The 72,089-nt window shown below is 36.0% G+C and overlaps 1 protein-coding gene across 1 annotated transcript; it reads right to left on the bottom strand.

The window, feature by feature from the left end:
• Positions 1–21,720: 21,720 nt before the first annotated feature.
• On the bottom strand, positions 21,721–42,187 carry LOC131166573 (probable polygalacturonase At3g15720). Its single transcript, XM_058125163.1, has 11 exons — positions 42,068–42,187; positions 27,948–28,076; positions 27,578–27,715; positions 27,219–27,374; positions 26,691–26,898; positions 26,528–26,609; positions 25,995–26,103; positions 25,728–25,856; positions 24,736–24,942; positions 24,610–24,626; positions 21,721–21,835 (listed from the first exon to the last, which is right to left on the bottom strand). Exons 1-11 carry the CDS (start codon positions 42,185–42,187, stop codon positions 21,721–21,723), a joined length of 1,410 nt encoding a protein of 469 aa, XP_057981146.1.
• Between the last annotated feature and the right edge of the window lie 29,902 nt (positions 42,188–72,089).

Below are 72,089 nucleotides of genomic sequence, written 5' to 3'. Positions count from 1 at the left end.
TGTCATTTCTGTCATTTCATTTCTTGGTATAATACCGTCATCACATATCTCAGTATCAAAAATAGCATGTCTGTATTTTGGTACAAAACTGTCATCACATATTCTAATATAAAATCATATTTCATTATTTCACAATTTTGCCATATTTTCAATATTTCTCACAAACCAATATAAAATCACATTTCATTATAAAATATTCACACATGTTTATTGTACAATAACAAAACCATTTCTCATACCACACAAATTTTAAGTAATATTTCATAATATAATAATTGCCCAAAAAAATATATGATAATCCAAAACCACTATTTTCATATGCCTGATAAGTCAGAAAATCATATACAATATTTTTATATTCTCATGCTTTAAATTAATCAGTTAATTTTTAAAATGTCTGACATAATTTATTCCCCTTACCTTATCCCAGGAGTAGTGCCTACAACGTCCAAATGACGAATTCACTTCAGTTAAAACGTTGGTAACTGAAATTGGAACTCAGGCATATTTTCCGTTCTTCAATCGGCGCACATTTTGTTGAAAAAATTGAGGAGAGAGAAAGAGTGTAGCGAGAGAGAGTGCAAAGAGAAGCAAAGAGTGGGTGAGAGCAGAGAGACGAGAGAGAGTGAACTGGGGTGGGGAACCTTTTAGAAAATGAAATGCTTAGAAGCATCCATATATATATATATATATATATATATATATATATAATTTTTATATTATATTATATTAATTTATTAATTAATAAATTTTTTTTTTAGGATCATTCCACTAATCTTGTAGAACTATTTTTGGGGTCATTACATTCTCCCCTTATTATAGAAACTTCGTCCTCTAAATTTGCTGAATATAACCCCAGACATGTACCCAAATTCCCTCCTTTCACAAGCACTCAAGATATCAAACATGAGAGCTTGTTAGTTGGAAGGAAACCGTCTTTCCATTTGGATCTCCGAATACTAATTTCTTTCGGAAACAATCAATTAAGTATATGATAAATAGATAACCACTCCATCTATAAGATTACCTCATAATCTACAATATCCATGTTAATAAATCAACCGAGAAGTCATTTCCACTAATATTTTAAAATGCAGGTCTGCATATTCTGTCCACATTTATAGTCTTCCCCACGGGTGAAGCAACTCACTAGACAATACTCTAAATGTTCAAATTATGAACACAACATATTAGCAAAGGATGCAACAATGTAGGAGTGGGTAGAACCAAAATCAAATAAAACTCTTACCCCGAGTGTTGTGTAAAAGAATCATACCTTAAATTCCTCAGTGTTGACTAGTTCTTGAAAAAAACCATGATAATTCAACAAATTCTCTTTTTGAAAATATTTTCCCTTGAAAACTATTTTAAAATCAGTCCTAACTCATAGTTTCAACCATCAACATCCCTTACCCATTGCATAGATTCCCACCAATGGTCAGCCTCACCTTTAAACAAAAAACTTGCAATGATGAGTTTATACTCATCAAGCACCATACCTACTGGGATATCTTATACTGGGATGTATACTCATTTTCCTGCCAGATCAAATGTATAGAAGGCACTTCAAAACTCTCATCATAACTTTATAATTCGTTTGAGCAAAAATAATATGGGTTTCTAAGCAGTTCCCGGAATTTTAATCACCCAATTCCCTCTCAATGCCAAATTGATGCACGGGCTTACACTTTTCAATCAACATTTTTTTTTGGAATCCTACAATCATATAAAGGACAAGCATGAACACAAGCATGAACATGTCTAACAACTTTAGAATACAAAACGACCTTGTTTTAAATTCCCTATAACAGAACACAATATCTAAAGAATTTTGGGAGGCACCGCTCCAACATCATCCTTGGAAAAAGGCTACAACAATACACTAGCTGAAAATTCAAAGACTTGGCAAAAGGTACTCTCAAGACATGTTCCTAGTTTCTTCTTAACTAGGGGTGAGCAAAATTCGGTGAAAACCGAATTAACCGAATTAACCGGCCGAAATTGGTCAGTTCGGTTCGGGTAAAAATCCCGGTTCGGTCGGTTCGGTTATAATTCCATTAAAATTTCGGTTAATCGGTTTCGGTTCGGTTAAGGGTAAAAAAATTTCGGTTAACCGAATTAACCGAATTACTAATTAATTAGATTTTAAATATAATTTATGAATATAAATTTTGCTTTTGCAAGTGCATGAAGGAGTTTAATTAACATATTTCGATTCTTTGTTTTACGGTAAAATATTATTTTCATTAATAAAATAAATAAATAAGGTATTTAATTAAGTTAGATTTGGTTTTAAAAAAAATTTATAATTGTATTATATTTCTAACAATTAATTTTAAATGATTTCGGTTAAAATCGGTTAACCGAATTACCCAAATGGGCAATTCGGTCGGGGTCGGTTCGGTTTCCATCGTCAATTCGGTCGGTTCGGTTAATGGTTTTATTTAACTGAATTTTTCGGTTAATTCGGTTAATTACCCGAATTTAACCGAACCGACCGTTTGCTCACCCCTATTCTTAACTATTAAGCCATGTCATGTTTGTCCTTGTAAGCTGACATGCAATCTTCATATACATTCATTGGAGATAAATTTTCAATCATATTTTAACAATTGGAAGAACAATATTCCTTTTAAAACATCCACCAATTCTATAGGCTTACCATTCTAATTTTCTTTTGTCCCCATCCGAGTCTTTATCTCACTACTTTTTGTAATGAGTATTTTTTTCAATTTTCAAAAGTGAAGGCAAACATTCCCAAGTCCATCTAACCACCAAATAAGGGAATCTAATTCCATTAGCTGCAAATCTAGGTTTTCTCCACCAATCTGATACTATTTTATGAAAGTTTCGCTTCCATACTATATATGTGTCCTCATTTATTTGAATTCTAATTCCATACATCAAATAACTTTGTGGGTTTCCAAACTATTTTTTTCCCCTTAGCTTATCAACTCAATATACTAGATTATCTTGTTATACAGACGCAAGAATTCGAACTTCCAAATTTGAGATGACTAGCCCGACTGATCATGGGGCGAGTCTTAAGACACCTTATGCATCATAGTCTCTTTTACATGTTGATATTTCCTTGAGTTTTGCAAGCATTTCTATGGGTTGGTAATATGACTTCTTATTGCAGGATCTTCTCAGTCTCACCTAAATTTATTATTTCTATATCCTTCTATGTGCATCCCCATTATTATATTTTTTTTTTCTTGTTTTCTTTAACCAATTAAAAAGATCCTCACTCTTTGAAATTCTAAATTCATTGGATGCTAGACTCATGGGCTATAAAAGAATATTTTATATTCCTCTTTTGCTTGAACAAAATCTACATTTACTTCCATGACATTTTTTATGGCAGCTTGGAATTGAATTTGACCATCTACTCTCCTTAGAAAGTGGTCTAACGACCTATGACTGACTCATGGAAATATTAAATATTTTCTTTAAGCACAAGAATTATGAGAGATAATTACATACACCAAAGAACTATAACTTTTCAAGAACCCTTAGGATAATCAGTATCCACAAGGACTTCACCATTAAAATACCCCTAAGATTTTTAAGCATCTAAATCCGGGGATAACCACTGATATTCTTTCAGTTGCTCTCAGATCCACGCACACTAAACCATAAAAGAACCATAGAGAGTTAGGAGTATACTCTAATGTGCAAAGGTGCATACATTCCAAAAAATGCACAAAATTATATTTCAAATATTCCAGTAATTCAAATGGTAGCTCATTCCTTGCATTGACTATTTACACATGAAAAAGATCATAGTGCAGCATTCCGGAAGAAAAACGTCAATGATTTGTCGTGGCTTTTCTGAAACTGTTGACTATTCCAGAAAAATCACCAAAAACCCTCGATAAATTTCTGCTTTCGGTTGCGAAACAAAACTCCAAAATTCCAATTTGCTTGTTGTACTTTACTTCGCTATGCATCCTATATCCAATCGCTCCTCTAACACCCAACCTACTCATTCATATCCTTATCCTACTTCATACTTATACCCTGGTAATAATCATTCCTAAAATCTACAGAATCTATATCCTAAGCTCTGATACCAATTGTAACAACCCGAAAATTTCATTTAAAATTCTCTAATACCACCTGTAATATCTGAAAAATTCAATTTATAAAAATCACTGATACAGACAACGGAAAACCTCCAATGCAAATTACCATAATACTAAACTATCTCTTATGACAACAATATTTCCAGACGGCACAATTAACATTCCTAAAATTTTAAACTCATTACAACTCAATTAAATTAATAAAAATTTTAAATAAAACATTCTATCCTACCCTCGTTTCCACTGCGCTAATTTGATTACTATTATGCTCCTTATGGAATCTAAAAAATATTAGATAATGATGGGGTGAGACACCTCTCAATAAGACAAAATAAATTATTATCAGTATGTGGCAACATGAGTTTTAATGTATCATAACACATTCATTTAATAATTAATTTAACTGAGAAATCACGAAAACTGTACTCATAACCATAAATATATATATATATATATATATTTTTTACACATTTGCAATCCTATATTTTTCTATAAAAAAAAAATGTTCTTGCTCAATAAGTTTCTCTATGTATGAAACACAACATGTCTGTTAATGTAGAATCATCATGTCTGTAATAAGGAACCAACCTGAGTGGACATTCTTATATCACCATCATGTAATAACCCCACATGACCGGATTGTGCAACCCGAAGACAGGACTTAATCATGGCTAGCCTACCAGACTAAGTCAAATTGTATGCATTTGTAGTACAATTGGCCTACCGCAACCTGGTCCGAACCCAGGGGCAGTCAACATCTGTCCGCAAGCCCAATTGACTTCTAATACCAACACTCTCCTTGATTAGTGTGGTTGCACTAACTCATTCACTGGCAACGGTACCGTGCTCTCACGTACAACACTGGTCCATCAGGGTTCTCATTTCCACATCTTAGTATAAAAACTATCATTTCTGTCATTTCATTTCTTGGTATAATACAATCATTACATATCTCAGTATCAAAAATATCATGTCTGTATTTTGGTATAAAACCGTCATCACATATTCTAATATAAAATCATATTTCATCATTTCACAATATTTGACACATTTTCAATATTTCCCATGAACCAGTATAAATCACATTTCATCATAAAATATTCGTACATGTTTATTGTACAGTAAAAAAAACCATTTCTCATGCCACACAAATTTTAAGTAATATTTCAAAATATAATAATTGCCCAGAAAAATATATGATAATCCAAAACCACTATTTTCATATGTCTGATAAGTCAGAAAATCATATACAATATTTTCATATTCTCGTGCTTTAAATTAATCAGTTAATTTCCAAAATTCTTGACATAAGGGGTAAAGAAGGTGGTGCAAGAAGTAGGACCCAGTAATGTGCATATGACGAAGCAGATTAACGATAGGGGCTTTGAAATAGCGGAAATGCCTATGGTTCAAGGAAAAAGGGAACATGCAAGGCAAAACTTTGATCTACCGCAGAGAGGATTGGAAAATAATGGGAATGAAGGTTCAACAGAGAGGAATGAAGGAGAGTGTGAGGAGGTCGGGTGTGGTAAGGATTCTTGAGTTTCAAATGATGAACCTATATCTCAAGAGGAAGCGGATCACGTGGATAGTTTTAAACTGACTGAAGATGGGGACCAATGTTTGCATTAGGAGGAATTGGCTCGAGGTTATTTGTCCGAGAGGGAGGAAGGTGAAATATCATTTTTAAAGGGTATGGAAAAAATGAATGAGTCTGATACAGGGCAGGGATGGATTTCCGTAAAAAATTCTTTGAGGAAATCTTAGAACGTTCTCATCCGGCAGCATAAATTAAATTTATGATAGATAGAATTCTTTTCTAGAATATTAAGGGGTTAGGCAGGTCTATAGGTAGGTTAAAGAAGCTAAATAAAAATTTTAATGTTAGGTTGTTAGCTATTTCAGAACCTTTCACGGCTGAGGGGCGAATGGTAATGTTGGGTAATTTTCTGAATTATCACCATTTTATATTTAATGAAAATCAGGGCGGTAAATTATGGATATTTTGGAAGGATATAAATGCCTTTGTGGTGATTTCAATCATGACTCAAAAGATTTTTGTGTGGTTTTTTAAGGACTGACAAAAAATTTTGGTGAGTTTTGTCTATACCAAATGTTCTTATGTTGAAAGAAGAGAGTTATGGAGGCAACTGGATGAGTGCCAATCAGATTTTCCTTTGTTGGTCTTGAGTGATTTTTATGTTATTCGAACGGATACCGAAAGAATTGGTGGAAATCCAAGACCTCTGTTACCTATGATAGAGTTTAATGATTGCTTACATCATTGTGGTCTTTTTGATTTATCAAACACAGGATCACAAATGTTGTGGTGCAATTGGCACGAAGGGGTGGCTCGTAGTTGGGCTAAACTTGATCATGTTCTTATTAATGATGGTTTTTCCAACCTATATGGTTTGGCTCAATTCCAATATCTGAGTCAGAAATCCTCAAATCATAGCCCTATGGTGGTGTATACAAATATGTCTTTCTCTCGGTATGGCCCTACCCTATTTCGGTTCTTGAATATGTGGAGCTCGCATGATATGTTTTTGTCGTGCATTAAAGATGCTTGGATTAGGAATAACTCGGCCTCAGGTCTTTTGAAACTTGTTATTCGCCTTAAGAGAACTAAAGTTGCATTACATGCATGGAATAAAAATGTCTTTGGGAGAGTGGGAGAAAGTTTAAAAACCCTGGAGGAAAGGATGGAATATTTAGAAAATCAACTGCAAGCAGGTTTTTCTAAAGACGTCAAAGCTGATTACTTAACTACTAAGTTGGAGATTCAGGTGTGGGAGAATAGGGAAGCATCTCGCCTAGGACAAATTACAAAAAAAAAAAGATGGCTGATTGAAGGGGATCAAAACTCTAAATTATTCCATTCTGTTATAAATCGGAAGCGGAATAAGAGTTGTATAGACTGTATGGTTCTGAATGACGGGAGGATTTTGGAGGGTGCAGAAGCAATTCATAATGAAGCAGCTATTTTTTTCTAGAATTTTCTTTAAGAGTCTTCAGCGGTTGAATAATGCAATCTCTTCGAGTTAATTCAAAGACAAATTTCAGATGCTGATAATAATTTCCACTGCGCTAAACCGACAGAAGAAGAAGTTAAAAGAGCGGTGTTCTCTATTCTTAAAGAAAGCAGTCCGGGACCGAATGGATTTGGCTCTAAATTTTTTATATCTTATTAGGACATTGTAAAAAAAGATCTCTTGGATGCGGCAATGGATTTTTTTCAGGGCTCTACTCTTTCCAAGTTTTTTTCCTCTTCGTTTATTGTTTTAATTCCGAAGGTGGATAATCCTTCTAACTTTGATAAATTTCAGCCTATTAGTTTATGCTCTATGGCTTATAAATTCTTTCCAAGATTATTGTTTTTAGACTAACCGATGTTGTTGATAAGTTGGTCTCACATGAACAAGGCGCTTTTATTCCTAGGCGTAGTATTTTTGAAAATATTACACTTGCTCAAGAAATGGTTCAGTCTTTGCACAAAAAAATTACTGGCGGCAATGTGATGGTAAAACTCGATATGGCTAAGGCTTATGACATAGTGAATTGGAATTTTCTTCTGGAGGTTATTAAGGCTTTTGGTTTCTCTGAGAGGTTTAGCAAACTCATAAAAAATTGTGTGGAGTCCCCATGGTAATCTTTTATGATGAATGGAACCTTTAAAGGGTTTTTTCAATCTACGAGAGACTTGAGGTAAGGGGATCAACTCTCTCCTTATTTATTCATCATAATGGATGAGGTTTTGACAAGGTTGCTTAGGAAAAACTATGAGACTGGCCGGATTGGTCAATTTAATCACCTGATTCGGACCCCATTAGTTTCACATTTGTTATATGCAAATGATATTCTTATTTTTGTGAATGGTGGGAAGAGGTCTATTAGAAATTTAGTTTACGCTCTGGAAATGTATGAGAAGTGGTCGGGTCAAAAAATCAGTAAGACAAAGTTAGCTTTATTCCTTTCAAAATACATCACTCCTGCTCGAAAGCGTGGTTTATTGAGAATCACGGGTTTCATGGAAGGTAAATTCCCACTTACATATTTGGGTGCGCTTTTGGTGTCTAAAAAATTGTCTTCCCAGAAATTGGAGCCTCTAGTGGAGAAGATTAGAAAGAAAATTACATGGTGGAAATCTAAGTTGCTCTCGTAAGGTGGAAGATTGATTTTATTAAGACATGTGTTGTCTAGCATGCCTATTCATTTGATGTTTGTTATTAAGGTTTTGCAGGTCACATTTTCTCGCATTAGCTCTCTTCTTTCTAATTTTTTGTGGGGAGAGGTGAAAGATAAAAGGAAGATTCATTGGCGCTCTTGGGGGAAAATCTGTAAACCTACCTCATAAGGGGCTCTGGGCCTGAGAGATCTTAAGGAAGTTCAGAAATCTCTTCTCATGAAATTTGCCTTCAGATTGCTCACCTCTAACAATTTGTGGGCAGGTTTTTTCAGGGCTTAATATTGCAGAAATGATCATTTATTAATTAGGAAAGGGAGACCAAATGACTCTCGATCTGGAAATCAATTATTGCCACCATTCCAAAAGTTATGGATAATGTTAAAATTTTGGTGAGAGGTGGGAACTCTTCTTTTTGGTTCGACATGTGGCTATCATCAGGTCCATCATCTGTGAGCACTGAGGATATTTTGAACAAGAAACTGTGTATTAAGGATTGTTGGCTAAATAATAATTGAAACTTTGATTTAGTACTGGAATTGGTTGGTGCCAATAAAACAAGGGAAATTTTGCACCAGGTGCCGACGGGTAAAAGTGGGCAACATATTTTTGTCTGGAAGCCTGCCCTTGATAGTAATTTCTCTACAAAAATGGCTTGGGAGACAGTGAGGTGCAGAAGTGATAATTTTATGTGGAATGACTGGTTTTGGCATTCTTTATTGCCTAGAAGAATCTCAACGTGTTTATAGAGAGCCTGGTTTAGATGTTTGGTTATAGATGATAGAATTTAGGCAAAAGGAATATTGATGGCTTCAACTTATGATTGCTGCATTCAGAGAAGTCAGGAAAACATTGATCATATTCTTTCTTTAGGTGAGGTGGCTTCAGAGGTTTGGCGTTGGGCTAGTGTAGCGTTGGGGATTCCTTTCCAACGATCCCTTCCTTGGAAAAACAAAATGGCAAATTGGTTCCACTATACTCAAAAATCGTCTATTAAAGGTATATTATTCAAGTTGATTCCGTGTTTGATTACATAGTGCCTCTAGAATCGTAGATGTAAAGCGAGAATGGAAGGAGTTTATCAAAGTGCAGATCAGATGTCGAGAAATGTTCGATTTTGGGTTAGTTTTATTGCTGAGAGCAACAATTCTTTTCAAAAATTCAAGAAGTCAGACATTAAGATTTTGAATAAGCTTCAAATTAAGCATCAAGAAGTTTGCAACAGGCCTGGAAAAATTATTTTGTGGGTTAAACCTCCAGTAGGGTGGAAAAAACTTAACTGTGATAGGACTTGTAGGGGCAATTCAGGTACTTCAAGAGGTGGAGGAATTATTTGGGATTGCCACGACATGGTAAAAACGATTTTTTCAAATTATTTTGGCAATGGTACGAATAATAGTGCAGAATTAAAAGCAATCAGGGAGGGAATTCATTTGTGCAAAAGTTTGCATTATTTTAATGTGATTATTGAAAGTGATTCACGAATTATAGTTGATTAGCTTCGAAAAGGTATATGTACTTTATGGTATATTTGGAAATTTTGGGAGGAGCTCGTGGTGGAGCTAGAAGAAGTGAACGTCATGGTGATACATCAATATAGGGAAGGCAATAGTGCGGCTGATTTTCTTGCTAAGGAAGGAAAAATGGGAAACAATGTAATCTACGAAGAACAACACCTTCTACCACGTTATCTGAAAGGTATTTTTCAGATGGATACGTGGGGTCTCGTTTCCGTTCGTTGTTAGTTCAACTCTAGAGTTTTGTTTTGTGTATTTCGTTTTGATTTTGGTTGTATTTATATTTTTATCTTCTTTGTTAGTTATGTTTAGTTTTGTTATCCTAGTTTGGTTGGTTGCTGGTGTTAATTTTTTTATACTCTCCCTTTTATTTTATCTTGTAACCACGGTATTCCTCAGCCAAAAGTGAGGGTATATTAATAAATAAATGGAGGTGCCGCCCTTTTTTTTTTAAATAATAATAATTATTAATTAATTAATTAATATATTTTTTAAGATTATTCCACTAATCTTATATAACTATTTTTGGGGTCGTTATAATAATAATGGGTTTGTTGTTTAAGATAACGAGAAGAGCATTCTTTTATTATCTTTCAGCAACAAATCTATAAATTAAGACAAAATACGCAGATTTTGGACTAAGCCAAATATAGCAAAAGAGACCAATTCAGGTCAACTTGAAGTGTTAGTAGTCAGCACAATTCTGGGATGTTAGCAGTCATTACAATTATGGGAATGTTAGCAGTTAGTAAAACCTTAGAGTGTTAGTAGTTAGTGGAATCTTGGAGTGTTAGTGGTTAGTGCGACTTGGATGGGGCTACTCGCATTGGGGAACTCTCAATGCCACATGCTTCTAAGATGGCCAAAATAACTTTGAAAGTGACTACTAAGATTTAAGAACTCTAAATGCCACATGCCTCCGAGGTAGCCAAGGCAACTTGAAATGGGACTATTCCAAAAATAGTCAACTTGGATGGGACCATTCTGAAAATGGTCAACTTGAATGAAACCATTCTAAAAATGGCCAACTTGTATGAGACCATTCCAAAAATGATAAACTTGTATGGGACCATTTCGAAAATGGTCAACTTGGATGTGATCGTTCGGAAAACGGTCAACTTGGAGGGACCATTTCAAAAATGGTTAACTTGGATGAGACCATTTCGAAAATGGTCAACGTAGATGGAATCGTTCCAAAAACGATCAACTTGGATGAGATCATTCTGAAAATGATCAACTTAGATTGGAACATTCCTAAAAGGGTCAACTTGGATGGGACTACTCAAATGAATGAGATAGTCGAGATAACTTAGAAGTGATTATTTGAATTATAGAGGAGTAATGCTCCAATATTCGAGATTTATATATATATATATATATATATATATATATATATGGATCTGAGGACCAATGTTATAGTATTTGACTTATATATATATATATATATATATATATATATATATATATATATATATATATATTAGGGATCTGAAGACCAATACCTTCAGAATTTTGAAAAACATTTTTTTGGGATCTGAGGACCAATAGGTATTTTAAAAAACATTCGTATATATATATTTTTGGGTTTAAGGATCAATGCCTCTGTATTTTGAACTTTTTTTGGAATTTAAGGACCAATGTCTTAGTACTTTGAAAAACATCTTGGATATGAGGACCAACGCCTCAGTATTTTGAAATATATATATATATATATTTTTAATATGAGGACCAATGCCTCAGAATTTTGGGAAAGAAACAAATTTGAAAGAATTACCTGGATTTGAGGACTAATGCCCCATGTCCCAAAGAAGAACTCCAACCAATTGAATTTATATAAAATAAGGATTTGATTGAGCAAGAATGAAAATGGAGATGCAAAGCCTATGCAATAAAACATGTATGTCATGAATTAGTGGGTGCATGATATGATGACATGTATGTGTGTTGTTTCCTATCATTTCTGATGCTATGCATGTAATGACCCCAAAAATATATATACGATTAAAGTATAATAATAATTATAATTATAATAAAAATGATCATTAAGTTAATATCAATATATAAGTTTCTGTAGGATCCTTGATTCCATGTTTGATGCCTAAGAAAGACCTTATCTTAACGAGTGTTCAAAGATCATTACGGCTTAGTTGCTCCCTGGAGGTCAACTTGGTCAAAATGAAATTTCATAGAATAAACAGAGTAAACACTGTTTGTACACGTAAATAAGTACATATACATAAAATAACGTTTTTGACTGACATAATTTGTAGAAATATATGATAAAATAATAATAATAAAAATAGGTGCCCTATGCGAGGCCCACGTGACTTTGTGGGGCCCACACGAGTCTCAGACTCAAACTTGCTTCGGCATATCAACTGCAATCTTCATGGATCGAAAGTCTTCACGTAATCCATATGTACCTACAAAGAGTTACAAACTGAAGTGTGTTTTGAGTGCATATGCTTGTGTGAGGGTTGAACTATAGGACATAGGTCGACCAATTCCTTTCTACATCAGTGTCCTTATATACACTTCATAAATCTTGCAATATAAGTGATTATTCCCATATCTAGCACATGTGAGGCCCAAAAGATAATGTGGCCCCACATGAGTCCCAAAGCGGTGTGGGGTTCACATAAGTCCTGAAACTTTGTAGGACCCATAAAATCGTGTGAGAACTATTGGAGTTACGTAAGATTCACTTAGGTCTCGAAGTTGCGTGGGACCCACATGAGTTTTCAAAATTTGAACTTAATTCTTTTTCAATATATATATATATATACATACTAAAGCATAGGTTAAAAATAATAACAATGATAATAATAATGATTTTAAAAAGTAATTAACTAATTAATTAAATTAAATTAATTAGTAAATTAATTAAATGAGAGTGTTGGCATGCACTCCCATTTTCCCCACATGATCCCCATCCCCATCCCCATCCCATACCTAGTCCATACCTAACCCATCTCATACCCATTCCTTTATTTTAAAAAAATTATAATTTCACCCCTCTCCCTACACTTTTATAAATTCTATTTTCTTACCCAAAATTTTCCTCTAAATAGAAAGCTCTCAACTTTCATTTTTCATAAAAAATTTCCAAGAGAAGAGAAAGATTAATGAGTGAAAGAATTAGTAGTGGAGGGAGAATTTTTGTTATAATTAAAATTCTCACTCACCCACTATTTTCGATCTCATTTTCAAAGATATTCGTTATGACTGTATCATAAGGTTAAGTAAGAGGTAAGTAAATTTGATTATGTTATATTTTTATTTAAAATTTATATCTGAATTTATTTGTAAGTAAATTTTGATTATGTTAGTTATTTTCATAAAATTCTTCCAAATTTATTTTTACGCATATTTAATTAAATTAATTTTATCTTTAATATACTTGTATTTATTTTTTAGTTAAGAAATGTTCTAAACCCCTCGAGTATTTTACAATATTAATTTTTATTCAAGAAAATATTTTTAATACGAAAATTGTGTGGCATGAGTTTATTTATAGGTTGCATATTTCACGAAAATATGAGTAAAGATGACATGAGTTGATTTTTTACGTTGCGTATTTCATGAAAATATGAGTAAAAATGATATTTTCATGATATTATTTTAATTGTACAAATTATATAATAAGATGTTTTCAAAACCCCTTATGACTCAGACGATACAGAAAATTACGAATGTTCGGTACTGTAACTTAAAGTTTAAACGAATCAAAGTACACCTACACTATTTATAGAGTGGTTATATATGATAATGGATTTCTCCTGAGTGCACACCTGGTTCCGGATCAGGACTTAATAAGGAAAATCTCACTTAATGACAATGTACGTTGATTTAGTTTGGCTGGCCAACCAGCTAAATCCAGTCTTCGGATCGCACAACCTAATCATGGGGGTAAACATGACTTACGGCTAAAAGAAACATGATTTACGACTAACAGGTCTAAGGGTGATTTTTTTACAATATATGTGTATACATATTTAATTATGTGTATAGAGCTATTGATGATTTGAAGGAAAATTATATGTTTATGCGAACATGATCATCTTTGTGCCTAAATGATGATCTAACGGAAACGTGTAAGGAAAAGTACATATGTATATAATTAAATATTATAGTTATAGTTTTAAAGTTAAAAGTTTAATTTAATAATTATAGTATATGGTTATAAAATTTTACTGTTGTAATTGATGGTAAAAGTTTTATGTAGAAAATTTTAAATTCACATTTATTTTAAAAACATTTTTGAAGTTACAGTATTAAATATTATTTTACCAAAGTATAATATTATGAAAGCTCATTTTAACCTCACACTAATAATAATCTTATTTACTTACTAAACTTCGTCTCAGCCCAATCGTTATTTTACATTTCGGATAATTTGAAGAGTATTCCAGAAATATCACGTAACAATTGCATGAGCAGGAGTAGAAAGAGTATATAGGAACCCGCTCGGGTTCAGGTCCTTACAATGCATGCAATGTATGACAACCTTTTTTGTTCTGAGATCCTGATACCTCTTTGATGGGAAAACAAAACTCTATAACCTCCATTTCTGCTATTGATGCCCTAGTTTATGAAATGCTTGATCTTATTCATAAAACATCAATTGTATTTCTTGACGTGAATGCCACGAGCCTTTCGCCATCTTAGGACTTGATGCGTCCTCCGTCTCGGGAAAATTATTGACTTGTTCATCTTGAGAATCTTGGAAATGAGTTTCATTGAAATTTTCTGACCACAGTATTTCTTTTCTGACTGTGCTCTTAGTGTTTAAAACATTTTGAATTCAAATGAATAAGCATGCAATCAGATAATACCACCTTATTTAAGTATGGAAGTGACATGCACAAATCTGTCAATTTACCTGGTTTTTGTGCTAGTTTAACAAGAAATGGATTTACCAGTATTTTTTCGTAGCACAACTTCCATGTCATCTTAGAGAACCAATAAATGGGCAACCACCTCTAGATTTCCCTTTGATGCTGCTATAATTTTTGTAGACACCCTATTTTTACCTGAACCAAATATAACAATGGGGTTATTATTATTATTATTATTATTATTATTATTATTATTATTATTATTATTATTATTATTATTATTATTATTATTATTATTATTACTATTAGATTTGGGGTTGGAAGCCTATAAAAGGCTTGCTACAACCCACACACACGCAGACAGCCGAGGCAGAAAAAAAAAAAAAAAAAAAACGTAAGCCTTTTTCTTCACTCATTCTCTATGCTGCCAAGCAATAGTAGCCCTCACGACCACCACCATTTCGATCTTGATCTCTTCCTCACCTCATATCTTCCATCTCCTACATAGCCCCTCACGACCAACCTCTCCCATACTTCCGTCATGTTATAGTTGGAGCCAGGAGATAGCCAGGAGGAGCTGAGTTGGAAAACGTAGTGAAATTAATCTCACATGGTGCAATGTATATCTATTTACCTCATGACTGTAACTTCCTATATTTTTGATTGATTATTTTTAAATTGTAATTAAATAATGATTGGAAGATTAGCCCTATAAATAGAGGGCTGAAGAATGACACAAACATAGTGAGAAGCTCAGAGAGAGCAGAGAGGAAAAAGGGAGGAAGAGAGGGAGGGAGAGAGAGAGAGAGAGAGAGAATTGTAATTTCTCCGGCGATAGTGAATATTTGGTGTGTGCTCCGTGGACGTAGGTCATTATTGACCGAACCATGTTAAAATTTTAGTGTCACTTTGATATGGATGCTCACAGGATCCTAACAAGTGGTATCAGAGCCCGGTTGGAGCAGAAAAGCCAGATCGGAAGTGATCCTGAAATCAGAACTCTATCCAGTGAATCAAAAATACATTTTGAGGCCACCATCGCATTCAGCTCACCGAGACGAAGAGAACCGTGCAAGCCAGAGCTCGAACGGAGTTCATACAAAGGCTCACGCGCCCTCACGCTCCTTGCTGGAGTAAGACACCTCTCCACACACCGGTGACTAGCTCCCACATGCACCGCACGCATCATCCTTGCCCGGTCAGCCTCAACCGACCCGGAGGGAACCCGACTCGACCCCAACACTGACTCAGACCTGATCAACCCGAGATCCGATCCCTGACCCAGATCCAACATGCCGTCTCAGAACCTGCCACCTCAGTGCCGCTGAGTTAGCTACCACGCCAGCCGAGTAACGTCAGCGGGTGGGTGCCACGTCAGCAGGTCACGACCACGTCAGCAGGTGGACCCACAACCACGTCAGCAGGTGGGACACTGCCACGTCATCATGCCACGTCAGCACTACCATGGCACATACCACATCAGCACTGCCACGTCATCGTGACACGTTAGCCTGCCACGTCAGTAGGGGTGACCAAGTTTGACCAGTTTGACCAAACTTTGACTGAGCTTTTCGGAGTCGTTTTAGGTCTGTTTTTTGAGCGACTTGAACGATTTCTAGGGTTTTTGATCTTTTCAGATCCAACCGCACTATATATTTGAGTTAATTCCATCTCTGGATTAGTAAATCGAGATGTCAAATGAAAAGAGCTTAAAAATTGAAATGTTCAATGGAAACGATTTCGGTTTCTAGAAGATGCAGATAGAAGATTATTTGTTTGGGAAGGAATTGCACTTATCGTTGAAGGGTAAGCCAACATCCATGAACAAGGACGAGTGGGAGTTGCTTGATCGAAAAGCCCTCGGAGCCATTAGACTAACGTTGTCGAAATCTGTGGCGTTCAATATCAAGCATATAACATCCACCAAGTCTCTGATGGATGCACTCTCTAATATGTACGAGCAGCCTTCAGCTGCAAACAAGGTACATCTCATGAAAAGACTATTTACGATGAACATGTCTGCAGGTGAAAATTTCAGCAGACATTTGAATAACTTCAATGAGTTGTCTGATCAACTCACCTCAGTCGGGATAATGTTTGATAATGAGATTCGAACTCTACTGATTCTCAGTCAGTTGCCTAAAAGTTAGAATGGTGTCCTTACTGCCATCAGTAGCTCCGTAGGAAAATTGAAGCTTGTATACGATGAGGTCTTCAACATGATTTTGACGGAGGAAATAAGAATGCATGTAAAGACCCGGAAATTTAAAAGGATTAAAGTAATTTGGAAAAAATAATAATAAATAAAATAATAAATGAACAGATAAAAGGAATAGTATGAAAGAAAAATAATAAAATAAAATAAAATAAAATAAAATAAATTATTAATTATTATTTAATTGAATTAATAAATTAACTAAACGTTATTTAATTGAATTAATTAAATTAAATATATGATATTTAAATGTTTATATATATATATATATGTTTATAACATAGGTTATAACATTATAATATAGTATATTATATTACATAATATATATATATGAATCTGGATGCTGAAGCATCCAAATTCCATTTTGGATTTCAGAAAGAAATAGAGAGAAGCCCCTGCGAGTCGTTCTGTGCGCCATCCCCGTCTCCGTCTCTCTCTCTCTCAATTTCTCAACAAGTTTGCAGCGGATTGGGAAACGGAAGGTGTCGTTAGATTCCTAGTTCCGTTGCCAATATTTCTATTGGAGCAGATTCTTCATGGGAATGGCTTAGGTATTGCTCCTAGGGAAAGGTAATTTTTTCTCATTTTCCCAATTTCGCTATTAATATGCGGTTAAATTGGCGATCAGGTACCACCACGTGGTCCTAGTCGTTGTTGTCGTCATTTTGACGTAGGTAATTTTTCAATTGAGATTTTTTAGGCCCTACTCCAAAGCGAGAATGAGATTTGAGAAATTTGGCAAATTAGTTATATTTGCGGGTATAACTGTTAATTGAAAATTTTGACTCTAGAAAATATTTAAATAGTATTTTATTGAGGAATAATTTAAATGGAATTAGGGTTTTGATTCACGGTTCGGGTTATTGCTGCGGGTGTAATTTTGGGTCCCACGGGTATAATTTAGAAAATTAAGTAGGAGTGTTAAATATTAGTTTAAATATTAATTTGAGGTGTGTGGAGCCTAGGGAAGACTAGATGAGTAGTATTTTGAGGAAATGAATTAATTAATTTGAGAAATTTGGTAATTTGGATATATTTAAGGGTATATTTATTTATTTAGAATTTATGGGTCGAGAAAATATTAAAATAATATTTTATTCAGGATTAATTACATAGAACTAGAATTTTTTATTCAAGATCCGGGTGAGCGCCGGAGGTATTTTTCCGGAGTCCCTGTTGGTGTAGTTTGAGAATTCAGGTAAGTGGGAAATTTATACATTAAATCAGGTTTTTCATGAATTAAAAATTACCATGTGTTATTTATGTATATATGTTTTTATGTGAGTTTAAAATGTCAGTCATGAAATTTATGTTTTTTGAGCCTAGGATTATTAATATGGTTGTGTATATGTGAAAGTGAACGAATGGAAGTGAAAAAAATTTTCTGATGAATTAAATAAGAAATGAAATGTATTTTGAGCATGTAAATGTTAAATGTGGGTTGACTTATTTTATGAGAAATATGTATGAATTTTACTACTAAATCATGTGGCATGAGAATCTGTACAAATTATATGTTAAATGTATGAGATGCATGTTAAGTAAGTAAAGCAATGAGAATAAAATATGATATGGACAATGTTGCACGTGTATGTTAAATGCAACCATGTAAAGGTACGATAGTTGAAAGTCGGGTTAGTAGATTCTAGCGCATTTCTATGTAGACTAACTGTAATAGATTCTAGCGCATTTCTATGTGGACTAACAAATGATGGCTAAAGAGCGGCTGTAGTACAAAGGAATGAAATGAAAATGTTATGAAATGAAATGACAAGGAATGACAATGCAATGAAATGAAATGTGAAATGTGAATGATTCAAATGGGAAAGAGTCACTTAAAGTGAAAAACAATGAAATGTTAAGTTATGAACATGAAAGGATGTGAATGATTGAATAATGATAAAAAAAAAAATGGTGTATTATGATATTAGGAATATGTACGTACGTAGAACATGTTATAATTGGGCGAGGCGTACCTTTCGCCTGAGGACTTGCTAAGTAAGGCGAGTGCACTAGTAGCTACAGATGTGGCAGTAGCCGCATAACGTACTAGGGCAGAGGGAACCTACTTGTATAGGCGGGTAGATTTCCCTATCCTTAGGGTCTTTGCCGGTAAACTATTGTTGAACTGTGTGATTACGAGATTAATCTTACACTTGAGGGCTTACCCAGTAAGGTGAATGCTATGGTATGTTGTAATTGTGACCTTAGGGTTACCTACATATCAGAGCAGAGGGGTGCTACTTGTATGAGCGGGTAATCACCCCTATCCTTAGGTAAGGTAAATCTCTGCATGTGATTGTTTAAGTTTAGAAAACGATTTCAATGTTATATGATGATTTGCAAATGAAATAAAAATGATATCTATTTATCTCAAGTTGGTCACACGCTGTTTTAATGTATATGTTTCTTCCCTTACTGAGATGTGTCTCACCTGAATATGATTATTTCTTTTTCTGGACATCCTCGAGGTCGTGCTTAGGGAGCTCGAGGTTCTTTAGCATTTTAAGGAACTTAAAGAGAAAGGGTATATTTTCATAATACTTTGGGGATGTAAATATTTATGTTTTAAGTTTTTATGTTTTAAGCCCATTGAGAACAGAATGGTTGTGAAAATATTGAAATGCTTTTGGAGATGTATGTATTCATGGAAATGCAGGTGATGAATGGATAATATGGATTATAGTTAGAATTAGTAAACTCTGGTATATTGTTATATGGAGATTATGATTATGTTTTCCGCCGCATATGTTATGTTAATTATGGATTATTAGGGATTTTATCAGGTATAACGTGCTGGACTCGGAGTTAAGGGTTCGGGGCGTTACAATACAGCCAAACCATAGCTCCACTTCGAGTTCATCCTTGAACATGGAGAGTCAAGGCAGAGGAAACAGGCATGGATAATCAAACAACTGCGGCAGATCTAGGCCCAGGCGGTCTAAATCCAGAAATCCCAGAGGTACTCAGGACACAGGTTTCCAAAGCACAATAGTTATTGAGTGTTGGAACTGTGGAAAAGCTGGTCATTACAAGAATCAGTGCAGGAATCAGAAGAAAGAATATGAGACAAGGGTAAAGACAGAAGCAAATATTGCTTCTGAAAATGATGAGATGTTGATCTGCTCTTTGGAGAGCAAGCAGGAGTCTTGGGTCTTAGACTCTAGAGCCTCATTTCATGCCACATCCTGCAGAGATTGCCTAGAGGAGTACCAAACTAGGTAATTTTGGTAAGGTGTACCTTGACAACGATCAACCTTGCGACGTAATCGACAAGGAAGTTGTAAAGATCAAAATCAATGGGTCAATATGGAAACTGAGGATGTCAGGTATATTCTAGACCTAAGAAAAAATTTGATCTCAGTTGGTTAGCTGGTAGATGAAGGATAACCTCCAATGCCTCCATGTCTATTTCAGTACAGATTGACATATGTGAGGATTGTATAGTTGGGAAACAGAAGAGGGTTAGTTTCCAGATAAACACTCATGCCCCAAAGAAGAAGGGACTAGAACTAGTCCACTCAGAATGTGTCGAGACACATCATCAAAATACCGAGAATCCTCAGGTGGAGAAACCAGTAGAGCAGATCGTCGCATAACCATCTCCTACTCCAGCTTCGGAGCTTAAGAGATATACTCGGTCCAATGTACCAGACAGAAGGTATATTGATTACTTACTTCCTACAGATGGAGCAGAGCCTGAATACTATGATGAAGCATGTCAGGTGGCAGATACAAGCAAGTGGGAGCTTGGAATGAAGGATGAGATGAAGTCCCTCACCTCCAACAGAAAGTGGGAACTAGCTAAGTTGCCCAAAGGCCTTCACAACAAGTGGGTGTATAGAATCGAAGAGGAGCATGACGGCTCCAGAAGGTACAAGCCTCGGTTGTTAGTCAAAGATTTCGAGTAGAAGTAAGGGATTGACTACACCGGCATTTTTACATCAGTTGTGAAGATGACAGCCATCAAATTAGTTGACAAGAATCGAGCAGACATGAAGATGGTGACTACAGAGAAGCTGAAGTTGTGTTCAACTTCAGTTGATCTTCATATTTGAAGACACATATTATGAGCACATCATCTATTCATGATACTCTGGTAAGGAGGCGTCTCTGTCTCCAAGTGGGAGATTGTTATAGTTGGAGCCAGGAGACAACTAGGAGGAGTTGAGTTGGAAAACACGGTGAAATTAATCTAATGCGGTGCAATTTATATCTATTTACCTCATGATTGTAACTTCCTATATTTTTGATTGATTATGTTTAAATTGTAATTAAATAGTGATTGGAATATCAGCCCTATAAATAGAGGGTTGAGGAATGACACAATCATAGTGAGAAGCTTAGAGAGAGCAAAGAGGAAGAAGGGAGGAAGAGAGGGAGGAGAGAGAGAGAGATAGAGAGAATTGTAATTTTTCCAGCGAGAGTGAATATTTGATGTGTGCTCCGTGGACGTAGGTCATTATTGACCGAACCATGTTAAAATTTTGGTGTCACTTTGATCTGGATGCTCACAGTTTCCTAACACGTCACCACACAACCGCACCCCCCATCAACTCCGGCAGCCTCCCACAGCCAAGCCAGCAACTGAGCACCAACATACACGCGCCCACCTCCAACACCAGCCTCTCAGACGCCGTCGTGAGCACCACCGCACGCAAAAGACTCAGCAGCTGCCGTAGGAGCAACAACCCAGCAGTTCCGTCATCCTCCTCGCCGTCATCATCGCCACTCATCCTTGCCGTCGTCGTTGCTTGCGCTGCTCATCTTCATCGCCATACCCAGATCCGTTCATTAACTCCGGTGACCCACCTCCGTCCAGCAACCAGCCTCCCACGATCATTGCTCCTTCAGTCACACGCAGCAGCAGAAGTTGTCACCGCCGCTCCCTGCTCCATAACCACCGCCTCTCCCTACTCCCTGTGACGGCTTCTTTGCTTAGCTCCCAACTGCCACAACAGTTGCCGCCATCGCTCCCTTCTCCATCCCTCCTGTAACCCAGCAAATACACACCTTTATACATATTTTAACACGCGCGCGCGCGCAAAACCCCACAGTAAAACTAGAAACACACGCACCCCATGCATGCTACCACGCCCACACACATTGCATGTATGTATATAGTTTATTATTTTATTTGGGTTTTGATATTTAAAGTTTAAGTTTTTATTGTATATGTATATTATTTTTATTATTTCATATTTATTGTTTATATATTTAGGGTTGTGTTGTATTAATTTTCCATTTATTTTGTTTAATGTCCACATATTATTATTGTAGTTGTATTATTTAAGTCATATTTAATTAGGGTGTTCCTATTACCATGTTTATTGTTTACATGTTATTTAGGGTTTTTAATTTATTTAGTATATTTATCATGTTTATGGTTTATATTGTATGTAGGGTTTTGGTTATTTTATATGTTATTTTAGGGTTTTAATGGTATGTTTTGGATTTTAATTATATATTTAGGGCTTTGATTATCACATGATTTATTTAGGGTTTGATTGATTTCTCACAATATTGCTATTAATGGTAAGACTTTAGTTGTTTACATGATTATTATTTGTACGTAAAGTACATTTATATAGGGTTCGAATTGTTTCTATAGTATCATTTTTATGGATTAATTGTTTTTATATATATTGTACGTTAACTTTAGGGATTGATTATTTTCATGTCTTTACTATTATATTGTGATATGATAGGGTATTATTATTATTATTATGCATGTATAGTCAAGGTAAGTATTATTATCTTAAAAGGTATGTCTTATTATTATTATTATTATTATTATTATTATTATTATTATTAAGTTGTGCGTCATTATTATTATCACAGTATGTACTACTATAATGTACATATATTAAGATATTTATTACTATTACATATTTTTAAAAATTTTAGCATAGTATAGCTTGTTATGGTGCTGTTTGGTAATTTCAGTATTTAATTAAACTATATTTTTATACTTTATATTATGAATTGTTGTCTTTATTTTTTTTAAGTAATTTTGTATTATATTATTATGTCTTTCATGTGTATCCCTATGATTTTAACGAGAGGGTATGGGCTTTCAGCCTTCATGTACCCTAATTCTAAGGGAATATATATTACATATATTTTTATGGGTATTTCAAAAATTCATTAAAAGGGAGTAATTTTAAAGACTTTTTAAATTTACTTAGGGATAATTTCATAATTAATTAGGTACCGTTCGTAAGAACGGGCACCTAGGGGGTGCTCGTACCTTCCCCTCACGTAACTGAACTCCCGATCCTAGCTTTTTTAAAATAGACCAATTTTACCCTTAACTGGGTAGTAATTAAATGTTCTAACCACACTAAAAGGTTAGGTGACTCCATTACTATTTTTTTCCCGAAAATCAATCAACAATTTTTATTTCGCCACCCCGAGGCACACGCGCTCCGAGACATCGCGACAATTTTGATGCCAACCTTCACTCTTTCTTGATTTGAAACTTGCAACCCAATTTTAGCCTTTTAATCCTGAATTGTGATAAGTGTCTTATTGGATACTTTAATTCATGTTCTTATCTCAGGGTAGACTTTAAGTCACAGGACGAAACATAAGCTAAGGATACAAGTTTCCAGAAGAAAAGGGAAACTAAGACTCAAAAATCTATTCCTATAATAACATTTTCTGTCCCAATTTGTGCAATTTTTTTGTAAAATATTGATCAAACTTGTTATTTTAAACAAGCTGCTTACATACCTTATTATGATCAGATCATAACGTAGTTTAGACTAAACATTCAGTTTGACAATTCATTTGAGACAACGATATGTACCAATCTAGTCAGGATTTTCATTTAGACCGTAATGTAGAATGAGGGTATTTGCCTAAAGAAGAAAAAGATTTGATAAGGCTCAAAATTATCAATTTTATTAAATGTAACATTCGACCAAGGACCACCTACGAAATATGTCCCTTATTCTTTTCCTTTCTTTTGTGCCCCCACTTTTACTAAAAATATCTTCTTTATAACATATGGTCATTCAAAGCCTTTTTTTTTTTTGCGAGGATCACCCTAGATTATTGACATACTCTTTCAGCTCCATCAATGAGGATTTTTTTTTATAAATGGATTCTCAAAACCGATTATTGGTTCCAAGTCTTCTATACTGGCAAAATCATTTCTCACATCAAGGCGCAAAACGCAAGCCAAAAAAATAAAAAGTAGACAAAATTTGGCACAAAGCGATATAATGAGACTGAAATACATTTTTATTTCATTAAAATTCAAAATAGCTTAAACAAAAAGCTTTTACAGATGTATTCCTCTTATTATTGATTTCATCACCCTTAGGTACCCAACCTCATGATCTTTGAAGTTGAATACCAGTTAATCCTAGACCTAAGGGCATTTACCACATTCCCAATGTGATTAGGCAATAGGTTCCCATGTACATTAGGCTCCTCCATGTCAAACACCAGTCAACCCGCATCTTTTAAAGCTTGCACCTTGTGCTTAAAATACCAACATTTATCAATGTCCACTATTAGTTCCCTAGAGTCTGACTTACCAGTTAATTTTTTTAGGTTCTTTAGAGATTATGTTGAACTTAAACTACACAACAGAAGATATATAATAAATTTTCAACATGAATATCCCAATTATACTGCATTAATAATAAGATTATAGAAAGAATACACATCGAGAAGTGTGGCTACTACTATGATATATTATTTAAGAGTTAGTAAAAAACATTTCACTACATTAATAAGTAGGGCCTAAACATACATTATTGAGGAGGGCCACTGCATTATTGAAAGGGATAAAAAAAAAAAAAAAAAAAAGGAAATGTTGATGACTATCATATATTGATACATTGATTTTTCAAACTCACAATTAGGACAAGCAAGATACTTCAGGTGTACAAGAGGTACATGTTCCTCTAGCATTACTACAAATGACATTAGGTTGATGTCCATTGGCTGTGCTTATGTGAATATTGCTCATTTTAATACCACTACATGGTACAGTTGGGCTGCATTGAAAATTAATAGCTACGTCACCGGCACATGATCCACGAAAATCATTGAATGTCACATCACTCACTTCCACATCCGATTGCTGAACCATTGATTTAATAGACATTTTGGTTAGTCCATTGACAAAATTTGTTTCAACATAAAATCATATAAACAAACTCTTTTTAGAATAATTTAATGTTTTGATCGCAATAAATGTGAGCATGGGTTGATTCAGGTCAGTTTCACTATAAAATAAAAGACAAACCATTTTTTTATGCTTTGTAGAAATTATAAACTACTGGTTTGGATTATTGATTTAGGCCTTAAATTTAAATTTAAATTAACTTAGTTTTTTATAACCTTATTTGCAATAAGGTTAATTAATCAATTATCAAAACTTACTTCAACTAAATAATTCTTTTTTTTTTTTCAATTTATCCATGCAAAATTCATTTGAAAAAGGTCATTATAAATTTCAAATCAATGGTTAATACAATGCAAAACAATCCGTCTAGATTTCTTTAGTTAAATTTTATAATTTATAGTAATTACATGTGACCATGGATTAAATTAATGAATTTAGATATTTTGCAAACTTTTTTGAACCAATTCAAAATTAATGGGTGCAAGTCAAAATTGATAAGCTAGTTTCTATTATAGAAAACTTATGCTATATTTGGTAGCATGAATTTTGAATTTTGAAATAAATTTGAATAAAATTCGACATAATTTTTATTACATTTTATTTAAATCGACATAAATATAAATTAACGGTCTCTCACAAACTTAGGATTAGTGAACTTTCGTAACTTTAACCTAAAAATATTTTTTTTTCAAAAAAAAAAAAGGATGAAAATGAAAAACATTAAAGGAAATGGAGCAAACCTTCGCATTACGTGAAGATCTGCAATTGTGTAAACCATTACAATAATTTTGGTCAATTATGATAGGATTTTTAGCGTTGTCCAATGTGATGTGTTCAAAAGTGATTTGTCTGGCATACCCTGAACCGCCCTGTAAATATAAATATTTATCAAAGAAATTGTATTAAATTAAGCAAAAAAAAACATTAATAAGGAAAATTTATGCATATTTATTGAATAATTAGAAGGAATAACGTTCATAATCAATTATTTTTATAAATTAAATTACCGGCCACGTCTTGATCCTTGCTCCATTTTCAGTCCCTTTGAAATTACAATTTGCCACATATACCCCTTCTACAGTACCTGTCTGTCCACCCTGTCCTAGGCTTCCAACGCTGGAGATAAAGAGACGACACCATAAAATTTAAGAAAAATATATGAATCAGTTTATTTTTTCATGTTTGGATATCAAGAAAATTTAGAAAAAAATTTAAAAACATTTACTAAATCAACCAACAAAAATTGATTTGTACGTAAATATTTATTTATCTTTCTTAATTTTTAACCATTTAGAATAAATTTTTATCTTTAATTGTATATGATTTTGGAAGGAAAATGTAATAAAAGATGAATTTCCTTTTTACTTTTGTTCCTTTTCTTTTTTTCCAAAGAAACTTCTTGACCCAAATGGACCCTTCATTAAAAGTTAGTTCAGAGTTGTCAATATTTAAGTGGATTACTCTACAGATGATGCAGTCAATCTACCTAATAATTCCGTACGAAATACAAAATTGACAAAAAATTAAATTTGAGGGTAACCTAATGCCATGTCCCGGTCCACATGCAATATTGTTGATATTGATATTGGTGCTCCCACTATTGATAGCGATACAATCATCACCTACATTCATTAAAAGTTAGTTCGAAAGTAAAATAAGAACTGAATAATAGCTTGATAATAAATAATGAAAATTTTGCGTACCTGTTCCTATGGTAGAATATTGGATATTTACTCGATCTGAATGAGAAACATCAATGCCATCGGTGTTGGGACTTTTTTCTGGTGCAACTATGTTGAGATTAGAGACCAATACACCTTTGCATTTAGAAATGCTGATATGATTTCTTGGGCTATTCATATGAGTCAATCCCTTTAATAGAAGATTATTGCATTCATTGAAGTGCAAAGCCTATACACATATTAATATATTAGTAAATGTACTCGTACAAAAATAAGGTTCATTTTTTAGCATTAAATGGAATGTGCATTTAACATACTGTAGGTCGATTGCAGTTTTTTCGCCCCTGAAATATAATTAGTATTTTATCGCGTTAGATCGAGGATCATTAGTAACTTTAGTAAATAAATAAATAAAGTAAAAAAAAAAAAGAAACATCACTTTATTTAGCTTTCTCATATAAATGTTGAAAATTTTAAAAATAACGTGATGCTTTTCGTAATTATTTAAAAAAATAAAAATTGTCTTCCATGTTATTATGAAGTACTCACGGCATTTGGATTTTGCCACCAAGGTGAACCTTGGCCGTCGATCGTTCCTGATCCATCGATTGTGAGGCCCTCTACTCCCGAGAAGGAAAGCCAGCTACCGTCTACACATCCATCCCAATCACCGGGAGCCGCAGGTGCTACAAGAGTCCCCAAAATCTGCTTCGCAGATTGAGTGTTAAAGTTTGATATACATTATTGGTCACAACCTAACAGGTTAAGCTTTTAAATAAAATTGTAGTTATTACGGGATCTTGGATCCTCCGAATTTATTAATTTATTGTGTATTTAAAAAAATTTCTTAGCTTTGCAAAAATTTAAATTTCAAAATGCTGAAATCTCTTGTCTGGTGTCTCACATACCTGCACATGGACTCTCTCTGCCCTGCACGGACCAGCAAACCTGGTAGGCTGCAATCTGAATGTCTTCCCACTTGGTACGATTAAGGCATTGCTCCCTCCAGAACCAGAGCATAAGGTTTCCCAAGCTTTTGCAAAAGCCTTTCAATATTTACAAATAACCCCCCAAAAAAAAAAACATAATTAGGTCATTTTACTTCAGAAATTACAATAAAAAATTTAAATAACTATTTTTTGTCTAACACATATATTTAGAATTTTGTACAGTGTAACTTGTTTTCGACTTAAACGAAAAAATTAATCAGGCCGAGATTGATTAAGAAAGAAATCAATATTTGCGTACGTACCATTGCGACACAAATAAAAAACTTACTTGGGAATCATCGCTATCACCATCTCCAACAGCTCCATGCTCCATCACGTCAAATACATTTGAATAGTCTAACCCGCTACTTACGTTAAATAGAGTGATACATAATAGGACGACAACTGCTAATGCATCCTGCAGCATCAAGTACAAAAAAGTTTAGTAAAGAATACTAACTGAATGAGCTAAAGTGATGGTCTTTATTCATTCTCACCATTCTTTGTTGAAAATAGTTACACCGCAATTGAGAAATAGAATATAAAGTTAATTGTACATGTATATCAATTTCATCTCCCTATTTATAGGGTTTCATTTAGTCTCCTAGATACTGTTTCTGTACCCAAATCTGGAAAAAAACCATTTTTGATCTTTATACATTTAAATATGGAAGTTATTATATTAAAGTTATTTAATCATGTCACACTGTAGGCAACTAATCGAATCTATTGATTTTAGATATTTCTAGTTGTAAGTTAATTATTTAAGGTAATTTTCTTTTCAATATAACTCAAAGTGTAAAATGCAATTGGTGGTTGTAATTTTCAATGTAAGTAAGTTATTTAAGGTAATTTGGATTCTAATTATATAAAGTGCTTTTTTTTTTTTATTATATAAGAACTCCGGCCACCAACGAGCCTTTCGGACCCCTGTGCTACACCAAACTTATAAGAGCTTTGGCACTAGATATATTTTTCTGTATATCCTTAATTAACTTTCTACTTATTTGAAATGAAATGGAAGAGAGCACATCACAAGTGTTGGGGGGACAAAAAAAAAAAAGAGAAACATTGCCTACTAATTGTCTTTCTCAAATTGAAATAGGCAAATAGCGGTTGGATTTAATTAGGTGTAATTTCAATGATGTATATAAAACTAATTTACAACTATTAATTTTTTAAAACGTTAATTAAAAAAGTCATTTATTTTTTTAAAAAAATCAATAATATAAATGAATAAAAACTCTAAAAAGCTTGAGAGAACAATGTTATTCAATATAAAATTTGAAACCAACCAATCACTCTATGTTACACTAACACCGACTAAAGTCAAAGGTATACTTCGATATAAATTCTAAAAAATAAGTCTCCCACCATTTTAGGCAGCCAAACGATAATATAATTATTTTAACTGATCAAAGAATTTAAAGTGTTGAAGTGGAAGTCATTTGTTTATAAAAACATATTTGGAAGCTATGCAACATATGGCAAAGTCATTAATTTTCTATTAATCTTCAAAACTACCCATTTTAAGACCAAATTCAGGTAGGTAATTTCATTTCCTTATATATCCAATAAAGTTTATTTTCATTAATTTATTTTCCTATGTAACTTTTGACTTTGTTTTATAATTAAATTCATATTTTTACATTTTTGATGCATTTTATTTGTCCCCTAATGCAATATAGTGTTTTATACGTGGAAGTAGTAATAGAGATTTCATTCCATGCATGGAATAGAGCAAAATATGTTTTTACTTTATAAATTATATAATAATTAAGTACATGTATTAGTAATATTATGGCAGGTTTCTATTTATAAGAAAAATGCACACGCCAAACCTTGAGATGAATGAGAATAATGTCCTTGATTTTAACTAAGTAATCCTTAATTAATATGTCTCGTTAATTTTTATTTTATCATTGTATATAAGTCAATATCGAGCTGAGTATGGTAATTCCATGCTATTTTTTTTTCATTTTAAATATTGTATTTCTTATATATTTTATAGGCAATTAATATGTAAAGGAAAAGAAGGAAAAGCAAATGGGAAAGCTATACTCTTCATAAGAAAAAAATGTGACATAAAATTTTCACAAATGATTTGGAACCCTATGACTTGTGGGAATTTATCGACTATGAAAAAACGAGAAATTATTTGGTTGGATAGCTTAACTCCGTTACATTTTAGCTAATCGATCTTATTTTAAAATTTAAATGATTTTGAGTGAGTTTAGAAAAGATTAAATTAAACGGTAAATTTTTAACTAAAATTATTTTAAATCTAACGATATGATTGATTGTTTAAAATGTAACGTGATTGAGTTGCCTAACCTAATAATTTCTCGAAAAAACAGTTTATTGTAACAAATTATATGATTCCATATCACATGTGTTGACACGTGCAGGTAAGGGGGTCTAACGCGTCGACCCATGATGGCGAAGGGGGAGAGATCTTTGTTATTTTGGTTCGTTGGAACCGCCACTGTCGCGATGTCCCAGACCCGGCCCAGAGAACCAATCTCTGCTTTAAAAATGGGTTTGGCTTGCGAACTGGGAAAAATGAATGTGTATTTTGAAAATATGAATTTTCGTGGAGAACGATGTGTGGTGGAGTCGCCACTAACCTTTTGAAGTGTGGTTAGAACACTTGATTGCTACCCCGTTAGGGGTAGAATCGGTTTGTGTCACTAGAGTCGGGCTCGGGCGTATGGTTACGCAAGGGGAAGGTATTAGCACCCCCTACACCCCCGTTCTTACGAACGGTACCAGATTAATAAAGAATTATCCCGAAATAAATGTAATAAGTCTTTAAAGATTACTTCCTTTCAAAAGTCAAAAGAATGAAAATACTATATAGGTATTCCCTCAGAACCGGGTCAATCCAATACCCTAAAGAGTCAATACTCTTGGTCGCAATCATCGGGAAGTAAAATCGAAAATAGGATACGAAATACGCTCCCGGGAGTTTTGAAATCTATAGGTTTTTCTAAGTAGGAAATATACTATTCCAGGAGGTTTTTGAAATTTGTTTGGGATTTGGAATGATTTTTTGTTCCTAAAAAGATATTTTTGTGATTTTTCCTAAGTATGAAAATGATTTTTGTGATTTTTCCCGAACTTTCAAAAGAACACAAATAAAATCAGTTGAAATCAAAATGTGAAAGTATTTTTGGGATTTTCAAAAATTTTATGATTTTTATGAATTTTTCGGATATAATAATAAGAGAAAACCCGGGTGAATCGGTCCGGAAATGGTGAACCGGTCAAACGATGACCGGTTTGAGGGAAATCTAGTTTAAGGTCTTGGTAGAGACCATTGACTTTTCAGGGTTTTCCAATGTTCTTCCGAATACAACAGAATTTTAGACAACAATCATGAAAGTCATAGTTTTAAAGATATGACTTTAGAATGTATTTTTGAAAATCTTGAATGTGGGGAAACAGATCTAACCTTTACCAAACATGTTGGAAACTTTCTTGGATTTTCTTCAAAAATTTTCAAATGTAAATAAATTTCAAAGCCTTAAAAATTTTTGAATTTTCTTTGACAATTTTTTTTTGAATTTTTGTGTCTTTTATGAATTTTTTTTTAATGAGTTAAAAAGAAGCCATTTAAAATAAAATAAGAAATGAAATAGAATCAAATAAACCAGCAGAGATCAGTTCGGGAAAGGGGGGCAGAGATGTAACATAGGAAGAGAAAGTTCATTGGTCTTACCTATCATCTTTTTCTCTTCCGGTCTTCTTCTCCTGTCTGTGAATCCGCAGGGGTTAGTCTACAGCGCCTTCCCGAGGGTTGTTCTTGAGCTTTGACTTGAGGCACTAGGGAGTACCTTCTTCAAATGGAGTGACCCGGCACTGGTAGAAAAAGGGATCAATCGATCGCTTGATCTTCTTTCGTTTTCCTCTGCTCCGGTCTTCTTTTCCTGTTGATGAGTCTACTAGGGCCGCTCTACAACGTCTTCTCGAGAGTTGTTCTTGAGCTCTGATTTGAGGCACTACGGGGTGCCTTCTTCAAATGGGGTGACTCAACACCGATAGGAAACGGGATCAATCAACCTCTTGATCTTTACTAAAAAAAAAACTAGCTTCACAAACTCATGATAGAAAATTTCAATATTTGAAATCTTCTCCTTACCACCACTAAGAGCTCTCTACCCCTTGTGCTTGGAATGAGAGGGCTATTTATAGGCTTAGCTTGGGGCAAGCATAGGAAAGAAGACATAAGGGAGTGATGATGGGGGGAACCAAGTATGGGAGGAAGAATGATGAAGGGAAATTAGCATGGGAAGAATGGTAAAAGGAGATAACATGACATGTGGTGAGTGATGATGGGGGGAACAAAGTATGGGATGAAGAATGATGAGGGGAATATAGTATGAGAAGAATGATAAAGGGAGGAAACATGACATGTGGTGAGTGATAATGGGGGGAACAAAGTATGTGATGAAGAATGATGAGGGGAATATAGTATGGGAAGAATGATAAAGGGAGGAAACATGACATGTGGTGAGTAATAATGGGGAGAACAAAGTATGTGATGAAGAATGATGAAGGGAATATAGTATGGGAAGAATGATAAAGGGAGAAAACATGACATGTGGTGAATGATGATGGGGGGACAAAGTATGCTTGCATTTGACAAATTAAAATAAATAATAATAATAATAATAATAATAATAATAATAATAATAATATGAGGGTTCTAGAAGTTGTGCGGAGCCCATCAGAAATGTGTGGGGCCCACACGCCATGTGGGGTCCACAAGTCGTTTGACGGTTACAGGAACCCGAGCTAGCAAGGCATCGGATATATGGATCCGAGCTAGCGTACCAAAAGGGGTAACGTGCATCGGATGTAGGAATCCGAGCTAGCGTACCAAGAGAGGTGGGGCCCACCAAACATGTGGGGCCCAATGAAGATATGTGGGGCCCACAAGCCACGTGGGGTCCACGAGCCATTTGAGGGTTATAGGAACCCGAGCTAGTAGGTGCAAGCGTGCCAAAAGAGGTAACTTGCATCGGATGTAGGAATCCGAGCTAGCGTACCAGAGGGGGTAACGTGCATCGGATGTAAGAATCCGAACTAGCGTACCAAAGGGTAACGTGCATCGGATGTAGGAATCCGAGCTAGCGTACCAGGGAGTAACGTGCATCGGATGTAGGAATCCGAGCTAGCGTACCAGATGGGGTAACGTGCATCAGATGTAGGAATCCGAGCTAGCGTACCAGATGGGGTAACGTGCATCAGATGTAGGAATCCGAGCTAGCGTACCAAATAGGGTAACGTGCATCGGATGTAGGAATCCGAGCTAGCGTACCAAGGGATAACGTGCATCTGGTGTAGGAATCCGAGCTAGCGTACCATGAGATGTGGGGCCCACAACACATGTGGGGCCCAATGGAGATATGCGGGGTCCACAAGCAATGTGGGACCTACAAGGACGTGTGTGGTCCACCAACAGCGTGGGGCCTACAAGGATGTGTGGGGTCCACCAACAGTGTGGGGCCTACAAGGATGTGTAGGGTCCATCAACAGTGTGGGGCCTACAAGAATGTGTGGGGTCCACCAACAGTGTGGGGCCTACAAGGATGTGTGGGGTCCATCAACAGTGTGGGGCCTACAAGAATGTGTGGGAAGGTTTGCCATGAGGTCTCCATGGAAAGGCCTGGTTAAAATTGGGGTGTCGACAGCCACTAGCCTAATATTTACTTAGATGTGATTAGTTCACTTAATTACTACTCATTAATTGTTCTCTAGGCTCATCATAAGGTCAATGAACCAATAGTCTCAATTAATTTTTATTAGAAATGGGTTTGTGATGTAAAATGGAAGACGAAAATGATAAATTTAAAAACAAGGGGAAACAAAGTTGGATTGAAAACTCTACTACTTCATTGATAAGGAAATGACCATTATATAGGTTAAAAACAAACGGTTACAAGCACAAAAATAGGCACCACTAACATCATGCCAAACAACTCCTAGGCACCACTAACATCATGCTAAACAACTTCTAGGCACCACTAACATCATGCTAACTAACTCCTATAAACTAGGCAATAAATAATACACATTTGCAGCTATTAATTTATTCAACAGACCCTTCCTTAAACTGATGTTCCATTTAATAAGGCTTAAACTTTAAAGTGTCATACCTCAGATAAAGTCCTTTGAACTGTAAACACCAAGTAACTCCCTGAATTTCTAAAATGCTGGAAATTTGAGAGGCTTTGTTAGAATATCAACAATTTGGTCTTCACTTCTACAGTAAACTGGATTAATAACTCCATCATTTGTGAGATCTCTCAAGAGATGATAGTTCACATCTATATGCTTGTTTCGACCAAGTAGAACAAGATTCTTTGAGAGCTTTATTGCTTAACTGTTGTCACAGTAAATGCGAGTAGGCCGATCTTCTTTGAACTGCAGCTCTTCAAGAATCTTCTTCAGCCAAATAGCTTGACAAGCACAAGTTGTTGCTGCAACAAATCCAGCTTCAGTGGTTGACAATGTGATGATTTGCTGCTTCTTTGATGACCATGAAACAGCTCATGTTCCCAACATGAAAACATACCCAGATGTGCTTTTACGATCATCAGAATCTCTTGCATAATCAATATCTATAAAGCCAAACAAATCTGACTTTTCTCCCTTTTTGAAGAACAACCCAAACTCCTTAATACCTTGCAAGTACCTAAGAATTCTTTTTGCAGCCAAAAGATGAATCTCTATTGGACACTCCATTTATCTACTAATGACACTAGCTTATAGCATGCATTATATCAAGCCTTGTAGTCAAATACATTAAGCTCCCCACAATATGCTTGTAAAGAGTATTGTTAACCTTATTTCCTCCATCCTCTTTGTTTAGCTTCAAACCAAACTCAGATGGTGTATTCAAAGGATTACTGTCTCGCCCCGAACCCGGAAATGGACCCTAGGGTGTGATTTAGTAATATAATATGTCTCTGTATCATACAACATCCATGATACTACACAATATAAGGGTCCGACCCCGTAGGGTTCACGTATACCCTTTCCATCATCACATACACAGTATATACGCAGCGGAAAATTCAACCTAATGCATTCATAAAACCATACCAAAGTCTATACAAAATAGGATCTAATTCCCAAAAATACACACATACCCTTGGTGTCTACATAACCCAAAATGACAACCCCGCCAAGGATCAGTACTTACACAAGTACTTCTATACAGCTAACCAACCACCACACTCCTGAAACGAAGGACGCTAGTGTCGTCTACTCGAAAGACCTGAAAAATATTTGTATGATAGGGGTGAGACACCTCTCAGTAAGGGAGAAACATGTTATATTAGTGTGTGGCACATGCGTGTTATTTCAACAATAAAACATAAACATTTCATAATTCCAGTATTTTCACAATACAATTCTAGTATACATCTCACCAAAACACCTCGGTCTAGTGTCGTCACACTCTTCGGCCTAAGTTGGCCGCACAACACAACGCCCTCGGTGACCTAGTGTAACCTAAGCCCCACAACGTTCAACTGGTGCAAACATGGTACAAACTCATACCCTTCGGTGACCAACCGGAGTCATAGGTGGTATTGCACACCCTCGGACTCAAGCCGGATATTTGAGCCTATGGTAGTTAACTGACTCGGCCGCCTACGATATTATTTCGGCACGCCTTATATCTCAGCCTTCGGCTGTTAACCGGCATGCTTTGATTGTCCTAGGCCTTCGGCTTTATCTCGACTCGACATTTTCACAAAACCTGGAACAATTTGGAACTCATGTTCTTATATCTTATTTCAATTACACACAACCTATGGTAGTTAACCAACACGCTTTTCCACAAAATACATCGTTCACAGCCTACAGTAGTTAACCGGTACACTTTTTCACAAAACATATCATTCAATATATATCAGCTCATTCTACACTTATTTAGGTAAACAAACAATCTCATATTAGGCATTCCAAAAATGCAATTTAAAATAATCAAAGGTAGGGTCATCTTTATATTACAGTTTAACCAAATATATAGTTTTCCAAAAGAAACAGAGATGATACCCAAAACCCCCAATTTTCCCAAAAACTATAAACCCAAAAATCCTGTAATTTCACTCGATAGATTTTCCTAATTAAGTAGCCCAAACATCGGTAATATCGTAAACAGTAGTTTACCGATTCAGATTACAAAAATAACTGATATAAATAAAAACCCCTACCTTATCTCGAAAATCGAAACACGAACTTAATTGGTCCAAAACAACGACATCGAACCCCAAAAACCTAAAAATCAAAGAACAATACTTTAATATAATCACAACCACTACAGGTTTGCCAAACCAAAAATGAAATCGTACCCTTACCTCGATTTTGGGAGAAAACCCAAAAACCCTTGAAATGAAATTCTGATCCGCTATAAACGTAGAGATTCTCCTCTTGATCAACGTGGTAATGTCAGATCGTTGATTCAGGTAACAGACGACCTGAAATCCTAGAGAGAGAGAGAGTGTGTGGTTCATGTTCTAGAGAGAGAGAGATTTTGAGTTTTCTTAGCAATGAAGCAACAAAATATCCTATTTATAGACCCTTGACCCGGTACAACTCGTCGATGAGACGATGCCTTCGTCGACGAACCATTCAAGCATTTTGTCAACAAACAGTTACCTTCGGCGACGAACCCTATTCTGATATTTTACAACTCGCTAGATATCTCTTCGTAAATGAGGCTCTAAATTTTGGCGACGAACTGTATGAGGGCCTTCGTCGACGAGAACAATGGTTTCGTCGACGAAGCCTACTAATTTTACCTTTTTACCCTTTACTTATTTATTTAATCTGGACTTCTTAGGTTGGGTTCTTACAACATTCCCTCCTTACAAAAATTTCGTCCTTAAAATTTGCAATCTCTCACTAGATAACTTATCATAAACTCAAATGCATACCCGACCCTAGAAAGAGCCGATGGCCACCCGCATAGCAGTCCCGTCTCAAATTTATTACATACCCTCACTTATGGCTGAGGAATACCGTGGTTACATACACAGGGTCCCAAGAGTTCACATTTATCACAAAACCCTCCCAGAGACTAACCAGACATTAACATTCTAAACAACAAAACATCATATACTTACATAAACTGATCCTATAAATGTTACTCCTTAGAATAGATGTGGATATTTCTGGCATATTTTCTTCTCCAATTCCCAACAAGCTTCCTCAATCGTGTGATTCCACCACAGAACTTTCATTAATGGTATCTCCTTGGTACGTAACTTTTGAACTTTCTAGTCCAAAATATGAACGGTTATCTCGTCATACGCCAAAGCATCCCCAATCTCTAAAGATTTGTAACTAATCACATGTGATGGATCCAACACGTACCTTCTCAACATGGATACATGGAATACATCATGGATCTGACAGAGTGCTGGGAGTAGTGCAATTCTGTAGGCTATTGGGCCCACTCGTTCAAGTACCTCGAATGGTCTGATATATCTCGGGCTCAACTTGCCCTTCTTCCCGAATCTCATCACCCCTTTCATTGGAACAATTCTCAGGAATATCTTACCCCCCCACCTTGAATTCTAACTCACGACGGTGCACATCTACGTAACTCGTCTGCCAACTCTGAGCTAATTTAATTCTATCCCTGATCAACCTGACCTCAGAAGCTTGTTGTACGAGTTCGGGTCCAAATATTTGCTGTTCACCGACCTCATCCCAGTACAGAGGAGACCAACACCTTCGATTACTTATTTATTTAGTCAACCTATCCACGATCACCCAAATTGCATTCCGCCCATGAACTGCTGGTGGTAACCCAGTGACGAAGTCCATGGAGATATGCTCCCATTTCCACTCTGGGATGCTCAATGGCTGCAATGGCCTTGTCGGCCTTTGATGTTCAGCCTTTACCAACTGACACGTCAGAAATTACTCCACAAATCAAGCAATCTCCCTTTTCATGCCACTCCACCAGAAAGATTCGCGCAAATCCTGATACATCTTCATACTACCCGGATGTACCATATACAAAGAACGATGCGCCTCCTCCAGAATAATCCTCCTTATCCCCTTGTTGTTTGGAACACACAGTCTAGTTCCAAACCTCAACACACCTCCCTTGGAGATGTTAAAATCTGCAGCCAGCCCCTGCTGCACTTTCTCTACAACCTCGACTAACTCCTCATCATTAGCTTGCGTGGCTTTAATCCTCTTTAATAATGTTTGCTGGATCACCAAGATAGCAATGAAAGCCTGATGATTACCATCCACCAACTCCATGCCAAGGCTTTCAAGATCCCGTCTGAGATGATGCTGAGCTATCACTGTTGATACTGTTGCATGCTCTAACTTCCGACTCAACGCATCAATTACCACATTAGCTTTCCCTAGATGATAGCTAATGGTGCAGTCGTAGTCCTTGATTAGTTCCAACCAACTCCTCTGCCTTATGTTCAACTCCTTCTACGTGAAAAAGTATTTGAGGCTTTTGTGCTCCATGAAGATCTCACACTGTTCACCGTACAAGTAGTGTCTCTAGATTTTCAGCACATACACCATTGTCGCCAACTCTAGATCATGCGTGGGGTAATTCTTCTCGTACTCTTTGAGTTGCCGAGAAGCATAAGCAATTACTTTCCCCTGTTGCATCAACACACATCCCAACCCCTTTAGAGACACGTCATTGTAAATCACAAAAACCACCGTCCCCAGATAGGATGGTTGATGTTTCAACATTTGGAAACTCTTCTCGCACTCATCGGTCCAATAAAATCTCACATCCTTCCTCGTCAACCATTTTAAAGGGACAGATAATCTAGAGAATCCCTTCATGAACCGCCGGTAGTACCCAGCCAGTCCTAGGAAACTATAAACTTCCTGCACGCTCTTCGGTTTCACCTAGTCAACCACTACTTCTATCTTACCTAGATCAACTGAGATACTACCTTCTGACATGACATAGCCAAGAATGTGACCTGCTTCAACCAGAACTCACATTTTTTCAACTTGGCATACAACTTCTTTTCCCGTAGTACCTGAAGTACCAACCTCAAATGGTTTTTGTGCTCTTTTGAACTCTTAGAATATACCAAAATATCATTGATGAATACCACTACGAATTGGTCTAGGTATTCATGGAAAACCTTATTCATTAGGTCCATAAATACCGCTGGAGCGTTAGTCAATCCAAATGGCATGACCAGAAACTCGTAGTGACTGTATCTGGTTCGGAAAGCAGCTTTCACAACATCCTTAGTCCTAACTTTCACCTAATGATATCTTGACCGTAAATCGATCTTCAAAAGACCTGTGTTCCCTGCAGTTATTCAAACAGATTATTTATACGAGGCAACGGGTATCGGTTCTTCAGTGTTACCTTGTTGATCTCATGATAATCAATGCACATTCTTATTGACCCGTCCTTCTTCTTCACGAACAACACTAGAGCTCCCCAAGGTGAAACACTAGGTCTGATAGAGCCTTATCCAGTAGTTCCTGCAACTACTCCTTTAACTCTTTAAGTTTAGTTGGAGTCATCCGGTATGGAGCTTTAGAAATCGGTGCCTTACTTGGAAGCAATTCAATAGCAAACTCCACTTCCCGATCAGGAGGTAACCCAGGTAAGTCTTTCGGGAATACATCCGGAAATTCGTTAACCACTCGGATATCTTCAAGTTTTAGATAATCCCGAGGTGGTTTCTTCACACAAGCTAGGTACCCCTGACAACCGTCCAAAAGTAACCTTCTCACCTGCATAGCCGATAGAATCTGTGGTGTCGAACGCACACACAATATTATGAACTCATATTCTTGCTTCCTAGGAGGTCTAAACACCACCACTTTCTTACGATAGTCAATCACCGCAAAACTAGAAGATAACCAATCCATCCCCAGTATAATATCAAACCCGTACATGTCATAAACTACCAGATTCACTAGTAGCGACCTTCCCTGAATTACCACTGGGCAGTTCTCAAACATCTTCCTACAGATCAACACACTCCTAGATGGTGTGGCCATAGATAACCCCTCATCCATCACTTGGGTTACACCCCCACACATTTTCACAAAATTTACAAATATAAAGGAGTGGGTTGCTCCTAAATCGAATAAAACAACAACTTTATTTAAAAGCAATAACATTGTCACGACCTGAAGAATAATGATATTTAAATAATAAAAAGAAAGGGAATGGAAACAGGAATAGAAGGAGGCAACCAACTACGTCGACGATGTTGCATTTTGGATGGGATAATCCAAAGAAATTTTCTAGGCCCCATCAACGAACACAGGGGTTTCGTCGACGAGAGTTCTTCAGGATCTCATCGATGAAGTTCCGTGTCGTCGACGAGAAGATACCGAGAGAAGATTTTTGGAAGTCTGAAATTCGTCGATGAGGGTTCAGGTTTGTCAACGAACTTTCTACAAGACTCGTCGACGAGGTGACATGGCTCGTCAACGAATCCCACAGTATAAATAGTGCTAAACGTGATTTTCATCCCATTTGTGCGCAGAAACCTCTCTCTCTCTCTCTCTCTCTCTCTCTCTCTCTCTCTCTCTCTCATCCTTCGGTTTCTCCCCCTTCTCTCTAAGTTTTTGGGCCGAATTTCCTCCTGTTCGATGATCTGAAGCCACCACGACGCTCAAGGGAAAGTTCTCTACAAGTCCGCCAAAGCAAATTGTCGGTGGGGCTGAGTTAGAAACCATCCCAAATCCAGGGTAAGGCTTTCTACTCAGTATTTGCCTATTTGACAATTATAGAAAGCATAGTACGCATAGTAATACTGAACTTTAGTTCTGGGAAATGTCGTTTTCAGGGTGTTGAATTGGGAACCCTGCGGGTGCGGGGCTGTTTGTCTTAGAGGCTTTTCAGGACTCAGGTAAGGGGATAAATTAAGATAGTTTTTTATGAAAAATATGTATATTATTACAGAATTTGATTTTAGGAAAATAAATATATTTATATATGTGTTATATTTAGGAAATATTGCTGAAAATGATGGTATGTTAAATATACGAAAAACTTGTTTCGTGTGGCATGAGTAGAAATAATTATGAAATACTGTTTTCTAGGAATATGATAAAGATATGGATTTTTATAATGGAAAATCAGCATACGGGTTGAGATTTTTATATGTTTGGCGGTGTACGGGCCGTGCTATGGATATGTTTTGCCGGCGTATGGGTCGTGCTATGTATATGATTTGCCGGCGTACGGGCCGAGCTATGTATATGATTTTCCAGTGTACGGGCTGAGCTATGGATATGTTTGCCAGCATACAGGCTGAGCTATGGATATGATTTACCAGCGTACGGACTGAACTATGGATATGATTTGCCGGTGTACGGACCGAGCTATGGTATAATATGAAATACCGGCGTACGGACCGATGATTTTCATGATATACATATATATGCAAAATGATATGATTGATTTGATAATTAATGGTATGGAATATCCATGTATCACAGTTTCAGTATATGCTATATGATATCAGAACCTGGTTGCCTTGGTCTAAGCTAGCACTTGCACAGTACCGATGCTATGTGTTCATGATTTATATGATATTTGTATTAACGCCGTTGTACGAAGTGGTGTGAAATTGGATGGTCGATGTGATTTTAAGAAGTATGTGAGCGCCCCTGGTGTACAGACCAGGTCTGGCAAACCCATCGGACTTATAGACTGTACTTTTGACTTGGCAGTGGTCGTCCAATTATTATCAAGTCCCGTCTTCGGGCCACACAATCTAGTCATGTGGGGGTAATACATGACAATAGTCAGCTAACCTTCCAGGGATGTTTGTTTTTGTATTATTATTTATATGAGATGAATTATGCTATGGAAACCATTATGTTTACCCATGTTTTGGTTATACATGTTTTTCCCAGAAATGATATACATACATTTTTACTAGTTATGTTTATAATTATATGTATACCACAGAAATGCTCATGTTGCCACACACTAGTGTTAGTTTATTTCCCTTACTAAGAGGTGTTTCACCCCAAATTTCATAAACATTTCAGGAGCCCCTGATAGGAGAGCAGGTAAAGCTCCGCTGTTATAGTTTTGTTGATCTGCCCTCTCTGAAGGGTAAGTTTTGGCGGGGACGGTTAGATTTTGTGAAAATATCCCTAGGTTTTTCTTTTTAGGATGTATAAACTTAAATATAGTGGATTCAGTAACTCCGGTATTATGATAGATGGTTTCATATTTATGATATTATAATTGTATGTTTCCTACTACTTAGGCTTCTGTTATGTGTTCTGATGTATCCCTGGTACCCAAGGGTCCAGGTGGATTATGATCTGCTGATCTTTGTGATATTGTATTATATTATGAAAAAAAAATGTGGAAATTAAGCAGGTCGTCACAAACATGGTACCTATCACCACGTTGCCAGCGTGTTGTGCATCCGTTGGAGTAAGCGAGTACACCCTCTCTTGAGCTGTGTTTCCCCGAGGCACCTGGTTCTGTCCCTGGTTCTGACTCGGTGCAGACATACCAGTCATCTACGAATTACAATCTCGGGCTTTGTGGCCCGTTTTGCCATAATTGTAACAGTTACCCCCAAACGGCTGGCATTCATTATCATGCCATTTGTAGCACCTGGCACAATGCTCGTGAGATTGGTCCCACTATGGACCCCGTGGTTCCGTACTCTAACGATTACCCGAACTGTAGTTCCTTTTCTTCCACCGCCCCTGACGGGAACCAGTATGTGAGCCAGAAGGTATTGCCCTCTTCTTCTGATCGTGTGCCACCTCATCCTCCTGGAGACCAGCCTCAACTACGACGGCTTTCTTCACCAGAACAGGAAACTCCCAAATCTGCAGCATTCCCACCCGCCTATGGATGTCCTTCCTCTGGCCCTCCTCAGACCTCTGCGCCTTTTCATACTCATTCGAGATCATACGTGGCGCAAAGCGAGACAGCTCGATGTATCTAGCTACGTAACACTGCATTGTCAGGGTCCCCTAAGTCAGACTCAAGAACTTGTCTGCCTTCGCATCACGGACAGAAGCCGGGAAGTATCTCTTGAAGAATATCTCCTTAAAACAGCCCCACATCATCCCTGATGAATCAGTTCTCTGCTCCTAAAAAAAAAAACTCACCGCCATCCACCACCTCTCAGCTTCTCCTGGCAGCTAAAACGTAGCATAGAGAACTTTATGCTCATCGGTGCAATGCAGAACTTTCAGTATCTTTTCTATCTTTTGCACCTAGTTCTCCACTACAATCGGGTCGGATCCCCCAGTAAACATCGAAGGATGCATGCAAGTGAACTTCTCAATGGTGTAACCCGCGGCCATAGGTGGACGCTCCCGTCCCCTAACACTTCGCTCGAGCTCTCGCATAATATGCATGGTCAAGCCCCGAGGCACGGAAGGTGACCCTTCACTCACAGTCCCCTCCGAGCTACTATCCCAGTTGCTATCTTTGGACTCCATACTAAAAATAGTATAGAAATAGATTAGCATTCCTATATCATAGCACAGTCAACACAATCATTGGAGAATAATCATGTTAAACTCTAAACTCTCAGGCCTAGGTCTATCTTACTGCACAAACACGAAACCATCAATGGTTTGCCGTGATTTCACTGAAATCGTCATTCCAGGAAAAACACAAAACACCGCCAATGAATCTCTGTCTAGCTAGAAGACAACCCTCAACCTACTCTACCCATTCCCTACATCCTATACACGCCTAACCAAGTCTACAAGACCTAACAATGTGGTTAGATCTGATACCAAGCTATCACACCCCGAACCCAGAAATGGGCCCCAGGGTGTGATTTGGTAACCTAACCTATCTCGGTATCATACAATATCCATGATACTACACAATATAAGGGTCTGACCCCGTAGGGTTCATGTATACCCTATCCCTCATCACATACACAGTATATACGTAGCGAAAAATTCAACCTTATACATTCATAAAACCATACCAGAGTCTATACAAAACAGGATCTAATTCTCCAAAATACACACATACCTTGGGTTTCTACATAACCCAAAATGACAACCTGACCAAGGATCAATATTTACACAATTACTTCTATACAGCTAACCAACCACCACGCTCCTAAAACGAAGGACGCTAGTGTCAGCTACTTGAAGGACCTAAAAAATATTTGTATGATAGAGGTGAGACACCTCATAATAAGGGAGAAACAGGTTATATCAGTGTGTGGAACATGAGTGTTATTTCAACAGTAAAACATAAACATTTCAAAATTCTAGTCTTTTTTCAATACAGTTCCAGTATACATTTCACCAAAACACCTCAGTCTAATGTCGTCACACTTTTTGGCCAAAGCCGCCTGCACGACACGGCGCCCCCAGTAACCTTGTGTAGCCTAAGCCCTATAGAGTTCAACCAGTGCAAACATGGTGGTATTGCACACCCTCAGCCTCAAGCCAGATATTTGAGCCTGCGGTAGTTAACCAACTTGACCGCCTACGGTATTATTCAGAGGCACCTCATATCTCAGCCTTCGGTTGTTAACCGGCACACTATGATTGTCTTAGGCCTTCAATTTTATCCTAACTCGACATTTTCACAAAACCTGGAATAATTTGGAACTCATGTTCCTATATCTCATTTCAATTACATGCAGCCTACGGTAGTTAACTGACATGCTTTTGCACAAAATACATCGTTCACAGCCTACGATAGTTAACCAGCATGCCTTTTCACAAAAAATATCATTCAATATATCTCAGCTCATTCCACACTTATTTGAGTAAACAAACAATCTCATATCAGGCATTCCAAAAATACAATTTAAAATAATCAAAGGTACGGTCATCTCTATATTACAGTTTAACAAAAAAAATAGTTTTCCAACAGAAATGGAGATGATACCTGAAACCCACAATTTTCCCAAAAACTATAAACTCAAAAATCTCGTAATTTCACTCGATAGATTTTCCCAAATAAGTAGCCAAAACATCTGTAATATTGCAAACCACGGTTTTACCGATTCAGATAACAAAAATAACTAATATAAACAGAAACCCCTTACCTTATGCCAAAAATCGAAACACAAATTTAATCGGTCCAAAACAACGACACGGGACCCCCAAAACCTAAAAATTGAAGAACAATACTTCAATATAATCACGACCACTACAGATCTGCCGAACCAAAAATGAAATTGGACCCCCTTACCTCAATTTTGGGAGAAAACCAGAAAATCCTCGAAACGAAATTCCGATCAGCTATAAACGTAGAGATTCTCCTCCTGATCCACGTGGTAACGTCGGATTGTTGATTTGGGTAACAGATGGCCTGAAACCCTAGAGAGAGAGAGAGAGTGGTTCGAGTTCTAGAGAAAGAGAGAGATTTTGAGTTTTCTTAGCAATGAAGCAATAAAATATCCTATTTATAGACCCTTGACCTGGTCCAATTTGTTGACAAGACGGTGCCTTCGTCGATGAACCATTCAAGCATTTCGTCGACGAACCATTACCTTCGGTGTCGAACCCTATTCTGATATTTTACAACTCACTTGGTATCTCTTGGTTGATGAGGCTCTGAATTTCGGTAACGAACAGTATGAGGGCCTTTGTCAACGAGAACAATGGCTTCGTCGACGAAGCTTGCTAATTTTACCTTTTTACCCTTTACTTATTTGTATAATCTGGATTTCTAGGGTCAAGTTCTTATAATTACAATCCTTCATCTAAAACTTGTCCAAGATTTCTCCCACGTATTTCTTTTGAGAAATAAGAATGACGGTAGAAGACTACAACACTTCTATGCCAAGAAAGTAATGCATCATGCCAAGATCAGACATTTCAAATTCAGCCATCATGGATTTCTTAAAGCTTCCAAACATGGTTGTATTACTTCCAGTATAGATTAGACCATCTACAAATAAGCAAACAATGAGCACGTTCCCTCCATCCTCAACTTTTATGAAAAGTGTATGTTCATAAGGACATTTTTGAAATCCTTCCTTCAAAAAATAAGTTTCTATACGATTATACCAAGCTCGTGGGGCTTGTTTTAATCCATATAGAGCCTTCTTTAGTCTATACACTTTATGCTCATTTCTAGATTTCACATAACCAGGAGGTTGATCGATAAATACCAATTCCTTCAAATCTCCATGGAGGAGCGCCGACTTCACGTCCAGCTGAAAGATAGGCCATGAGTTCTAAGCTACTAATGCAATCACCAATCTAATTGTGTCATGCCTTGCAACTGGAACAAAAACTTCTTTATAATCAACACCACACTCTCCATTCTCCTTTAGCTTTGTTTTGTAAACCCACTTCATGCCAATTGTTTTGTGGTCTTCTGAAAGATTAGATAACTCCCAAGTGTCATTCTTTTCGATGGCTACAATTTCAGCATCCATAGTTTTCCGCCATTTTGATTCTTTGACAGCACTTTGAAACATTGTAGGATCACAATCTGAAAATAGAGCAAAATGAGTGATTTGGTCTTCAGATTGATCAATTCCGGTTACCTCATAGTCTAACATCCATGCTGGCCTCCTTTGAACATGATTAGAACGTGATTCAGCTACTACTTCTGGTGCTGTTGGAGTGATTTTAGAGGTTGCAGGAGTTTCATTTTGAGGATTCTCAAATGCATCAATTTCTAGAGCAAGGTGTTGCTGCAGCTGGTTTGCTTCATCACCATCTTCTCTATCAAAACTAGTTGAAATTGGCTCTCCAACTACATTTTTACTCCATTCCCAGATTTGATCTTCATCAAAAACAATGTCTCAAGTGATAAGTATTTTCTTAGTGTTAGGATTGCAAAGCTTATAAGCTTTTGACTGATCACTATAACTGAGAAAAATACATTTTTCTCCCTTGTCATCCAACTTCTTCCTCTTCTGATTTGGAATATGGGCAGATGCAACACATCCAAAAATTCTGAAGTGATCAACAGCTGGTTTTCGTCCGCTTCATACTTCCTCTGGTGTCTTATTTTGAATAGCAAGTGTGGGACTTCTATTCAATATATGAATGCTCCAGTTAACTACTTCAGGCCAAAAGCTCTTCGAAATACAGCTTGTAACGACTTGCTTATCTTATCATATATTAAAACATAATTAATAAAATAGTCAACCCAAAACCCGTGGGTAACGGGGACACCTGTCATATACAGCGGAACCTAGGCAGCAGTAAATGTAAAATCACAAATTCATAATCATAAAATATAAATACCAGAGCCAACTATAATCCACAGTGATATTGTATTCATTTACAACCTCAAAATATCAAATCACATCTAAGATCCCACAACAAAAATCTCCTGACCCTAGGACAAAACTTACCCTCCTAACGAGGTAGCACCAGTAACTCAACAACGGCCTCGATCCACCAGTCTTTCTAGGTTTCTTGAAAATTATTTAAGTTCAGAAGTGAGACACTTGGCAGTAAGGGAAAATAAACGAAATACAGCTGTGTGGCAACATAAATATTTAATGCTATAATACATATACAGTACATTTAGTATGCTGGTAAACATTCATCATATCATAATGGAATAATCATATACTTTCATAATTACTAATAATTCACACTGATCATGAAACGTCTTTTATAACTGTTAGTACTGAAATTCTACCCAGAATGTATAGTTAGCTGATGTCATGTATTACCCCCCATGACAGGTTGTGCAGCCCGAAGGAGGGTCCCGACAATGGCTAGCCGACCACTGCCGAGTCAAAAATGTCTGTAAGTACAATGGGTCTGCCACACCCTGGTCTGGACTGTCATATGGATGTCTACAATTCTACATTAAAAGCCACATCGACTATCCATCTCCCACCCCCTCGTGGGGCGGTTAGCACAAGTCTGAACATACATATCTTATATGTATAGCAACGGTACCGTGCTCCTGTAACTGAACTAAACTATCATCCAGGTTCTGATAATACATAATACATGATAATATACAGTTTAACGTAAATAGATTGATAGCTTTTTCCTGTAATAACGTAAATACATACGGCTTTGTGCCGTTTACTTTCATAGTTATGGCCTCGTGCCAAAATCATACATATACACGGGCTCACGTCGACTATCAATCACAGCCTTGCGCCAAAAATCTCATACATATCGTTTTGAGTAAATAAGTCATCTATCATGTATTTCAAAATCATCATATACTGCATTATTTCATAATTCCTGAAAACATGCTTATTCGTAAAATTTGCCATAATATAATACATATCATATAAAAATAATATTCATGCCACACAATGCTGAATAAAATCATACATTTCATTCTAAAATCGTAGTTCCTGTATAATAGCAGTATTTTCCCCAAATATGCATTTACTCAATAATATTCAAATATAATACATGTTTTCCTGAAAATTAATTTGCTGATAAATAATAGTAATTTGCGTGAAAAATAACTGTTTTAGTTTATTCCCTTACCTGGTACTGAAAAAACCCCCTAAAAAATTCCACTCGTCCTGCACCCGCAGGGTTCCCCATTCAACAACTCTCAGAACTAAATTTCAGTATTTTCACGTGAATATCATTTCCTATAACTATGAAAAGATCAAATTTGGCATAAAAAGCCTTACCTCAACTCAGGGATGAATTTCAACTCGCTTCCACAACGATCCGCTCCGGCAGATTTCGAGAGAACTTTTCCAAGAGCGTCGTGGTGACTTCAGATCATCGAACTGGCATAAATCCGGCCCGAGATCATAGAGAGAAGGTATAAGGGATGTAGAGAGGAGAGAGAGAGAGAGAGAGGAGTGTTTGCGCAAGAATTCGGAAAAAAAAATGAGGTTTTTACCCATTTATACACTAGCCTTCGTCGATGAGTCACGTCACCTCATCGACGAGGTCAAGAAGGAACTTCGTCGACAAGTGCTCCCCTTCGTCGATGAAATTTAGAGCTGTACAAAATGGCCTCTCAGTATTTTCTCGTCGACGAGACCCACCATTGTCGACAAGCCCTATATACAACGTCGTCGACAAACGCTTCACGTTCGTCAACGAAGCCTGCTATTCCCCTTTTAAATTTCCTTTTCTCCCTTCCTTTTATTATTTAAATATTATAATTACTTTGGGTCACTACACAACTCCTTATTAAAAGACTTCGCACCATATTTATAATAGTACGATTCTTCCTTTCACAGACACCATTTTTTTGGGGCGTATAAGCTGCCTCTTGATTCCATGAGTCTCACAGAAACTTGCAAATTCATGTGAGTTATATTCTCCACCACTATCTGTGTGAAGAATTTTTATGGGACTACCAACTTCTTTCTCAACCAGCACTTTATAACTTTTAAAGGCTATAAAGGCTTCAGACTTTTCTTGCAAAAAATAAACCCAGCTTTTACGACTAAAACCATCAATGAAAGTAAGTGTATATCTCTTACCTCCATTAAAGCATGGAGTTATTGGCCCGCAAATGTCGAAATGAACAAGCTCCAGTGCAGCCTTTTCCCTCCATGATTTCCCTTATGGGAATTGATTACGGTGTTGTTTGCTAACAACACATTCTTCATAAACTTCAGAAGGGGCTGTAATTTGAGGAAGACCTATCACCATATTCTTTTGTTGTAAAGTCTTTAACCCACCAAAGCTAAGATGCCCATAGCGAAAATGTCATAGTCATTCCTTCCCTCCTAATCTTGCATAAAGACATAAGTGAGCAGTGTCATGGAGATACAATGGAAACATTTCGTTGACTGTCATGTCGACACTAGCTATCAAGCCCAACTTCTCATCTTCAATTCTGCAGACTCCATTTTTTATAGAGATTCCATGTAGTAACCCGACCCCGGAAAAAAAATATATATTTTGGAGAAGATATTTTGAAAAGAGATATTTTGAGATATTTATATATAAATATCTTGGAGAAGATATTTATTTAAATTACTTCAGGGCTAAGTTAGGATTTATTCTATAAATTCTCTTATTCTCTCTTATTCTCTCTCTCTCTCTCTCTCTCTCTCTCTCTCTCTCTCTCTCTCTCACTCACTCATTTTCTCTCTCTCTCTCTCTCTCTCTCTCTAAGATCCTTCACCATTCGTCATCCGTTTCCAAAAACGGAGGGTATTGCATGGATCAGAAGAGGAAACTCTACACTTTTAGTGGATCGGATAGTCGTTTCGGAGAGTTTTGAGTTTTCCCAAGAATCGAGGTAGGAATCTGATCCTAATTTTGATTGGATATTTGGATAGCAGTAGAAAACATAATAAGGTTATGTTCTGTGGTTTTAGGTTTTTGGGATCTCGGGTTGTCGTTTTGGACCGTTTTCGTACGAAGTTTCATTTCGAATATAAGGTAAGGGAAATTTGATTACAACAGCTATTTTGGAAAACTAAATTGCTAAAAATCTAATTTATGTTATTATGTATAATTTAACTGCTTATTTGTGAAATTCTATCGAGTAGAAATGTGGCATTTTGACGATTTTACGGTTTTTGGTAAAAACGAGGATTTCGACGTGTGATCTCCAAATTTTACAAATATTGTTTATTTGTATTTATACTATAGTAGGAGAGACTCGAATCCTTTATTTATTTAGTTAAACTATGTATATTGAATTTCTATCATTTAGCGGGTTTTTGTATTAAACTTGTGTGATATATGTTGAAATGGAAATGAATGTATTTTCTATACTGCTGATATAGAATATAGGAATGAAATTCCAATTTGTTATACTGACAATGTGATAAACAGAGGCTGGTGATACACCAAGCCGCATCAGTAAACAAAGAGGGGTAAACCAGGTGGAAAGACGCCGGTTTGAACCCGCTAGAATTATTTATATACTATTGATATAGATTATGGGAGATAAAATCATATTTGTATAAATTGAATTTATGATACACGGAACCACAGCTTGAGAGTCCAGGGAGTGTTGAAATATACTTTCTTTGCAGAGTTGAAATAAACTACTGTTATATGATACGTCACGATATCGTAGCTAGATGTACACGTGCAACTACACGTATTAAACGATGTGGGTACCAAGATGGTCGGCTAGCACGGTGAAACCATTGGTTGATATTGGGCCAATGGGGGCAGTCGGATCGTATGTAGGTACTCGGCAGTGTCTGCACGAACAGGGCATTGGACGAGTACCAGTGCACAACCCGAGCCACGGGGTAAAGCTGGTTATAGGGATATTTTGCTATTGGTCATCTAATAAATCATTAAATGGTCGAAAGACAGATGTGGGAATTTTGTAATATTAATGATGATATACCTGATGCATTACTGTATTGAAAATATTTGATTTATATTCCAGATGTTGAATGAAAATATGCATGTATGCAGTCACACACTATTGTAACTCCTTTTTCCTTACTGAGAGGTGTCTCACCTTATCTTACAACCTTTTTTTTCAGGTCCGTCCATGCATCGGTCCTAGTAGATAAAGGGACTGGGGTGGTTATTTTGGTTAGCTTACGTAAGCATCTAAATTTTGTACTAAACTTGATGAAAGTCCTTTTTGGAGGGTTGTAATATGACAATTACTCTAAGTTCGAATGTATGTAAATTATGGATGTATTAGTGAACTCTGGTATAAGGCTAGTAGTAATCCCAATGGATGTTTATATTTTTCCGCGACATTTACATCATGATTATGTATGATTTACACTCGTATGTCCCTGTTTAGGGCGAGTTGTTTCCATATCTTGAACAGGTATAGGTATTTGATGTATGTGAGTGACACCTGAGTCCGTGTAAAGGGCCGGGTCGTTACATTCCATATCCCTTTTCTTGTAGCTGACCAACACTGAGTAAGTTTTTTCTTAAATCTAGAACAAAGAGAATGTTAGAAATAGTTTGAATAGGATTTTTGTTGGTTTGAATTGCTATCTTTCCCTTTCCTATAGTAGAGACTATAGAGCCATCACCGAACTTCACAACATCACGAAAAGCTTCATCAAATTGAGAGAATATAGACTTCTCTCCACTCATATGGTTGCTGCAGCAAGTGTCTAAGTACCACAAGAATTTCTTGTGGGTTTCCTCCTTCACGTGACAAGCCATCAACAAAGACACTTCTTCTTCCTTTTGAGCAAAATTGGATTGCTTTCGACCATCTCTCCTTAGATTAGTACGACATTCTGACTTGTAGTGGCCAAACTTGTGACACCTATAACATTCAACTTTTGATTTGTCTGCTCACTTTTACTTTGAAGGCATTGAATGATTGTTGTTGTTATCATGGCCTTTTCCTCTCCCTTAAGAATTAGAATCTTCAAATTTTTGATTTGAGTTTCTAACGTCATTGCCTCCTCTGTCTCTGCCTCTGCCTCTTCCTCATCCATGACCTCCTCCTTTTGATGCCGAGGCTTGTAACACTTGCTTCTCCTTGTCTTGCCAATTCATTTTCTGCTCATGAACCAACAAAGAACTCTGCAATTCATCAATGGACATGCTGTCAGTGTCTTTAGATTCCTCAATCGAAGAAACAACATAGTTGAATTTTGTTGTCATCGAATGAAGAATCTTCTCAATGATAATGACATCTGTCATTTGGTCGCCATGGATTCTCATCTTATTTGCGATTGCCATCATCCTAGAGAGGTAATCTATCACCGATTCTCCATACTTCATGTGTAAAGTTTTGAAATCGCCTTGAAGTGCTTGCAAATGTGCCCTCTTTACCTTTGTTATCCCCTCATACTTCTTCTTCATAGAGTCTCAGATCTACTTAGAAGTTTTTTTACAACGAATGGTTTCCAAGATGGAATGATCAATTGCTTGGAAGAGATAATTCTTTGCTTTGAGACCCTTCAACTTCTGCCCTATAAGCTCCACATTCTGTGCATCTGTCAGCACGACACCTGCTGTTGGTTCTGCTACTCCATAAACAACAACTGTCCAATATCCTTTGGACCTCAAAAAATTTTCCATAAGCATGCTCCATTGGTCATAGTGACCATCAAAGCGTGGAATGACTGGCTACACAAAAGTTTTAGAAGCCATTGTGGAACTCTAACTTGGCTCTGATACCACTGATGTAAAATGGAAGAAGAATAAATTTAAAAACAAGGGGAAACAAAGTTGGATTGAAAACTCTACTACTTCATTGATAAGGAAATGGTCATTATATAGGCCAAAAACAAACAGTTACAAGCACAAAAATAGGCACCACTAACATCATGCTACCATTAACATCATGCTAAACAACTCTGAGGCACCACTAACATCATGCTACCATTAACATCATGCTAAACAACTCTTAGGCACCACTAACATCAGGCTAAACAACTTCTAGGCACCACTAACTTCATGCTAACTAACTCCCTACAAATTAGGCAGAAAATAAAACACATTTGTTGCTATTAATTTATTCAACAGTTTGGAGTACAGTTATACGATAGCAAAGTATCACCAACCCCTACACACTTGTTTGGTATCTAACTATGGATTATTTGAAATTGATTTAAATGACTCTTAGTTAAATCCTAAATTATTATGTAATGAATATTTCAAAATAATTGTAAAGTTGTAGACACCCTATTTTGTCTTGGGCTTATATAACACAAATTGGGCAAAATTTATTAATGCATTAAAATAGAAAAATACAAGAAAAAAAAAAAGGGAAAAAACTAAATACATGGAAAAAAAAGAAAAAAATACATTAAAAATAAATTAGAAAATAGAAAAAGAAAAAAAATAAAAATGGTGGGCCAGTATCTTCAGCTTCAAACGTGCAAGCACGCAAGGAAATCTAGCAATTAGACATGGGAATTATGAATTAAAACACGTGAGTCAATTTGAAATAAATTTGATAGATCTAATCTATGTTAAATTGAGTAATTCTCTAAATTTATAAATAGTGGGCTTCTGAGGGAAAGATGGACAGATAGACAGAGGTTGATACAGTAATTGAAATACAAAGAGTAAGTTGTCCGATCCATTTTGTTAGTCTTAGTGGCTACACCATCATTGTTTAATGTGTTTTGATGATATTAACCTATATGTTGTTCCTAGTGTTTTCCTATCTTTGCATATCATGTTTACTATAGGTACTCGTACATGAATTATTGGATCGAAGGCAAATATCGGACCGAGTAGACGTTAAGAAGGAAAGATCAAATGGACACGTACTCGGAATGACCCAAGCACAACCAAAGGAAGCTTCATTGTAGAATTATTTGTAATAAGGGTTGTGTGAGGTAGTATGTTTTGTAACTCTTGTGAGTGTGTTTCTTGCAGGATTTTTGAGCAAGAGTTGAGCAAAGCACATGCATACTAGGACACATGAGTTTATAGGATTGCACTAAAGATATAAACACAAACTCACCTTTCATGGCTTTCTAAGTTAAAACAAGAGTTTGTCAAATAATCATAAAACTCAAATATGTTTTCACAGGGACAAATTTGTACATCTAGTTTAAAACATTTTATACTTGTCCCGATTTGGTTAAAACGAGTTTAATTCCTAAAGTTCAAAGAAAGTCAAGTATATTGACCACATGACATGCCAAGCATTAAATATCAAAAGGGTTTTTCAAAAAGTATTTTATTAATTAAAATACTTGATATTCAAAGGAACTCATTTGGACAAGTTTAATCTTCATTAATACTTAATATATTTCATATACTTTTGTCTCAAGAATGGTTTTGAGTCATTAAAACCCTTTTTTGACAGGAACACAAAGGTACATCGGTCACTGTCCGTAGTACAAGTCTTGAGTCCTAAAACACCTACCCTTACGGTATTTTTGAGCATAATTTTTTTCTAGAAAAGTCAAATGGGACGTCCTTGGTGTCCCTAGAAATCTAAGACAGATTCGCACAACTTCATTTTTGGGGATTTTTTCCCTAATTTCATCAACCTCATCACGAATAACAGGGATTTGTCGACGAATTCAACGGGCAGTAGCGCTCCCAACAGACGGAAAACGCTTGTTTGCCCAATAAAATTTTTTTCTTCCCCCAACTACTATTACTGTTCCAAGGTTATGGGCTTAATACAACTACTAGACGTTTCTTAACCATGATTTTTTGAAAGGTCTTTAATCACTTTATTAGTAAAAAACATCATTTTATACACAACCAGCACATTGCATATTAGTTCTCATTACATTTTCTCTCTCTCTGCTCACTTATTGTGTTTGAGAATTTTCATTCTTAAGTATCTCAGCTTCCAAAAACGTGCAAGACGCAAGGAAATCTAGCAATTAGACAATGGGAATTATGAATTAAAAACACGTGAGTCAATTTGAAATCAATTTGATAGATCTAATCATGTTAAATGAGTAATTCTCTAAATTATAACTAGTGGGCTTCTGAGGGAAAAGATGGACAGATAGACAAACGAGGTTGATAAAGTAATGAAAATACAAAAAGAGTTAAGTTGTCCGATCATTTTGTTAGTATTAGTGGGTACACCATCAGTGTTTATGTTTTGATTGATATTAACCTAATGTTTTTCATATTGTTTTCCTATCTTTGCATATCATGTTTACTATAGGTACTCGTACATGAATTATGGATCGAAGGCAAATATGGAACAGAGTCAGGACGTTAAGAAGGAAAGATCAAAATGGACACGTACTCGGAATGACCCAAGCACAACCAAAGAAGCTTCAATTGTATAATTATTTTGTAATAATGTTTGTGTGTGAGGTAGTATGTTTTGTAACTCTTGTGAGTGTGTTTCTTGCAGGATTTTTGAGCAAGAGTTGAGCAAAGCACATGCATACTAGGACACATGAGTTTATAGGATTGCACTAAAGATATAAACACAAACTCACCTTTCATGGCTTTCTAAGTTAAAACAAGAGTTTGTCAAATAAATCATAAAACTCAAATATGTTTTCAAAGGGACAAATTTTTAACATTCTAGTTTTAAGAACATTTTTATACTTAGTCCCGATTGTGTTAAAACAAGTTTAATGTCCTAAAGGTTCAAAGAAAGTCAAGTATATTTACAAAATGACATACCAAGCATATAAAATATCAAAATGGGTTTTCAAAAGTATTTTATTAATTAAAATATCTTATATTCAAAAGGAAACTCATTTGGACAAGTTTTAATCTTCATTAGACTTAATATATTTCATATACTTTTGTCCAAGAATGTTTTGAGTCATTAAAACACTTTTTGACAAGGAAAAACAAAGTAATCGTCACTTCCGTAGTACAAGTCTTGAGTCCTAAACACCTTACGGTATTTTGAGCATAATTTTTTCTAGAAAAGTCAAAATGGGACGATCTTGGTGTCCCTAGAAATCTAAGACAGAATTCCACAACTTTCATTTTGGTGACTTTTTCTAATTCAGCAACCTCATCGACGAATACAGGGGATTTGTCGACGAATTCAACGGGCAGAAGCGCTCCAACAGACGGAAAACGGCTTGTTTGCCAAATAAAATATTTTTTCTTCCCCCCAACTACTAGTTAACTGTTCCAAGGTTATTGGGCTATAAATACAAGCTACTAGACGTTTATTAACATGATTTTGAAGGTCTTTAATCATTATTAGTAAAAAACATCATTTTATACAAAACCTAGCACATTGCATATTAGTTCTTCATTACATGTGCTCATTCTCTCTTGCTCACTTATTGTGTTTGATTCAATTCTTAAAAGAATAGTGTGAGGTTTGAGTTGTAAATCATATTTGCTCATTGTAAGGAGCATTTTTTGTAATCTTCTATCTTCTTGTGAAAGGTTCTTTGTGAACCAAGTTGTAAGGTTCTTTGTGAACCGAATCAGTTAAGGCTCTTTGTGAGCGGTAGGGATTTGTTCCCAAGTTTGTAAGGCTTGCTCCACTGTGGAAGGAGCAATTATAGTGGATTGTGGAATCCTTGGCTTGGTGCTAAGGCATGGACGTAAACTTGGTGCCGAATCACATAAAAATACCAGTGTTATTCTTTCTCTCCCTTACACTCTTTATTTTATATCTTGTGCATGATTTATATTTATATTGCGATATAATTTCTTGTATCTTGCCAAGAGTTTTTATTTTGTAGAAAAATACATATTTCTCGAAAAGAGTCTATTCACCCCCCCCCCCCTCTAGACTATATACTCCCGGGCCAACACATTTTTTATATGAGCAAAAGGCAATTGAAGTGAAAGTCATTTGTTCATAGAAACATATTTGGAAGCTATGTAACATATGGCAAAGTCATTGATTTTCTACAAATCTTTACAACCACCTGCTTTAAGACCAAATTCAGCTAGGTAATTTCATTTCCTTATATATCTAATAAAGTTTATTTTAATTAATTTTATTTTCCTATGTAACTTTTGACTTTGTTTTATAATTAAATTCATATATTTACATTTGTGGTGCATTTAATTTGTCCCCTAATGCAATATAGTGTTTTCTATGTGGAAGTAGTAAAAGAGATTTCATTCTATGCATGGAATAGAGAAAAATATGTTTTTAATTACTTTATAAATTATATAATAATTGAGTACATATATTAGTAGTATTATGGCAGGTTTCTATTTATAAGGCAAAATGCACATAGTGAACCTTGAGATGAATGAGAATAATGTCCTTGATTTTAACTAAGCGATCCTTAATTAATATGTCTCGTTAATTTTTATTTTATCATTGTAAATAAGTCAATATCAAGTATGATAATTCCATGCTATTTTTTTATTTTAAAATAATTTATAGTCAATTAATATGTAAAGGAAAAGAAAGATAAATAAATGGGAAAGTTATACTCTTCGTGAGAAAAACTATGACATAAAATTTTCACAAATGATATGGAACCCTATGACCTGTTGGAATTTATCAAGTATGAAAAAAACAAGAAATTATTTGGTTAGATAGCTTAACTCCGTCACGTTTTAGCCAATCAATCATATTTTTAAATTTTAAATTAAAATATTTGGGAATTGTGAATTAAGACATGTGAGTCAATTTGAAATAAATTTGATTGACCAAATTAGGTGTTGATTAATCTAATGATTGTTAAATTGAGTAATTCCCTAGACATATAAATAGTGGGCTTATGATGGAAAGATAGACAAACAGGAAGACAAAAGCCGAGACAATGATTGAGATACAAGTAAGATGTCTATTTAAAGTTTTTTGAGAAAGTGTTATGAGGATTAAGAAGAGAGATTTGAAGATTTGAAAGGTTAGAGGAAAGGTTGTTCAGAGGGCAAGTGCAGTAGAAGCGAATTCAAGAAGGCTCGAGCAAAGGAAAAGGAAGCTGCAAAAGTCAAAATTTAGGGACAAAGGTAAATACTAATTCATTTGGTATTGATTTTATTTTAATATATGGAAAATGCTGAATTTTGAACTTAGTATTCAATAATTAGAGTTCAAGTTTAGATAAGATAACAATTCAGATTTTTTTCCTAGAAAATTCCAAATGAATTAAGTATTTGACTCCAGTTTAGAATGTCTAGACTCGGGACTCGGATCCAACCCAAAAACTCTAGTCAACTAGACTCGAGTCCAAGTCGACTGACTCGAGTACCCAACTTTGGTCAGACCCAAACTTTTTTACCGAAGTCAATATTGACTCGGGTCAGCCTAGCCCATTTCCTTTCTCTCATGACCCAAATGGGCCTAACTTTAATTTAGCCCAATTCAAAAAACATTCCCCAATTAGCCTGGACTTGAATTTTAAATCAACCTTACCCCAACCAAGTCACTTAACTCCCTCAACCCAATAGCACACGACCCAATTGGGCCTAGCCCAATTGATCAAATCCAATTCCCCAAACTAAGCTCAACCCAGCCCAATTAACACAACCTAATTGTCCCCAGCCTTCGGCCCAAAACCAAATTAAGCCCATAACTAGTCCAAGCCCACCATTCAGCCCTCAAACTCTAACCAATACCCACAGCCCCAAACCAAGATTGGTCCAATTGGGTTTGTCTTAGCCCAATGCACCATAATTTAGAACCCATTATGCTCAAACCAATCCCATGACTCAATTTAGCCCAACCCAAACCAATCCTAGCTCAACGCAAAATTTGACTCAAGTTCATCTAACCTTAACCCTAGTCAAGCCTGAATCCTGAGCACCTTGTTTGGAACGCGAGAAATCGCAAGAAAACCCATGAAAGTTAAAAGAAATGCATAAAATAGAAAAATGGGATGGGTGTTTACCTCTAAGTTAATCTAGGAATTGGATCTACAAAAAGGGGCAGAGAGCTTGAGGATCTATACCAATTGAGATTCTAGATCAAAACGTGCAAAAGAGAAATGAGAAAAGAATTAGAAAGGGCATAAATAAAAAGAGAAAAAAAAAGGAAATTGAAAAGAACAGAGAGAGAGAGAGAGAGAGAGAGAGAGAGAGAGAGAGAGAGATCAGGGTTTACCTCTTTGAAAAATCTAGGCTTGGATCTAAACAAGGCAGAGAGCTTTAACCTCACGAATCTTCATTCAAACCTGTAATAGAGAGAGATAAAGTGAGAGAGCAGAAAGAAACGAGAAAAAGAAAATAGAGAAAATGGAGAGAATAAGATATGTGAGAAAAAAAATAAGAAGAGAGTGAAAGACAAAAATACAGAAATAGAGATCGAGAAGAAAGAAATGTAGAAGCAAAGAGAGAGAGAGAGAGAGAGGTCTGTGAGAGAGTGTGAAGAGAAAGAGAGGATAACAAGAGACTGTGGAGAGATTCGTGCATGAGAGATAAATAATAATAATAATAATAATAATAATAATAATAATAATAATAATAATAATAATAATATGCAATGCTATGTGTCACTACTGATGGCTGACACTTGGAATCTCTTCTCCAAGTAGGTCAAACTCAGTTTGACTCGGGTCAACTTGAGTTTACTCATTGACCTAGTTTAGACTGGAACTGGTTTGACTCTTTCGAATTGCAGGTTCAGTTAATTTAATTTTAAATTTTATTTTTAATTAATTTTTTTAAAAAAATTAGGAAAATTAGTAAACAGATAAAAAAATTAAAAAATAATATTTAAAAATGAAGGAAAAAATCTTTAAAAATCTCATAAAAATGTAGAACAATGTTGGAAATTTTTTAGAAAAGTCTAAAAATTTTTGGAAAAATTTTAAGAAAGTTTTAAAGACTCTCTTTGATCAAATTTGATGAATTTGTTTAATTATTATTTTTATATATTCTATATATGTATGTGTGCATCTCAATGATTAAACAAAGGGTAAAGAGATATTTCAGACCTGGCCTATATTAGTTTTGAGAGGGGTTTATCTAATTAGATCCCCTCCTTTGGAGCTCTTATTAGACATTCCTAAATCGCACCTTATTTCATACTTTCCTTTTTAAATTTTTAATATTTATTTTTTAAGGAGTTGATTAAAGACCATTAGATTCAGTTTAGTGATAATTCATGATTAATTATGTCACGACCTGCTATTTAACTGGGTATTTTATATATATATATATATATATATATATATATTTATACTACAATATTCAACATGCTCTAATACCTTATGGGGGTACCCCAATCATCAACCTAAGCAGCGAAAAGCAGAAAATCAATTAAACATATCCATATATAATTATATACAATACAATACTAGAGTGCTAACATGTTTTCCAAAATATACACATATCACTATTCCCAAAATATCTCCAACTATGCTGGGATATACAAAAATCCTCCACAAACATACTGACTATCTGCTAACAGGGTAGTATTAGAGCCCCTCTATCTACAAGCCTGGTCTGCTCGCCTACCTGGATCACCTGAAAATGATTCAACACTGGGATGTGCAACGCTCAGTAAGATGAAATATGTTATTACTAGTGTGTGGCAAATGAACTACAATGTTTTGAAAATTTGTTTCTATATTATCATGTATAACTGGATACGTAAGTACAGTACAAGTAATAAAATACACCACCCTTTCCATGTTGCTTAACATAACAGTATTGTAGGCTACTATTCAAAATACTTCTAGTGTACATAAGTATGTTCCCTGCTTCTGTAAATCTGTACATACGTAATAATAACTGAAAACTTTCTCTGTGGATAACTATGTGTCATGATTTAACCCCTCATGACAGGGTTGTGCGGCCTGTAGGCGGGATCTACACTAGCTGGTCGACCAGGGTAAATCACTATACTCCATCGGTCTGATCTGCCCACCTTAACCCATATATGATGGGGAGCCTGTCCAAGTCAAAGGCCTAGGTGATCGACCTACTACCACGTATTATCTAAATAGGTGGTTACACTCATAACATAAATATCTGTAGCAATGGTACCGTGCTCTGCAGTAAGGTCCAACAGGGTCTAATACTATATAATAATCTCTATATACAACCATCTGATTTACCATGATTCTGAAATAACTGTAATAATCATGATACTGAATAAACTGTAACTGTAATCCATACGTCATAATACTGAGAACTGTATAATCATATCACTAAAAACTGCATAATCATAGTACTGAAATTCGTATAATCATGGTACTAGAATTCGTATAATCATGGTACTAAAATTTTTAAAATATATCTCATGCTATATTCATGTTCTCAAGCCACACCATACTTTAATACATAATATTCATAATTTAATAAACTGTATAATATTTTAAAATTTCCTAGCGTAGCATATTTCCCTTGCCTGACTACTTGAAAACCCCTATGGTATACTAGCCTAACACCCGCAGGGTCTCCTACACAACACCCTGAAAACAACATTTTCCAGAACAAAATATCAGTATTTCTTCGCCTATATCATTTCCTATAACTTTCATAAGACCAAAAATGGACTGAAATGTCTTACCCTGAATTTGGAATGAAATCCAACTTTGTTTTACCAATGATCCGCTCCGGTAGACTTGCAGAGAACTTTGTCAGGAGCATCGTAGTGGCTTCGGATTGTCGATCTGATAACTGGCGGGGCCGAAATCGAAGAGAGAAGTGAGAGAGACCGTAGGAGAGAGAAAGGAGAGAAAAAGAGAGAGAGAGAGAGAGAGAGAGAGAGAGAGAGAGAGAGAGAGAGAGAGAGAGAGAGGGAGGCGCTGAAATGTGATGAAAATTCGAGTTTGCACTATTTATAGGGCCAGATTCGTCGACGAGACACGTCACCTCGTCGATGAGTCCTTCAATAAATTCGTTGACGAAACTTACCCTTCGTCGACGAAATTCAGAGTAGCCCAATCCTTTGCTCGGTATTTTCTCGTCGACGAAATGGGACCTCGTTGACGAGATCCTGAAGACCTTCGTCGACAAATCCCTATATTCATTGATGAAGCCTGGAAATTCCTTGAAATTATTATCTCCAAAAATGCAATGTCATCAACGAACGTGAAACGTTCTTCGCGTTCGTCGATGAAGCCTACTGCCTCCTTCTATTTCTGTTTCCATTTCTCTCCCTCATTATTATTTAAATACTATTATTCTTCGGTTCGCTACAAATTAGGTATCATCCATAGAATGGGTGTGTAGGGGGTGCTAATGTATTCTCCTTGTATAACTGAACTCCCAATCCCAACTCTAGGAAAAGTAGACGAAAACTACTGATTCCTTAACCTAAGATTAGTCTAGAGACTAATCAACAAATAGTAATTAATCAGGTGAGTTAACCGCACTTACATAAATTATAGGTTAGTAGCGACTCCGTCAAAGTTACCTTATTAATTATTGTCCCTCACGATTTTGGACCCTTCTCCAAGACATTGCAACAAAAGTATCATGTGATTTTAGAAATATCTAATAATATCTATAAAAGAGAAGACACCAAAATAAATAAGCTTATTAGTGACGATTTCAAGACGTCATTAATAACAATAAAAAAAATCGTCACTAACAATATTAGTCACAGTTTTATCAGTATTAGCGATGGTTTTAAATTTGTCAATATATCAGCGGTTACTACTACTTATTAGTGGCGATTTTTATAAACTGTCACTAATAATGAAATATTAGTGACGGTTTTATTCTGTCACTAAAATCATAAGACAATCACTATAAATTCTACATTTTCTCGGCTCAAAATAGTCACTAATAGTCTATTATTAGTGACTATTTTAGAACCATCACTAATAGTCAATTATTAGTGACGATTTTAAAACCGTCACTAATGCTCACTGGAGCAGCTATTAGTGATGATTTTTGAACCGTCATTAGTACTTAGGCTTTAGTGACGATTTTGAGCCAAAAAAATGTAAAATTTATAGTGACGGTCATAGGATTTTAGTGACGAAATAAAACCGTCACTAGTACTCCATTATTAGCGACGACTTTAAAATCGTCGTTAATACTTTAAATATTGACTATTAGTGGTGGTTTCAGAACCATCACTAATAATTGACTATTAGTGATGGTTTTAAAACCGTCACTAATAAATTAAAATAAATAATTTTATTTTATTTCATTCATTAATTCCAATGAAAACCTGTAATTACATTTTAGCATGCATAATATTAAACCATAACTACTAAAAAATTCATAAATTATTCAAAATTCAAATTCAAATACAAATACAAATACAAATACATTATAAAAATTCAAATTAAAATAAAAAAAATTCATTATGTTTAGTTAACAAAAAATAAATAAAAAAGTCAAAAGTTGTATCCGACTATAGTGCCTAGCATCGTCCTGATGTTGTGATAGCCGCAAACCCTATAAATTAATAATTTAAAAAAAAATTAGTATACGATTTTTGAACATATATGTATATGTACTATAAGTATAAATGATTTAATAGCAAAATGATCAGCCATGTGGACATATTTAAAAAAATGACACAATTTTAAATAACTAAATTTTATCAGTCGGAATTCACCACACTCGGTTTCGACTTTGTATGCTCGATTTGAACACCTGAGTGTGGTAATCACCTAAGTTTGCTAAGTTTAATTGTATTCTTTGTAACGACCTGCTTAATAAACTGGGTTTATATATATATACTATAATATTCTACATGCTCTAATACCATGCTGGGAATAAACCCAACCATAAACCTAAGCAGCGAGAAGCATAAATCACATACACATAACCATATGAAAATATATACACAGTACAAAACCAATACTAGAGTGCTACTTGTTTCCCAAAATATGTACATATATTTGTTTCCCAAAAATACCCTCAACTAGCTAGGGTATACAAAAATACTCCCAAAATGAACTCACTCTCCACTGGCATGGCAGTACAAAAGCCCCTCTATCTACGAGCCTGGTCTGCTCGCCTACCGGGATCACCTGAGAAATGTTTCAACACTGAGATGAGCCAACGCTCAGTAAGAAGAAATATGCTATTACTAGTGTGTGGCAAATGAGCTACTATATATCATGAAATCTGTTTTCATATAAACATGAATAACTGAATACAAAAGTACAGTACAAATAATAAAATACACCACCCCTTTCCATGTTGCTTAACATAGTAGTATTATAGGTTATAATTCAAAGTACTTCTAGTGTACATAAGTATGATCCCTGTTTCTGTAAATCTGTACGTATGTAATAGTAACTGAAATTGTTCCCTGTGGCTATCTGTGTGTCGTGACTTGCCCCCTCATGACAGGGTTGTGCAGCCCGTAGGCTAGATTTATCTTGGCTGCCCAACCAGGAATAAATCACTGTACTCCGTCAGTCGATCTACCCACCTCAACCCATATCTAGATGGGGAGGCTGACCTCTTCAAAGGCCTAGGTGATCGACCTTACCACGTATTATCTAAATAGGTGGTTGCACTCATAAAGTAACATATTATCTGTAGCAACGGTACTGTGCTCTGTAGCTGCAAGTCCAACAGGGTCTAATATCATATAATATATTTCTATATATATATATATATATATATATATGATTTACCATGATTCTGAAGTACTGAAATAACCATGATGCTACATAAACTGTACTCTAAATCTGAGAACTGTATAATTATAACATTGTAACTGCATAATCATAATATTGATATTCGTATAATCATGGTACTGAGATTCATAAAATCATGGTACTGAAATATCGTAAAATCAAGATACTGAAATATCGTAAAACATATCTTCGTACAATAATCTTATTCAAAAGCCACACGATACTTTAATTCATAATTTTTGTAATTAAATAAACTGTATAACATTTAAAAAAAAAATACCTAGCATAGCATATTTCCCTTACCTGACTACTAGAAAGCCCCTAGGGAATACTAGCCTAACACCCACAGGGCCTCCTACAAAACACCCTGAAAACAATATATGCCGGAACATAATATCAGTATTTCTACGCCTACATCATTTTCTATAACTATCATAAGGCCAAAAAGGGACTAAAAGGTCTTACCCTAAATTTAGGATGAATTCCAAATCGATTCCACCGACGATCCGTCCTAGCAAACTTGAAGAGAACTCCGCCAGGAACGTCGTGGTGGCTTCGGATCGTCAATTCGGCGTTTGGCGGGGCTGGAAACGAAGAGAGAAGAGAGAGGATTCGTAGGTGAGAAAGAGGAGAGAGAAAGAGAGAGCGATGTGAGAAATGAATAAAAATCCGATTTTTAGCTATTTATAGGGCGGGATTCATCGACTAGACACGTCACCTCGTCGATGAGTCCTTCATTAAATTCATCGATGAGACCCTGTGTTCATCGACGAAATTCAGAGTAGCCAAAATCGTGTCTCGGTATTTTCTCGTCGATGAAACCCTGTGTTCGTCGACGAAGTCTATGGCCTCCTTCTGTTTTTGTATCTATTTTCTTCCCTCTTATTATTATTAGAATGTTACTATTCTTTGGGTCACTACATTCTTATTTTGCTTCTAAGTGCACAAAAAGCTTTTGGGGAAGAGTTTTCGGGCACCGTCAGCTCCAACACATCCAAGTCAATGTCACGGACGTGTTGGGGGACTCACCCCACTCGGTTTGGACCTCGTATGCCCGACTTAGATAACTAAATGCTTAAAATGTACTAAGTTTACTATGTTTGTATTCTAACTTTTCTTCTAAGTAGGGAAAAATCTCCGAAGGAGGAGTTTTTGGGCAACGTCAGATCCGGCACGTCTTGTTTGATGTGACGGATATGTCAGGACTAACGTAATTCAGTAAATTTGGACCTTGTATGCCTGAATTGGATACCTAGGTTGTAGTGACCTAAAGAATAATATTATTTAAATAATAATGAGGGAGAGAAATGGAAATAGGAACAGAAGGAGGCAGTAAGCATTTGTCGACGACATTGCATTTTGGGGATAATAATAATTTCAAGGAATTTCCAGGACTCATCGACGAATACAGGGATTCGTCGATGAGTGCATAAGGAAATTCGTCGAAAAATACAGGGTTTCGTCGACGAAGGCAAAATTTCATCGACGAGAAAATACCGAGCGAAGGTTTTGGGCTGCTCTGAATTTCGTCGACGAATACAGGGGTTCGTCGATGAATTTACTGAAGGACTTGTTGACGAGGTAACGTGTCTCGTCGACGAATCTAGCCCTATAAATATTGCAAACTTGGATTTTTATTCATATTTCAGTGCTCTCTCCTCTCTCCTCTCTCCTCTCTCTTCCCTATGGTCCCTTTCCCTTCTCTCTTCGATTTCGGCCCCGCCAGATGCCGAATCAACGATCTGAAGCCACCACGACGCACCTAGAGAAGTTCTCTGCAAGTCTGTCGGAGCGGATCGTTGGTGGAATGAAGTTGGATTTCATCCCAAATTCAAGGTAAGACCTTTTAGTCCATTTTTGGCCTTCTGACAGTTATAGGAAATGATGTAGGTAGAGAAATACTGATATTTTGTTCTGGCAAATGTTATTTTCAGGATGTTATGTAGGAGGCCCTGCGGGTGTTAGGTCAGTATACCATAGGGGCTTTTCAATAGTCAGGTAAGAGAAATATGCTATGCTAGGAAATTTTAAAATATTATATAGTTTATTTAATTATGAAAATTATGTATTAAAGTATGGTGTGGCTTGAGAATATAAATATAATACGGAGATATGTTTTATGAATTTTAGTATCATGATTTTATGAATTTCAGTACCATGATTATACGAATTCTAGTACCATGATTATATGAATCTCAGTACCATGATTATATGAATTTCAGTACTATGATTATACAGTTTTTAGTATTATGACGTATGAATTACAGTTATAGTTTATGCAGCATCATGGTTATTACAATTATTTCAAAATCATGGTAAATCAGATAGTGGTATATAGAAATATATTATATAATATCAGACCCTGTTGGACTATGCAGTTACAGAGCACGATACCGTTGCTACAGATATTATGTTATGTTATGAGTGCGACCACCTATTTAGATAATACATGGTAGTAGGTCGATCACCTAGGCCCTTGACGTGGACAGGCTCCCCATCAGATATGGGTTGAGGTGGGCAGATTAGACCGATGGAGTATAGTGATTTATTCCTAGTTGGCCAGCCAGGGTAAATCCCGCCTACGGGCCGCACAACACTGTCATGAGGGGTTAAATCATGACACACAGTTATCCACAAGGAACATTTTCAGTTACTATTACGTATATACAAATTTATAGAAACAGGGAACATACTTATGTACACTAGAAGTATTTTAAATAGTAACCTATGATATTGTTATGTTAAGCAACATGGAAAGGGTTGTGTATTTTATTATTGTACTGTACTTACGTATCCAGTTATATATGATTATATGAAAACAGATTTTCATAATACTATAGCTCATTTGCCACACCCTAGTAATAACATATTTCATCTTACTGAGTGTTGGCTCATCCCAGTGTTGAATCATTTTTCAGGTGATCCAGGGAGGCGAGCAGACCAGGCTCGCAGATAGAGGGGCTGTAGTAGTGCCCTGTCAGTGAAGTGAGTATTGTGGAGGATTTTTGTATATCCCAGTATAGTTGGGGATATTTTAGGAAAAGTGATATATGTGTATTTTGGAAACCATGTTAGTACTCTGGTATTGTATTGTATATAAGTATATATGGTTATGTTTATTTGATTCCGCTTCTTGCTGCTTAGGCTAATGATTGGATTTACCCAAGTATGGTATCAGAGCATTTAGAATATTATAGTATGAAAAAAAAAGACCAGTTAATTAAGCAGGTCGTTACATAGGTGCTTAAAATGAACTAAGTTTAAGTACTATGTTTGTATTCTAACTTTGATTCTAAGTGCGAATGTGACGCCCCGAAACCCGCCAAGTGGGGCCTGGGTACGACGTGTTCCAATCACTTGTATCTGATACATAATTATCACGCACGCAACGAAATATAAATAAATAACCTCAAATAAATACTAGAGTTCTATGTAACAACCCAAAAACGAACACTACAACATCCAGATATCCATATCCACAACTAGTATTTAAAACACAACCCAGTACAAATATATCTGTCTATATATATATATACCAGTATCTCACAATACCCCAAAAAGAAACCACCAAAAACAATCCCAGCCTAGGCCTTTAAACCCGATCTCCAGAAGGACCTGAAAAATTGTTAATCTACTAGGGTGAGACACTTCTCAGCAAGGGTGGAATAAATTATAACAGTGTGTGACAAATGAGTTTTAATATTTACATATCAAAATAAAATGCTTCTCATATAACATCAATAACAACTGAGAAAATGTATCATTAATAACATCACTGACATCTAATATCATACATACATCCAATATGCACAAGTACATAATTTTTACGCAAGCGAAAGTCCCCAAGAATAGGGAAGATTACCCGCCTATACAAGTAGCTTCCCTCTGCTCTGGTACAAAAAATTACCCACCAGAGCACTCACCTTACTCAGTAACCCCTCAAGTGAAGAACTATCTCGCTACCAATATACACATCTCTATTATTTTAAAGGCGAACGTTTCCGAGGATTGGGATGTCTACCCGCCCATACAAGTAGCATCCCTTTGCACTGATACCAAGAAACTACCTAGCAGAGCACTCGCCTTTCTCAGCAAGCCCCCGGTGGTATGTTTACCTTACCGCATACACACACATGCATTCACAATATGCTATACATTATTATTATGTTTTAATTAAATTCGCACGCACACAACACATCCACACAGGAATCATCCATCTCATACTTCGTCTTCCAATGTCCTCAGTATGTGGCTCAAACAGAACAATTGCATACACATCAGTACGTGGCCCACACAGGCACTTACGTACTTCTTATCTACACATGGCCCACACAAACACCACTACCCACACATGGTACATAACATGGCCCACACAGGCGCCACCATCCACACAGGATGCATAATATGGCCCACATAGGCGCCATTATCCACACAGGATATAACGTGGCCCAGACAGGCACCACTCCAGCTTTCGCGACTCATGGCCCACATAGGCACCACTATTCACCAGTATCCAATCCCCATGACCTACCTGTAGTATATCAATAGAACAAGCTCTTCGACCTGCCAATGTCCTACCCTATATAAACGACAATATGACGAACTCCTCAACCTGCCAACGTCATATCATGATTCGTATCTAGGCAATATAACAACCTCCTCATACCAACGTTATATTGAGATGCATACGAATAACCACACCAATTAATTTACACAGACGCATTAATGCATTACCACATAGATATCCAACAAATCAAAACATTCCCATATAGTTGTCCAATAGATCAATACATTTCCACATGCAAATCCAAATACTATAGTAATTCATATTCAATTTATTAGGAAAATTTGTTCCCATGTCACACGAATTTAAAATCATATGCAATTATCCCAAATATAAACTTAAACAAAATCATCATTTTTCCAATCAAGCTGTTCTGAAAATCATATAGATAAATAATTAATTTCATATGCTCGTAAATAACTGGTCCACCTTAATAAAATACTAATATAATTTTATTCCTCCTTACTTGATTTCTTGAACCACGCCTGCAGAATTCCCAAAATTATACCCATGGCGCTCACCCGAACCCTGATTAAATAAAATCAACCCCAATAAAGTATTATTTTAGCCTTTCCTAATTTATAATAATTAAATAAAAATTAATTTCTAAATAACCCATTTATCCTAGTTTTGGGGTTATGCCTACAACGACCCCATGAGAAATCTGCTCTACTAGACTTGTAGAGAATCATTTCTAAATTCTTGTGGTGGTGTTCGATCATCAATTTGGCTTAAAATTTAAGAAAAATTAAAGTAAGAGTAAGAATTTGCCTTACCCTAGAAGATATGCCTACATTACTCTTACGACAAATCCACTTTGGTAGAAATATCGGTGGCGGAGAATGGAGTCCAGTGGTATTTTCGAATTTTCTATTGGGTGAAAATCTGCTGCGAAATTGTAAAGAGAGGAGGAGTGGAGAGCGTCAGCTGAGAGAGTTTTTTTTTTTCTTTCTTTCTTTCCCTCCCTTTCCTTCCTATTCTACGCGTGAGAAGAGGTTTTTCTTTTCTTCTTTCCTCTTCCTACTTTGTTCCAGCAGGAAACTCAAGCACTAAGTTTTCCTTTTTTTTTTTTCCTTTCCTTTATCCTTTACTTAACACTTCTATATATACTTTTATATATACATACATACATACATATATATATATATATATATATATATATATACCCACAATCCTCAAATTTCTTAATTTAATTAATTTTCTTAACGATAATTAATTAATTAATGATAAGATTTTTTTAATTAATATTTTTTTTATTTTTTTATTTTTATTTGTTTGGGTTGCTACAAGGAAAAAAGCTCCCGGGAAGGAGTTTTTAGGCACTGTTAGCTCCGGTACATCTAGGTCAATGTAACGGACATGTTGGGATTGACCGCACTCAGTTTGGATCTCGTATGCCCAAATTGGACACCTGAGTGCTTAAAATGAACTAAGTTTATTAAGTTTGTTTGTATTCTAACTTTACTTCTAAGTAGGGAAAAAACTCCTTGGGAGGAGTTTTTAGGCACCATCGGATCCGGCACGTCCAACTCAACGTGACGGACGTGTTGAGACTTACCCAACTCAGTTTGGACCTCGTATGCCCGAATTAGACACTTGGATTGTTAAACTCAACTAAGTTTACTAAGTTTGCCTCTAAGCACATAATTTTCAATTGACATGGAATTTTTTAGCACCGTCAGCTCCAGCATATCAAGATCAATGTCCAGACATGTCAAAACTGACCACACTCGGTTTGGACCTTGTATGCCTGATTTAGACACCTAAGTGTTTAAAATGAACTAAATCTACTAGATTTGTTTGTATTCTAACTTTGATTTTAAGTGAGGAAAAAGCTCCCAAAGAGGAGTTTTTGGGCACCGTTAGATCCGGCACGTCCAGTTAGATGTGACAGACGTGTCGGGATTGACTCAATTCAGTTTGGACATCATATGCCCGAATTGGACACTTGGATGCTTAAAATGAACTCTGTTTAATTGCTATGTTTGTATTCTAACTTTGCTTCTAAGTGGGAAAAAAGCTCCCGGGGAGGAGTTTTTGGGCACCGTTAGCTCCGGCACATCTAAGTCAATGTGATAGATCTGTAGGGACTGATTGCACTCGGTTTGGACCTCGTATGCCTGACTTGGACACCTGGGTGCGTAAAATAAATTAAGTTTACTAAGTTTGTTTGTATTCTAACTTTTCTTCTAAGTAGGGAAAAAGCTCCCGAGGGGGAGTTTTTGGGCACCGTCAAATCCGGCACGTCCAATTCGATGTGACGGATGTGTCGTGTGACACCTTGATTTTCATACCATTTTTTTCCTCTTCAATAAATAATAAATAATAAATATTAATCAAACATCGGTCTTGTCAAAAAATTCGATACCATTTAAACATAACTCGACCCGAAGTGGGGTACAGGGTAATCGGTTCACCATATGTGTACATTCCTAACAGTGGAAGTCAATATTTACATACTATCCACAATACAAACAACAAGAGTGTTATACACCATACACATCCCAAAAATCCATAATATACTCTACGGGATTATACAAACACTTCCCCAACACAAAACTCTTACTTTGTCTATCAGAGTACTAGCTCCCCTCTATCACTAAGCTATATCACCAAGTCTGTCATGGTTTCCTGAAATATTAGATATTTGGGTGAGACGCATCTCAGTAAGATGAAATAAATTATTTACAGTGTGTGGCAGTATGAGTTTCGTTATATCATAATATACTCATTTCAGTGATAATACCATTTGAGAAAATATACAAATTCGTATTCATAATCATATAGATATAAAACACAATCTTTTATAAGCTTTATTCCATTTCTCAAATTCACGCACATGCAACCCATATTTATCAGCTAAAGTTCCTAAGGATAGGGGAGATTACACACCCATACATATAGCTCCCCTCTATTCTGATATCGTTTGTAACCTTACCCAAATAGTTCAGGTGCGGCTACAACTGATACTTATCAGGGCACTCACCTTACTCAGTAAGCCCTCAGGCGGAGAGTTTTACTTCGCCCTAATTATTTATGTAATTAAACTCACACTCTTTCACTTCTCATTTTCATTTCACAATCTAGATCATAAGTGTCCACTGTAACCCATCCATGTGTC

This window comes from Malania oleifera, chromosome 10 (assembly GCF_029873635.1).
Source record: "Malania oleifera isolate guangnan ecotype guangnan chromosome 10, ASM2987363v1, whole genome shotgun sequence".
Classification (NCBI taxonomy): Eukaryota; Viridiplantae; Streptophyta; class Magnoliopsida; order Santalales; family Ximeniaceae; genus Malania; species Malania oleifera.
The sequence above is the reverse complement of the archived record's forward strand: the minus strand, read 5'-3'. Positions and strand labels throughout refer to the sequence as shown.

Coding starts and splice junctions, on each gene's coding strand:
- LOC131166573 (XM_058125163.1), bottom strand. CDS start 42,187: ATGACTGGTATGTCTGCACCGAGTCAGAACCAGGGACAGAACCAGGTG. Junction 28,077..42,067: donor CACAACACGCTGGCAACGTG/GTGATAGGTACC, acceptor TTGATGCTGCAG/GATGCATTAGCAGTTGTCGT. Junction 26,610..26,690: donor ATATTCTACCATAGGAACAG/GTACGCAAAATT, acceptor TAATGAATGTAG/GTGATGATTGTATCGCTATC.